At 41.0% G+C, this 72089-nt stretch overlaps 1 pseudogene; it reads right to left on the bottom strand.

Annotated features, from left to right (window-relative positions):
• Positions 1-16923: 16923 nt before the first annotated feature.
• On the bottom strand, positions 16924-44418 carry LOC133825312 (type II inositol polyphosphate 5-phosphatase 15-like; annotated as a pseudogene).
• Positions 44419-72089: the final 27671 nt, after the last annotated feature.

Genomic DNA, 72089 nt, shown 5'->3' with positions numbered 1-72089 from the left:
AGGGAGTTGTATCCTCATTTGTTTTAAGTTTCGAGGACGAAACCTTTATAAATTGTAGGTATTGTAACGACTTGCGTTTCGAGTAACCTTAAACGACTCGGGTCGGGATTTTTTTCCCCGAGTTAAGAATATTATTTTAAATAATATTATATTTGTTTGGAATTTATTTACATGAGTTATTGCTAGCCAAATTATGAATTTTGTGATTTAAAAGTCAAGATAAGACTTTTGGTCTTGGACCGACACGAAAACCCTGATCGGGTAAAAATCTCAGGTGCTAAATGAAAAACTATGGCAAATATATTTTGGGCATAAAATATATTCATAAAAATTAAAGTTTGGTAAAAAATAATAAACCTAAGAGAAAATGGAAATTTTAGGGCATTTTGTGTTAAATGGTTAATTTTACCGAAATGAGGAATTTTATTCCATGAATGGACCTTAGGTTAAATTTTACTGTGTGATTAATTAAATTAAGTGTGAGAGACATTTTATTTAATTATTATTTGTTAAGTTTTGTTTTTAAAACTTAATAAGAGTGAAAAATGTTATAGAAAGTCAATTTGGATTTTTCTTCTTAGGAAATATTGATTCACCTTCATTAAAAAAACTTAAATAAAAAAGTAATATAAATGCATATATAGGAAGAGGTGGCCGGCCATGTGGGGTTTAAAATGGTGTAAAAAATAATAATTAAGTTTTAAATCCCATTTTAAATATTAGGGATAAGGGCAAGTGGATAGTAAAAATACTCAAGTGTTTTAGGATATTTTAGAGTAGTATAAACCCTTCTAACCCCCAAATCCGACCCTCTCTCTCTCACAATTACTCTCATCCTATTTGAAAACTCTCTATCAAGTTTTCTCTCCATCTTGAACCTCAAGAACACAAAGAAGGCTTGGAAGCTAAGCCTTGGTCAAGAAAGGGTTTCCCTAAGGTAAAGTTTCAAAAAAACTAGACTCTTGTAAAGTTTTAACCATAGATTTTTCAATAGCTGATTATATATGTTGTTGGAGGAGTTGGTTAAGGTTTTGAAAGGGTTTTGAAGGAGCCAAAGCTAATAGGAAGATCCAAACCTTAAGCAAGAACAACAAGAGGTAAAAAATTTACCTTTATGGTTGTTGTTGTATGGTTTTTAGTTTTAAGCATTATTTTGTATAGTTAATGCTTAAAGTTTCTTATTGGTGATGTAATAAGGTAATGGTAGTTGTTTTATAATTTTTATGATGCTTGTGTGTTGATTTTTGAAAATAGGGGCCAAAACCCCCAAGGGTTTTGTAGGAAACGCTAAAACAAAATAAATGTTTTGAGCTGTGATTTCCAAGGGGTCAAGCATCGACTGTATATTTATTTTATAAAATTTAATTGTACTTTGATATTTTTGAGATTTAGTACATAAAATCGAGCTTTTGAAACACTAAAAAATGAATAAAAATGAGTGAGTTATGCTATTTCAAAGTTTAGGTAAAAAACTATTTTTTCATATTCTTAATTTCGGGACCAAGTTTGGACAGCCACTGTATAGGACAAATGAACCCATTTTTTTCTAAAATTTGGTGGACATATTATTGGCATAACCTAGTATTCAACTGTAAAATTTGGTAAGAAAATACTGAACGGTTTGAAATTTATTAAATATCAAAGTTTGGAAAAAATAAGGACTTGAAAATAAGGTCATTTTTACCTCATTGTTGGAAAATAATTTCACCAATAAATAATGCTCCTTTTGACCTAATATTTTACAAAGACCTAAAAGGCATACCAAAATTGGAATTGGGAAATTTTGGTAACAATTGGGTAAGTAAATTTCAAGTTATGAACTAACAAAGTATGTAGTTAAAAATGTGAAAAATTGGGTTTTCACACTTAGTGCAAAAATGAGATTTTGGAACTTAAGGTAAAAAGTAAAATTTTGCTTATTTCAAGATAAAAACTTGGCAAGTCTTGAAAACATATTTTGACCTAAAATACCACTTTGAGTTTAGTGGGAATTATTTTTATTAAAGAATTTTTATTCTTTCAAAAAAATAATAGAATTTATTTATTAATAAGTCAATAAATTAAAAGAGGGTTTAAAACCCTATCCTTTGAGAAAATAATTGAGTAAATTATTTTTTTAGTAAGTAAACTTGATTAATTGACTTCGGAAAGATTAACTAGTCAAGATGAGAAATTTTTAATGGTTTTCCTAGTTAAGACAAATTACGCAATTTTCTTAAAATAGTTTTTAGAGATAAAAACCTTAAGAAAAATAAAAAGAAAATTAAGAGTTTATTTTCTTTAAAATTAGTTAGTATTTTCTGGATATAATACTGGCTAAAATCTTCCATATATTTAACCGACTTGTTGAAAGTACAGGTTAATAGCGATGCGTTTAATGAAAAAGATTTTTTAGCAGATTGTGGGAAAATACTATTGTGATACCCGAGCCTAGGTATTGAGACCATAGGATAGGTCTCCCCGAGACTTAGGGTTTAGTCTCAAATATTTTTGTATGAATTTCCTTAATGGGTTTAAAACCAAATAAGGATCATTAATCTTTACAAGTGATTTTTATTAAAATGACCAAACTGCCCAAAATAATAATAATAATAATGAATTATGAGTGTCATAATTAATCCGAGTATACTGTATGGATAACTACAGTATTGGCTAGTGTAACTGGACTAAACGTTGGAGGGTGAAAACCTGCTGAGTGCTAAGGACTCCAAGTAAGTCAACTTATATTGTGTGGCTACAACATGAAACGACTATTGTATTGTATGTTAGTATAGGGACACATGCACATATATAAATTGTCTTAGAAAGTTGCTTAGAAAAGTTAGTCTAGTGAGTGTTGATTTAGAAAATATGAATGGTAGATATCCGTCATATCCTAGACAACTAATCCCCGTCACACTGCATGATTTTATTATGCCCGGTTCATTACCGCGACGAGTGGCCAAGAGGTGAGGATTGCTGGTTAAACCTAGGGGCGCCAAAATGAATGGGACCTAGGGGCCCTCATGCTTACTTAATCAATGAACGGTTAGAACTCAAGCAAGTGCTCTGATAAGTTATTCTAGGATAACAGCCGTGAATATTGGCCATTCAGTGAGAGTGCCTAGAGATACTAGGGGTTGCCTAGTTTGAGTGAGGTTGAACACCCTAGGGGCAACTGCTCACCAGCACCACTGACTAACATAGAAGTCTCTGTCAAACCGTGTAAATTATATTACACTCTTGGATAAGTAGTGATGCCCTAGGTAACTTGATGGTTACCCTTGTGAGGGATTTACTATTGGATAAGTAGCGGTGCCCTAGGTAACTGTAGCGTCCCAAATTTGCTAATAAGGCTTAGGGCCTTGATTAGCGTTCCGGGAGGGAAATAATTGATTTAATTATGATTATATATGAATTTGGTGATTATGTGATTAGACATGTATGATTGTGTGTATTAAATATGCATGTGGGCCCCGTCTGGTCATTAGGGGCATGTTTGTAATTTTAGCCCGTTGAGGCGTAAATGTAATATTTTTCATTATTGTGATCATTATCACGTGTGAGTGGTGATATATTTGAGATGCACGATCCAGGACAGTCCTAGGGAGCGGTATAGCTAGAAAGTCACAACGGGGTCAAATACTCGGCTCGGGAGGAGTTTAGGGGTATTTTGGGAACGTAAGATGTGTTCGGAACTTAGTGAGTAATGGGTAGTAATTTAGTAATGATTTGGATATGTCTGGATTAAATAGGGATTTGTAGGTACACTCTAGGAATTAGCGGGATAAGCTAAATGACTGAAATGCCCTTGGGTTACTTAAGGATTAAGGATAAGTTAAAGGGCTATTTTGGTCATTTTGGTTAAAGGGTAGACTTATGTTAGGCAGCTGGGGTTACTTTTAGTTTCTATCATTTTCCAGAAGGGGAAGAAACAAGCAAAAAAATCAGACAACCTTTCTCTTCTCTCTCTCATTTGGTTCGCATATGTTCTATTGGAAGCTTGGGAATTTTGGAGAAAAGCTTGAAGAGTTGGGCTGAGGATTGGTGGGGTGCTAGTTTCAGGAGTTGAGGAATTAGTCCAGGTCAAAAATTAGCAGCAAGGTAAGAATCAAAACTAGTTTTCTGTTGAATTTATTTCTGTTTAGTTGGAACTTTGGGAGTTGAACCTTAGATGATTGAATTTAGGCATATATGAGATTTGTTGTTGGAATTCTATGTGCATTTACTGGTTATGATGTTTGGATGTGAGTCCTAGGCAGAATTCTATGATTAGGGCTTTGAATTGATGATTTTCAGGGAAGTTAGCTCGTAGAAATGGAGGAAAATTTCTGGGTTTCGGGGTTGAGCTACGGCCTGCTTGAGTTTTAGGCAATATGGGGCTTCGGGAAAATTACCCAAGCCCCATGGCGCAAGGTTTGGGTGCTGTGGCCCTAGGCTGGCAGATGTAAGGCAATTTTGCCTCTGTTTTGGGGCGCATCGCGGTGCTTAAGGGAGGCTAGACCGCGGCCCAAAAGTGGATTTTTGGAAAAATGAGGGTTTTTAGCTCGGGAACTTGAATGTTAAGGCTCAGGAAGGTCTCTACTACCCAGTTTTGTAGAAACCAAGGTCTCGAAGGTTAGAGTTGAGTCTCGAAACTATTTAATGAGTTAGAACTTGATAGTTGGTTTTATTCATGTGTTGTGACTTGGATTTCTCTTCAACGCTCGAGTTAGAGGACTGTGCTCGTGATCTGGGTGTTCAGGTAGCTTGGGACACAGGTAAGAGAACTGTTTGTACCCGTAGAGCTATGTGGTGTGTTGTACTGTGTGTATTGCTTGTGGTTTTCCATGTCATTTATGGGAATGTGACTGATCGGCAAGAGTCGGGAGCGGTAGAAGCCGGGATCGGCAAGAGCCGGAGGCAGTAAGAGCCGGGAGCGGGAGAAGCTGGGAGAGGCAAGAGCCGAGAACGGCAAGGGGCCTGGAGAAGCGTTAGCACGCAGAGTGCGAGTTGCCAAGGCGAGACCCTAAATGATACCTGGGATATCCTCACGGTGTGGACCGTGACCCAGGGCTTGGAAAAGCGCCTGGGATGGCATGGCCGATTTGAGCTTAGCTTGTTGGTTGCTTCGTTATATGCTGTTGTATTTCTTAACTGCTAAGATGTTGTGCTACGATGCCTATATGTTAATATGCTACTATGATGCTATGTTTGATGTTCCTATGTGCTGTTATTCTTCTATGGTATGAGGTTGTTGTGCTACTGTGCCTTTCGTATTCTAATAGCGGTTTAAATAAGTATTTATTTGCTGGGATAAATTATAGTATGTTGTGCTTTAAGGTTCTCTTGCTGGGTCTCAGCTCACGGGTGCTCCGTGGGGCAGGTAAGGGCAAGGAAAAGAATAATCAACCATGAGTTAGAGGGCATGGAGCAGTGCGTACATGTTTGGCCTATTCGGCTGCCACGGCTGGGGTATTTTGAGAAACTGGTCATGAACGTTGATTTTTTTGCTTAGGTCGACTGTTAAATAACCTTTTGAGTTGTAGATACATTTTCAGATAATATATATGGGATCCCAATGTAACCCTTTTTATGTTCTAAAGGAATGACCGATTTTTTATACCAAAATCTTATTTAAGCAAGTTCCACTTTAATTAGCTACACATTTTAACCTAAAACCTCGATTAACAAGTGATTAGCATGTTTCAAACTCACTTAGTAAAGACTCACTTAGTAAAGATCTTGGTGTTGAGACTCAATTCTCTCTTACAGATTAGCATTTATGCTGGAGGGCGTGTTATGCCCGAATTGTTGTAAATTGTCGAGCGTTGGTCTCAAATTATATTGTGATATATTATATCAGCTTGCACTGGAATTTTCTGAGTGCAGGGATATATATTTGTTGATAAGATATAGTTGTGATATAATATATCTGCTTGTTTTGGGATTTTCTAAGTGCAGGAATTTATCTAGTTATATGAAATAATTTGTCATTGGTTATCAAGCATGACCATAAGTTTGTCAGGACACTTTTGCATTCTTGAAATTTATTGTGTAGAGTCCGGATGGATCTGGAACCCTAATTCTTTGCATGCTTTTGTTTTAAGGTTGAACTTACTAAGCGTTTTCGCTTACCTAGTTGTTTCCTGTTGTAGGCAAGAACAAGGGCAATGCAGAGCAGTGAGCGCTGAGGTCTACCTTGCAAATGTACATGTGGACCGACCTTTTGGGAAGTCATTTTATTTTTGGAAATGTTGTGTAATTTTGCTAAACTAGGCTCACTCTACTCTTTATAAAATATGTTTGTAATTAAATGTTAAGTATGGCCATATGACTTTTTAAAAAGTTTTTTTATACGGGTTTTTGAGACTTTTTGTTAAATGAAAACATTTCTATTTCTGCATTATCGAGTCTTGAAAATTCGGGTCGTTACACTTAGGCCGTTTATCTCATGTCCCCATGGCATAATACCATCATGTGACATCACATAAAAGTATAGGGAACTCTTAGTCCCAACATAACCACATAACCAAGTGCAGTGTTCTAAACTTTAATTCTGAGCGCTTTGGTTAATTGAAGTTACCCTTGAGCACGATCCCGATCCAAGCCTTAGCGAACACCTAGTCACATTCCATAAAGTAGAACCATCATTAAATCTTGATTTCGTAACCCAACTTTGGGACCAATCCCAAGCTCTCTGGAAGCCCACTTCCACCAAACAGGGTGGTGGAATCGACCCTCGAGCCCCCAAGCAAAAACCCTAAGAAAAATACCCAAAACCCATTTCTGGAGGTAGGGTAGCGCTACAGTGCCACTAGGTGGGCGCTACAACGCTACTAACAGAGACAAAATCCCCCAGAAAACAAAGCATAGCGCTGTAGCGCTCCAATGCTAGTGCTCCAACTCTACTACCAGCACATGCAAACCTTTTAGGTTTTTCCTTCAAACCTTCCTGAGCCAAAGCTCTACCAGACCACTCCAAACCTTATCCAACCTCAAAATTGACCTTGCAACTCACTATAACTCAACCAAATCAACCCATCAACATCAAAACCTAGCTAAAAGCATTATCAAATACTTAAACAAAACTTGAGCTCAAAAGCTCAAGAACATCATCAGAAAACCAGAGTTCTTAAATTCCCATCCAAAAATTCAAGTTAAGAAACCAATCTCATCAAAACTCAGAAATCTCAAAAACAACCTTAAACCTTACCTTAATTGGTAGCTAATTCCAGCTGAACTTCCTAGCTTCACCAAGAATCAAAGTCCTAAGCTCTAGCCTAATCTTCCTCTGAGTTTACAGCTTCAAAAACTAAGAAGAAATCGTGTGGGAAAGAGAGAGAAGTCTCTGTTTTTTCTTCTAGCTTTCTTTTCTCCAGTTTCTAACCCTTTCTACAACTTCCACTAAGTCTAAAAGAGAAGAATAACACTTATCCCATTTTAAACACCAAAAGACCCTTTTGCCCTCCCAAATATAACCAAGTCTTTAATCACTCTAAGGGCATTTTGGCCATGTGCTCCCAATTCCCGATAATTCCTCAAGTGTCCCTAATATTTACCACTTAAATCCCGTCATCTAATTAATCACCAATTAGTTTCCCCAACGCCTATTAATCTCCCATATATTTCCCGAATTCCCAGAATTACCCCCAGGCTCCCCCGAGCCGGGTATAAATCCCCACCGTGACTATAACACTAAACCGCTCACTAGGATCACCTCAAGCCTTATGCTGAAAATGCATCCACATAATAATGCGGTCTTAACAATTTATCACAAATAATCACATTTATGCCATCAACGGGCGAAAATTACAAATATGCCCCTATAAGCTAAATAGGGCCTATATGCATACTAATACTCGTAATCATGCATTTCACATATCCATATAATCATATAAGCATGCTTATCACATAATCATGCATTAATTCATTTAAATCACACATAAACCAATTATGCCCTCTCGGAACACTAATGAAGGCCCCTAAGCCTTTTTATTCTTGATCTTGAATGTGAGACCTTGTTATTCTTAGTAATTTTGGGTCGTTACATGAACCTTGTTATTCTTGATCTTGAATGTGAGACCTTCTTGTTTAATAAAAGTGCAAGTGAACGTAGGTCACTACCAATTCTTGGGGTCGAACCACTATAATTTCTTTGTGTGATTTTACTTGAATTCATCTGTTTAAATTATTTATTGTTGTTCAAATTGACTTAGTGTCGTTGACCAAAACGTTGGTCAACATTTTGGTGATTTCATTGTGTGCTGAAATCAAAGAATCACAGCTCACCAATCTTTCTAAAATCAATGGCTATCACTGCTAGAAGCCAAAGTCAGGAACCACAAGGGGGAAACATCTCTACTGGACCACATGACCACCCTTCGAGTAGTCAAATTCCCCCTCTACACCCTGGTTAGCAGGTTCCTCCATCTGGAAACCTACCTCCACGAGGACTATTTGGACATGAAGAGCCCCACGTGGAATTAGGGGAAGACCTCAACTTTGATATTGAGCAGCTGAAGAAAGTTGTGGGACAAATGAAGAGCAGTTTGTTGCCATGCATGAGAATCAGGCAACAACACAAGAAGCTGTAGCTGAAGCCTTAAATAAGCAAAGGAATGACTTTTAGTCTTGGATGGATCAACGACAGTGAGCCCCTGAAGCTTGTCAAGAAGAAGCTGACCATCATAATACTGAAGCAGCAAGGCTGCTAGTAGCTGTCTTGAAACATACTCAAGTTGTAAGACCTCAATTAGTGAACCTTCAACCTGAGAACACTGGCTGAGCAAATGGTGAAACTAAAATGCCAACTAGTCGAGTTCTAGAGCTGTCCAACCAGCAAGGTCCTGAGACCAAGTAGTTCCACCTAGGCAGACATGTAGTAATCACTCGAACAAAGGAACTTGACCAGGAGTGTTTTGTCAACTCCACCAGGATGAACAATGCTGCCCATCCGTGACCAAGGTCAAGGTTGTGGTAGACAAGTATCTAGTGATGGAAGGACTGCTTATAGGAAACCAAGGTGGTCAAACTCAAGAGGAGGACAACCTCCTAATCCAAAAAATCTAGGACCTAGTAGGCAATTCTGAAAACCAAGGAACGAATGACTGGCGAATCAAAATCGAGGCTAACAAACTCGAGGTGATCAGTAAACTTGGTACTATCATGGTCACCCGCCAAGAAGATACAGGCGGAGAAATGACCAAGAAGCCAATAGAAGCTATCAAACATTCTACTGGGATGATTATGATGAGGGGGAAAGTCGATACTACAAACCCCTTGATAACCAATACTATGACAATCATCATAAGGATGGGTGACCAAGAGGACAATGTGTTCCGCTAAGGCCACCTAGAACTCAAAACATCTCTGCTCTGGATTAGGTGTAGCCTGAAGAACCGTTTGTCCCACCAAGGTAGCATGAGCCAGCAAATTGTCCAGCTAGACCACATCCTAGTGCTCCTCCAGTAGACAGCCAAAATGTTGGGGGGCACCCTAGAGGAAATAATGTCTTTAATAGACTTGAAAACCGAGGAATTGACTTGCGAAATGTCCTCGACCATCTTCAAGAAGGTAATGGGTCTAATGTTGTGGGATGGTTATGATGGTGATGATGGTGAGGGGGATAGTCGATACTACAAACCCCACGATAAACAATACTATGACGATCGTCATAATGATGGGCGACCAAGAGGACGATTTATTCCGCCTTGGACACCTGGGCCTCAAAACATCCCTACTCTAGATAAGGTGAATCTTGAAGGACCGTTTGTCCCACTAAGGCAGCACAAGCTAGCAAATTTTCCAACTAGACCACCTCCTAGTGCTCCTCAAGTAGATAACCAAAATGCTAGGGGGCAACCAAGAGGAAATAGTGTCTTTAATAGAATTGTAAACTGAGGACATGACTTGTGGAATTTCCTCGACCATCTTTGAGAAGGTAATGGGTCTAATTTTGTGGGACCCATTGCACTAGTAATCCCTCCAGCACCACGAAATGAACCTGTAGCACTCCCAGTTCTTGCTCCAGCAACTGTTCCACTTATCGCCCCTGCTATTTAAGCACAACTCGATGCTCTAACTCAAATGGTTCGGGAGTTAACAGCCCCAAAACCAACTAACATCGATTTTGATAGAAGCAAGGGCTCTCCTTTCTCTGATCGGATTAGTGATTTTGCTTTCCATCCTAAATTCAAGATGCCAACTTGGAAGAAAGGCACTGGCAAAGAAGACCCTGTTTCCCACATGAACAATTTTGAGATATAGACGAATCTCCATGGGGTTCGAGATGATGTTCGTTGTAGGATTTTTCTTGCTACCCTTGTTGACTTTGCTCAACAATGGTATTTCAAATTGGAGCCAGGGACTATCAACTCTTGAGTTGCATTTGTGAGACTCTTTTACACACAATTATTTGCTGCTTGAACTTTACCAGCCGAGCTAAATGACCTTGTCGACATTAAACAAGGACCCAACGAGCCCCTTAAAGATTATGTGTAGCATTTCGTGCAAGAAGCTACTCACTCTAAGGCAGTTAGCCATGATGGAAAACTGACGACCTTCATGGTTGGAATTTAAGTCAAAGGTTTACTTTGGACCAACCTTAAAAGAAAAATTGTCTACTCAACCAGAGAGTTTCTTGATCGAGCATATGAGTTTATAAAACTAAAAGAAGCTATTCGGAAAGGTGACCAAGCTGGAACTAGTGCTACACCAATAAAAAACTCAGGTGCAACTAACCAGAACCAGACAACCAATGGTAATGGTAACAAGAATAACAAAAACAGTTGTAAATGGAACAACAATTCTAGCAGTGGCAATAATAACGACAATAAATGAGCAAAGACCAGTGAAAAGCCACGAGAATATGTGCCTCACTGCACCACTTATTCTATGCTCTTAGGGTCACGAGTAGAGGTCTTTCAAGCTACACAAACTAAAGTACCTTATAGGAAACCTAATCTTATAAGGAAGGATATAAGCAAGAGAGACACCAACAAATTTTGCCGTTTCCATAATGATTATGGACATGACACTAATGAGTGTAACCAACTCAAATAAAAAATCGAGTTCCTCTTTCATCAAAATCATCAGGCAATGAGAAATACATTCGACAACTTGCATAATAGAATCTAGCTGCTACATGAACTCCTGATGCATCAGCCTAACCACTACAACAAGTCCATGTAGCAAGTCGATTAGACATGACTTGTGGAGGACTGCACTTGGCTGGCGATAGTAGAAAGGCCCGAGAATGATATGCCCCAACGCTGCACCATGAACCCGGAGAAGAGGTGTTAGCCATCGAGGAGCGTACTCCCAAAACACCTCGATACAAGTGTAAGCCTATTACATTCATCGCAGACGGTGCCACACACGTCAGGTTCTCATATAACGATCATTTGGTAATAGAAGCCCAAAATGCCAATATGATCATTGCACGGACTATGGTAAATCATGGTTCTTTCATAAACATCCTTTTTAAAACCACTATTGATAGGAAGAAACTTTCTGTTAGAGATCTTGAGCCCTGCATGCAAACCTCATATGGTTTTACGAGAGAAGGAATGACTCCAGTAGGGACAATTAGATTAGTAGTAACTGTGGAGCTGCACCAATGAACAACACAGTCATGACCATTTTTGTTGTGGTTAACCTTCCCTCAGCTTTCAATGCCTTGCTTGGAAGGCCAATACTAATCAATCTGAGAGCTATTGCATCTATTTTTCATCTAATAATGAAGTTCCCAACCAATGTTGGAATTGGATGTGTCAAGCAGAATAAATGGGAAGCTCGATAGTGCTGCAACTTGTCCATTACAACTGTTATAAAAGGCTTAGTAACGACCAACATGATTTTCACTGGTCTAGCAGAAAACAAGCCAACAACATTAATAGGGATGAGCATATCAGTGGCACAAAAGCATGCCTCCCGAAACGAGTAAGACACCTTGAAATAGGGTGTTGCCCAAATCGAGGAAGTGTACTTTAATGCTCGCTTTGGGGAATATGATACTGGAGTAGGACCCATTGAGGACCTTGAATAGGTTCCACTTGACCAAGAAGAGGCAACCAGAACTGTAAAAATTGAAAAAAACGTAGGTGAGGAGGTCAAACTTGAACTCATAAATTTTTTAAGAAAGAACCAAGATGTGTCTGCCTGGTCACACAAGGACATGGTGGGTATCAGCCTTACTATAATTAGCCATGCCTTGAATATTGACATGGAGAATTTCAAGTCGGCTTAGTAGAAAAGGAGGCTGCTTGATAAAGAAATGTCCAAGGCCTTAAATAAGGAAGTTGAAAGGCTGAAGGAAAAGGGGTTTATAAGAGAAGCTTTTCACCCTGAATCGGTTGCAAACCCTTTTCTTGTACAAAATCCCATTGGCAAGTGGAGGACCTGTGTTGATTAACCTATCGATGCTCATGACCCAATAACTAACATGTTATAGGCTCCAAAGGAAGGGTAGGTCACATACTTAAACAAAGCATGCCCAAAGATTGCTTCCCTTTAGCAAGCATAGACCAGCTAGTTAGTGCTACAACAGGGCATGAGGTCCTTACTTTTATTGATGCGTACTCAGGGTACAATCAGACTATCATGCACCCTCCAGATGAGGAGCATACCAGCTTCAGGACCGACATAGGCTTATACTATTACAAGGTTGTAACGCCCTACTAATCTAGGACCATTACACAATGTGTTTAAGATAGTGCTTAACTCGTTAAGCGAGTCATTTGGACTCAAATGTTAGGTATTAAAAATTTTGGTCAAAAGGAACAAACTTTCTCCATTAAGACTTAAAATGGTTACAGGGATCCTAACAAGAGTTTTTAAATGAAAAGTAATTACACTCAAAGTTACAAAAGTAGCTGACATAAGCAGCAAAAATTAGGTTTGTAACCTAAATCCCTCGTACTACTCGATCATGGCGGTCGAGCTGGCCGGATATGTACGCACCACTCCAAAGCTCTCCAACTCATGGACAATTACGTGTAGTTTGTCCTTACCTGCACCATTATGCACTCGTGAGCTGAGGCTTAGCAAGAAAAGTTTCACACGACATACGTAACAACTACAACATGAACATATAACAACTGATATAGATAACATTTTACATAATTTATAAATCACGGCCACACATATAATCGATAATCTTCAAATTCCATAACAATCAATATCAAATGATCTACATCACTAGCACCATATGTACGGTCGATGCCTAATAGAGTGCATCTCCCGGCACTAGGATTACAGTAATAACTTCATACTTACAAACAATCAGGGTATATAATAGCCATACACCATCTAACTCATTTAGTTAATGCAGCATAACAACTTCTAGATGTAATAGGGCTAATGCCCGCTCTATGTACAATGTCAAATTTTCTTACCTCACGTCATGCGTGAATAGTGAAATGACCCTAAGCGCGATCCCTGTCCTGAGCCACGCGGGAACCCTAGTCTCAACATAAGTATACACTTATCAGGAATCAAGTCTAGATCCCGAGTTCCAATCTGAACTCTAGCCTTTGGAACCAGTATTCCCAGTTATTGGGCCACTAAGATGTCCCTGGAACATTAAGTAGGCCCCCAAAATAGATTCCCCAAACCCCGAGCCTTATTCCAAAAATTTAGAAAATTATCAATTCGGGGCACCTAGCATAGTCACACCCATATAAATATTTGGGTTTCTGGGTCACTAGCATGGTGGTGTCTACCCTTGGCACGGTCACGCCAATGGCCTGGAAAACCAAAATCGAACTCAAAATTGTTAACTTTCTTGGACAGTAGCGCGGTCGCTCCACACCCTAGGTCGGTCATGATAGGTCGCCAGAAACCCAAAATTACCCAGAATTCAAAGTGTTCTTCCCCAAATTGTAACCTGCAATTTTCCTAGCTATACCAGACCCCAAAATTTGATTTCAAGACATTTTCTAATAAGGGTTTAAAACCAAAACAACCACAATTAAGTACTACAACTTTAAACACCAACATAGCATCATTAAAACATCATAAAAACACAAGGATGTAGAAATTTAGAGCTTAGAGATCTTGAAACCAAGCTCCCACTTAAATCTAAATATCACACCTCAAAACTTAAAACCTAGCAAGTACCACGCATCAACAACAATTAAATACTTACTTCTATACCTATTTGTCCCACTTAAACAACCCAAAATAAGAAAAATCCGACATTGCTACCAAATTCCCAAACTTTCCCCCAAGATCACCAAAGAAGTGGAAACAAGAAATATACCTCTGAATTTGAAGGTAATGATCTTGGCTGCTCAATCCTCTTCTCCACAACTTGAATCTCCTTCAAAGTCTCAAAAACTCACAAAAATTTCTCCATTCTTCCTAGTATGTGCTTGAGTCATTAGAAGGTGTGCAAGTGACAAAAGACAAAGAAAAAGAGAGAGTGTAGAACGTGAGGAGGTGGGTTGCAGCTACCTTGGCCTAATCCAATGGTCAAATGACCATTCTTGTAACGTCCCAAATTTCCTAATAAGGCTTAGGGCCCTGGTTAGGGGGCCAGGATGGAAAATTATGGAATTATGTGATTACATCATATTTATGTGTATCATTATGTGATTATGTGAGTTGTATTATAATATGACTTTTTATGCATGTTTAGGTGTATTAAATATGCATGTGGGCCCATTTCTATTTAATTGGGCAATTTTCATAATTTGGCCCGTTTTGGGTATATTTGGCATATATGTCGTATATGTGTGGTACTGCATTATTATGTGATTATGTTTGGGTTACTTGGCACAAGACGATCCTAGGGAGCAAGCTAGTGGGAAAGTCACAAAGGGACCCATACTTGAGTCGGAGTGAGTCAAGGGGTATTTTGGGTATTTAACACATTACCGGGATATTGGGTAATGGGAATAATTATTTGATGATAAATTGGGAATTAGTAAGATGAGGAGGGAATTCTAGGAATTTTGACTATTTTACCCCCGGGGGTGTTTTTGGGACCTCAAGCATTAGGATTTGCTTGAGGTTACTTAAGCTCAAAGTATCCTGTCAGAAACATAATAAGAACGTTCAGTACGTTCTCTCTCTCTCTCTCTCTCTCTTCTGTTCCCTTTTTGACACCGATCGCATTTTCGAAAGAAACTCGAGTTTTAGGCCTCAGATTCAGGCAAGGATCTAGGCATAGCAATTCTAGAGAAGATTAGAAGCTTATTAGCGGGAGGATTTAATTGGGAAACGACTCAATCAGAGGTAATCTGAGTTTTATGTTTTTAAGCTTTGATTGGATTATATGTTTTGATGAGTTTTTGGATGGATTGAGACTTGGGTTTTGATGGTTTTGGCCATTGGGATTTTAGGAACTTTGTTTTTGGGATTTGGAGATGTTTGGATAGGTTTATGGAGGATTTAAAATGAGAAAATGGAGGTTTTCTGGATGTGTTCGAGGTTGAGCTGCGGCTCAAGCTTGATGAAGAAGGTGAGGGGGGCTGTTGGGCTATTTGAGCTGCGGCGCCTGTTGGGAGCACCGCGACACTAGTGTAGGCAGAGGAAGGCTTTGGTCTCTGACTTGAGCAGACACTACAAGAAAAAACAGTATTCATAGCACTTAAAAACTGCTAACCGGGAGTATTGATAACACTTCTGAAAATGCTAACATAGCCCCTGTTATTAAAAGTCCTGTCTTTTCTATAACAGTATTCAAATGTTATGTTTGATGTTATCTTAAACTATTCAATAACACATTTTTAGTTGCTATAATATTCAAATAATAACATTTAGTTAGAGTATTTGATTATAAATTTGGAGTTTAATCTTATACTTTATGCATAACACTTTTCCACTGTTACATTTGATTATTTTGATAGCATTTTTAGTTTGTTATATTATATACATCATAAGGATTTGTTATGCTTATAATATATTTCTAAATCATAACATATTAAAAGTCTAGTAATAAAATTTTGTTACTTTAGTGTGGATAATATATTTTAAATTTTATTTTGATAAGTATACTTATAAAGTTTTTTTTTTATTAAAAGATTTTCATTATTGTATTTTGATAAAAAAAAAATTAAAATTAATCATAAAATGTAATTCTCAATAGATTGATAAACCACAAGTATTACATTAAACAATAACTAATTCAAAACATGAATTTGTCTACTTCATGAGATCTTAATTCTAACTTAAATTTGAAAGCATAACATAATAAAGTTTTATAATCTTGAACATTTTTTACTTTAAAAATGAAAAACAGAAACATTATAAGATACACAAAAGTAAATCATGCATGAAACTTGTTCCATCCTTCAATTCATCATCCAACCAAGTACTTGCTGCTGAAGTTGTTTGTTGCCATCTGAAGCTCTCTAAATTGAAATCTCCTCAGGTTTCCAAGGCAAACCTCCTCATGATGTTGCTCTGAAATTTTTTAAAGCCTACAACTGTTAATCTCTTCTTATTGTCAAACAATTTAACTCTGCAATGAAACATATATGAAAAGAAAAAAGCAATGAAACCCAACACTACTTAAGTAAGTAATGTTAGATTAAACAAAAATATGTATAGTATAAACCATAATATGAAAGTATCAATCAAGAAGGGAAATTTTTTTTATAGAAAGACTTTTTAAACACCTGATGCAATGCAACATAACACAATCATTTTATATATGTTAAAGACATGAATAGTAAAAAGTTGAAATTTATTGTTGGCCATCTTAGTATGCATTTAATAGATCACTTCCTCTCTATATGTTTCTTAAATTACAAATTTATCAGGATTAGAAATGTCTTTCTAAATTCTTTTACTGATATTTCTTAGCACTGGTGGTGTAGCTTTGCAACAAATTTAAAATTTGAACATTATATCACTAATATATATATAACTGAAAAATAAAATGAGCCAAGTAATAAAAACACAGTATAATTTTGTAATCCTCTCAACCAAACAAAATAAGAACATGCAAAAGTATAACTATTGTTCTTTTTTAAAAGCAAAACAAGTTACCTCAAGCCAACGGGGAAAGCCAAAGGAGCCTCTAGGACAATGATCTGATGCAAGCCCATCCTCATTAACGATAGTTTGTCCTTCACAAAGGATTTCAAATAATGCATCTCTTTCCCCACATTTATTGGTAATACGCAAGATCGATGTGTCCTTGTTTTGAAGAATTATGTTGTTTGTGCTGATGATCGTTTTGGGAATCTTGCACAGTTTTTCAAGTATAGCTTTGACTTTCTTATTTGTTCCAAGAATCTCTCCAAGCTCCTGTCTCCTAACTGATTCATCAACTCGTGCAATATCAACAGCAAAGATGCAGCGGATAGGCTTATGCTCACTGCCTGTCACATCCATGCAACCCTCATACCTATCAAACAGAAGATGGCAGGTATTTAAGTATAAAACCATGGTGTCAGTGTATCCTAGACAGGAGTAGAAAAGATATCAGTATAAGTTGTCACAGGTGTTAGTCCAGTACACATGAAATTTTAATAAAATTATTGAGCATTTTTTCTCAACTTTGTTCCCTCCCTTCATATGTGTGATTTGAAGTTTTGAACATCAAATTTTGAGCAGATTAATATGAATAAAGAGCTAGAGACTTAGCCAGAAACAAAATGATGAGCTTCTTTTGATAAGTACATGCATCCAAATATGGCCTTGACAATCACAACCCTATTAAATACAGAATAAAGAAATGCATCCCTGTAAACCCGTAAAAATTTATCTAGTATCTCACTGGAAGAATTTAAGGGGGGCTCTAAAGGCCACCTGGATGGCCTTAGACCAGATAAAAAATTATGAGATACATTCCATTTGTTTTTATACTTTATTGCAATTGGGAAAAAAAAATATGTTACATATTAGAATCACTTACTGCAATATTGAGGAAACTACAGGACACTTCAAACTGCATTCTGATGCAGTGGTTGAACGGCTATCACGGTATATGATTCTATCACACCAAGCTGGAATTCGCTTCTTCTCACCTGAATCATACCCTACAAAAAGATAATTTACAAGCAAGTCAATTATTTCCGGAAGCTTTTTACCAGCATCAATGAAAAGCTCTATAGCAGGAACGAAAGCCCACCTACAAGATTTTTTTTACCTGCTAAACACCTGATTAGAAGAGATACAAACTACCCCAACCACCCCTCTCTCGAACAGTTCAATTGGCATAAACTGAACAATACTACTTGCACAGAAAAAGTTACCTGCTAAACCAACTTGGTGTCTTTCAAACTTGTATGTGGGAGGAAACCTAATATCTGCCCCATGCATTCCTTGAAAGACATTTCCAGCTTCCATTTCTGCTCTAAGTTGATCCTTTTCTCTAAGCCAATCGAAACATCTTTGTGACACAAAATCTCTAGCTTCATCATAAGATATACCATCTAATCGATAATTAAGATCACCAAGATATATGACCATGTCTGCCTCAGATAATTCAGGCATCCCTTCAGCAGAGTAGGCAACACTAGTCTGTGAAGACAACAATGCTTCATAAAATGAACTGAAACTATTTAACTTTGAAAAAAAAAATAACTCAGACCAATTTAGCATGCTACAGTGATGACATGTACATACAGTTGTATTTCAAAGCACCTGAGCAGCACATGAAGCACTAGCTACAACAGAAAGGACCAATGGCAATCCAGATCAATAAACAAGACAAAATAAATACATTGAGAAGACAAGCGAACTAAACAAGAATAGGTACAGCATTGTACCGGAAGCGGCATTGAAGAGATTAGTTGGTCGACTGAAGGACATTGTCCAGTATACATGATCAAAGTCTGCATTGCGACAATTAACCGCTTCTAGATGTGCAGGGAAGTGACAGTTAACAAAGCACATTATTCGATCATACACTCTCATCCTCAAACCAACAGCTCCCTAAAAAAAAGTCATCAATTTCTATTTAGACAAAAGGCAGTTCACATATTTACTTATGTTGAGTATATGCATCAGTAGGCATGAACATATATAGATCTATAAGCCAAACGGAAACCATTAAGAAACCTTTTGGAAACCATCAAGTCTTTGAATGAATAAAAGTAAACAATGTATGCATCACAATCATGTCATTCAAATTAACATAAAGAGCCTACCTTATTACCAATGGCACGCCCAAAGCCACACAAAACTACTGCTGCATCAACATCTCCAACATAAGCTCTAATATCAGTTCTCACCCTAAAGGATGACATTCAACAATCATTAATGAAAAATCTTAACTGACAAAGAGACCATAAAAAGATTAAGTAGGCCGAATGCAAAAGCATGGAAGAGAAGAACAAAAAAATCTTAAATATAAGGTTTCTATCCTTATTCTTGAGAAAAACTAGTTCAAGACAAACAAACTAAAAATTACCCAGTTGATTTTAAGAAAGTAAGAAATAATTGAGTTCACTTGAGATATAGTTAGTAATAGGTTAAAGACTTGAAGTTATTAAGGAGTTAATCAGACATGGCACTTAAAAGATGGTGAAGCAAAATTAAGTCTCTACATCTGAGACATTGAAAAAATAATAACAATAACAATTCACAAAAGAGTTTTTGATAGAAAATACCAACCATGCAGCAATAAGCAAGCCTACTAACTGCCTAGAACCAACTCGTTCAAATGTTTATCCTTCATCCAATGTTTTGTCAATCATATCCAACCACCACTGCCCAACAGAACTCCCCTCAAGACCTACCTACAGTCAGGAAACAAGAAAAGTCATTATAAAGAGAAACAAATATTTTATGCGCTAAAAAAACAAAAGAAATAAATAATCATAAATCATGTTATAATTCCATGTATTAATTCCTTTAATTAATTCTAAGAAAAAAGGCTCGTGATTAGTTGAACATTCACCTCTCATTTTCATTGCATAATTAAATTTTATTCTTTTCCCAGCATTCATCATCAAATTATTCTTAGATTTACATATTATATTGCATGGGTAAGGATGCTTAATGGAAGCATTAAAGTATCAAAGTTAGCAGATAAACAAATAGCATTTACAATTTTACATACCCACATATATAAAAGTACAACTTATGATTAAATTTAGTGTCTAAGATATTGGCTTCAATCATGTTCGTTCAAAAATCATCAGGAACATATTGTGCCCATAATATAAGTTATGATTGGTCAAGAACTTCAAAAACAATTATTTGAAAATGTCATCTTATATTCATATTGTAAGAGTTAAAAAAAAAAAAAATTCCACCAAAACTATTTTTAGACGTGTAGAGAGCAAATAATGGGAAGCGGGAATGTAGGCGTACCATAATGCAAAGGATAAATAACCAGCAGTCCACACTTTGGCTCTGGAATCATCAGATAAGAGGTACTTGACATTGGAATTAAAGACATTGACGAAACCATTTGCAGCGAGTTGGCCCCTTGGGTCAATGAAGGACCTCTCTACAAGTAGTGCAGCCATTGGCCTTTCTTCAACAGTTAAAGACAAAGATCTTTCAATAGCTTCCCAAGGCCATATCTTAATAACACCAGCCTCTGAACCTGACCACAGGTCACCTGGAACAGCAAAAGTCAAGACAAAATTTTCTTTAAGCCAAAGAAATGAAATTTGGGCAATAAAAAATGTAAATGATAAAGTTAAATCATAACACTGCGGATCCAGTTGAGGTACCATATGCTGTGATAACGAGAGAGAGAACGAGGCCTCTATGAGCCTGGCACGACAAGCTTTCCTTGAAATTGGTTCGAGTTCCAGAAGCAGCAGCATTCTTGAAATTGGTTCAATCTACTGATGAATTCTTAAGTCAAATTTTCATATATCTGAAGCTAATGTCAATTTTTTTTTTCAATCAACATGAAAGGAAAAGTTCTCAATTAAATATATGGGATCAATACATATTATATTGGGTTACCTGTGTCTTGGTTTAGTTGCTCCGTGCTCGTGTGTGCTCCAACAGCTCAATGGGAAAGAGTGAAGAGAGACTAAACATGGTGTTGTTCAGTCGGACTTTAGAGTATCGGGGCTTGAGGAAGAGAGAGTCGATAGACTCTGTTAGAGAGAGAGCTTTGGCTAGGCGTGGTCATGGCGTGATGGAGAGAGTCGATAGACTCGGTGAGAGAGAGAGCGATGGAGAATGGAGAGGGAACTGATAAAATGAAGGCGAGAGAGAGAGGATGAGGTGTGATTAGGGTGAGCTAAATCCGAATGAGAGAGAGAGAGGAAACCCCCAAATGATATTTTTCATTTTCATTTGGCCGTAAGTATTTTCACTTGCCTCCTCTTTGGGTAAAATTTCAGCTTGTTTGTTTTTATTAGTATATATTTATAACACTTCTAAATATATGTAATATTTTAACGTAATATAAAAGCAAAATTGTTGTAGTGAGAGCTGCGACTCTAGTGTCTGGGGCCGCAGCTCAAAAGGGGAAAAGTGGCCAAAGTGGGGTTTTAGTCATGGGAACTTAAACCTAAGGGCTCGGGATCGATCTTACTACCTGGTTTGGTAGGATTCGACAACCCGGAGGCTAGGACTTGGTCCAGAAGTCTTTATTTACCCATTTTTATGGGATTTTATATTATGGTTGTGACTAGGTTATCGCTAGGGACTTGGAAATAGGATCGTGCTTGACGGTCGTTTATTGGTAACCTGTGGTTGGACCAAAGGTAAGAAAACTACACGCAGTATGTGATGCATGCGATACATGTTATTATCTGATTATGATCATATGTTTGAGTTGATTTGAGTTTTCTTGCTGAGCCTCGACTCACGGGTGCTATGTGGTGCAGGTAAAGGTAAAAGAAAGTTGGACCATCCCTGAGTTGGAGAGCTTAGGTGACAATGTGTACATATATGGCTGCTCGACCACCACGATCGAGGGTTTAAAGAGGAGCTAGGGTTAAACCCTATTTTGCTGTTTAGGTCAGCAAGTTGTAAATCTTTTATTTTATTTAACCATTAAAATGTATTTTGGGATCCCAATGTATACAGTAAATGTTTTAGTGAAACATTGTATCTTTGACCAAAATTTTTAACCCTAAACTATTAATCATACTTAGTTACACGATTATGGCGAAATGACTTGGTTAGTGAGTTTAGCACTGTTTAAAGTACACAGTGTAATGGTCCCTAGGTAGTAGGGCGTTACAACTTGGTATTAGAGCGAGCCAAGGTTAAGGGTTCTTGTAGACAAGTTGGGCATGTACACTCATCACTAAAGACAAGCTTTACTCAGGGTATTGTAACTATTTATGTGGTTATGTGCTTAACTGCTTAAATATTGTTGACCCAGATTTTGGTCAACTGACACGGAGTCAGAATATGCTTGATGTGAATGAATGTATTGAGAATAATCAAGTGACGAAAAGTAGTAAGAACACGATATTTTTATAGTGGTTCGGCCCCAGGATCTGGTAATAACCTACGTCCACTTAGACTGTTATCGATATAAGAATCAAAGGAGTGATCAACGAACAAGGGTTCAATGAGTTTCACTAACCTCTGAAGAACAATACAATATTCCAAGGAGAATTACTCTAATCTCAAATAATTCAAAAGCCAAAAGTCCCTTCCTTGAGCTATTTTTTCCTATTTATAGGCTCAAGGGGGATTACATGATTTAGTTGCCAATATTCTCTCCTAAATAATCGGATATTCAGGAGATTGTGCGAGTTAAATTTGGGATCTACAAAGATCTTTACAGTAATGTGACATTGTATGCGGAACTATCGACCAGACTGGTCGCAGGTAAGACTGGGTTGCTTACTGCTTCTAGTGCGTCCTCTGGTCGATACCCTAGCAGAGCTCTTCTAGGTGTCAGCCACGTGTCCAGGGATCACTTGCCACGTCATCAATGCTAATTTTTTGGATAACATTTGCCCCTCAAGTTTATTTATCACGAGCAATAAATAAACTTTTGAGCGAACGATTCTTCGGTAACCCCACCATACGTGTCAGAACCCTTCGTGTGTTCTTGGAAAAAGTAACCTACTTCTGTCTAATCATGACTTTTTGGTTCCCCAGTAATAATTCGACGGCCATTCCGCTTCCCCATACTTCGAAAAAGGGAAACTGATGATTACACCTTTTTAATGCCACAGACAAACTTATATAATACCTTCGAAATCTTCCTTTTCTTTTTACGCACGCCATTGCCTTCTCAAGAAACCCTAAAAACCAGAGCTTTAATCGTCTCCGGAGACTGTTTCTTCTGTATTTTCAAGACTCAGTCCGAGAGTTCCTTGATCTCCGAAGACCCTTTTTCCATCTCCACGATCATTTTCTTGGTAAGTTTTTGAATTCTTATGCTTCAAATTTTCACGATGCATGCTTCTATATGTTAACTGTTTGAGTTCATCTGCTTCTGGTTTGAGACGCTTGTGAGTAGAATGTTTTGTAGGCAAAAAAGGGTTACGAGTTAGTTTAATAGTCAGGATCATACTTTTAGGATGTAAAATCGAAGTAAAAATTCGATCTTTAGGCTAGCTGGAAAATAGGTTTTTCACGCCCTAAGAGGAGTTGAAAAAGCTTTCTTGAAATTTTTTTTACTTTCACCCTTTGATTCGTCTTTCAAACTGTTCGTGCGGAAAATTTAGCTTTTTGTTAGAATGCTGTTGTATAAAAGCTTGGATTTTATACTCGACCAGCGTTATTCTAAAAAGCCTTTAAAAATTCTTTATCCTCACCTCCCCATTCTTCTGTTTGCAGACATTGATGCCAGATTTATGGGGAGGTGAACGGCCCATCGACGACGATCTTCTCGCCCAGCTGCTCGAAGGCGAAGAACAACCGGCCGACCGAGTCCATGAGATTCCCTTCTCACGATCCTCTTCCAGACCTCGTCCTTCTCCTCCTCAAATGGCCCGTTCCAAATCCGTAGGCAAGAAAAGACCTGAGTCTGACGATAGTCTAAACCTTCCTGCTCAGCCTGATTCGTAGGCTAGGGCTCCCTCGACCAGCGGTCGGAACAATCCTATTCCTGACCCTAATATCCTAATTAGAGCCCGCCCTCGCCATCAGAATCTGCTTGATGTCGAGTGGTATATTTCCCCGACCAGCGTAGTGACCCTTCGGATGGTTGCTAACTATTTCAGGAAGTATCCCCTCACAGGGGTTTCCATCAAAATTCCTGCCGCAGACCAAAGGGATAACCTCCCCGGAGGTATATACAGCACCTGGTCTCGGTATCACATAAAGGCGAGGGATTTCCTCCCTCTACATCCTTTTTACCAGGGGGTGGCTAATTATTTCGATGTCGCCCCTTTCCAAATTACTCCAAACGGATATAGAATGCTAGCCGCACTCTATATCCTGTATAAACTTAAAAAATGGCCAGAACTTACTCCCCACGAGGTCAATTATCTTTTCGACCTTAAATCCAACCCGCAACAATATGGGACGGGTTTCTTCCACCTCTGTCACCAGGAGACAAACCGGACGTTCCTAAGTGACACTACGCACATTTCTAACGTGGGGCAGTATAGTAAGGAGTACTTCCTTACTCCAGACATAACCAGCAACAACCTGGCCTTCACCCGAGGAGGTAAGTACCGTCTTTGACTGGTCGATACTTTTAATCAAGGAGTTTCCTTTCATTTTTCTCAAACTGCCCTTTGTCTTTCAGGCCTATGGTTACGTCCGACCCCAACACTAGACATGGTGTTAAGGTCCAATAGACTGGCCAGGATGACAGACGCAGAGAAAAGCGTCAAGTCCCTGGTTACTGATGAAAACCTGAGGCTGTCTGGCCTCCTGGCTCCTCGCCATGAAACAAGAGGGTCCGTGGTAGCCGATGCCACTGCCGAGGGGGTTCCCGAGCAGCAACCTCCTGCGTCCCCTCCTCGAAGGAGGCCGACGGGGGTTACAATCAGGGAGCCCACGGGCAATCCTTCCACAGAAAGGCCTTCTGCTCCCCAAGGCAAGGGGAAACAAAAGGCCAAATAGCCAGTTGTGGACCTGGGGGAATCTTCTGATGAAAATGGTAAAGTTATTTTGCTTTTAAATAGCTTGCCAATTCCCTGTCATTTGTTTGACGGGGAGGGAAACTTTACATATACTCCAAATCTAGGGCCAGACTTCTTCATGCCAGATAGTGAGTGTGTGACTAATAGAGTCAATAGTATGGCGACCAGTAGTTGTAGCTCGGGTATTAACTTTGTGACCTTCTTTTTCGTTTTGAATAAGAGTCTTCATCTGCTTTTATCTTACCCTCTGTACGTTTTTACTTGTATGCAGATATGGCCACTCCCAACGTCTTTGACCTGTACAATGCTGAGGAGGAAGAGGAAGTTCCTCAGCTCCGGCCAAAGTCGTCAAGGAGACAGGCCGGCGAAACAAGCCAGAGACCGGCCAAGAAGAGTCGAACAGAAGACGCTCCTAGGAACATGCCAGCTGGGCAAACTTCTACTCATCCTCCGGCTCCTGCTGAGAAGCAGACTCCTCCCCCCCCGCCGAACCCTCCGGCTGCGCCCACTAGGGAACAAGACAAGCGGGAAGAAGCTCTTGGGGCTAAACTCTCGAGCCATGCCTTACGAGCAGCTAAAGACCGCCTCGCGCACATCGCGAAGAATGACCGCATCAAAAATGCACTAGTCGAGGCAGAGAGTATGGTAGTCGACCAAATCCTGAACAGGACTCTGAACGAAATAGCCAGCGTAAGTGCCTCTTTATCTCTTAGGCCTTAGTCTTTTATTCTTTGTAATAGGTTCTAACTTTATCTTCTATTCTCAGGCTTTGCTGTCTGCAACTGCTGCTCGTACCCGCACCCAAGCCACCATTGAACAGGCTCGGGCAAAGGCCATCGAGAGGCACCAGGTGAAGGCAGCCGAGGAACTTTCGGCTGCAGAGGCCAGGCACGCAAAGGAGTTGGAGGCACTGGCTCAGCAGAGGGATGCCGCGGTGACAAAGCTATCAGAGGCTGAAGCTACGAAGGCAGCTATAATAAAGCAGAGGGAGGAGTATCAAGATGCCAGCCGCACCCAGTATCACGAAGTCAAGAGATTGGAAGAGGAGCATAAGTCCAAAGACGAGGCCATTGCTACTCTTGAGGGCAAAGTAAAGCAGCTGGAGCTTGACAACTCCAAGAATCTGGAAAGATATAAGAGGACGACGCTCCGATGTTTTTACAATTTCTGGAAACACAATCAGGGTGCCGACTTCAGCTATCTTTCAGAAGATGTCAGGACTGCTGAGCTGGCTCGCTGCACTGCTCAACTGGCTGAAGAGGAGGCAAGAGCCAGGGTCCCTGCTTCCCCAAGTATTACTGGCGTAGAGGAAGAAAGAGTTGTTGAGGATGCTGCCAACCAGAATGCTGATAAAGACCCTCCTGCTTCCAATGCCTCTTGAGCTTTTAATATTTTTTCTTTCTTTTGATTATACGACCCACAGGTCGTGATGTAAAGACAATTCCTTTTTTGAATTTGCTGCATGGGCAGTGTTGACGGTGAAATCTTGTCAATGATATAAGGTTAGAAAACTAAGACTATATTGCCAAAGGTATCTGAGAAGAAGATGGAGAAAACTTGAAAGAGTAAATGTGTAGAACTGCAATGGAATCGAAATTGTATATTACTTAACAACCTTAGCATACAATCAATTTTCCAACCCACTTTCTAGAGGGGTGATGACCTATTTATACTGGAGCTCTAATGGCTCCCCATACATTGTGGTCCCAGGGGACAAGATTGTACAGAGGTACATTGTCAGGGTAGTGGCACAGGTCGTGGTGGAGCAGAAGGTTATGGTGTCGGCCTGGTACATAGTCAGAGGTATGCATGTAGTGCTTCCACTCTCTGTACAAATCTGTACCTCCACTACTTGTAGGACACAGATGTCAGAGTCATGCCTTTGCCCTTTTTCAGGGTTGTACATCCCGTGCTCGTACATTTATCTCATCCCTAGTGGTCCCCTTTACCTAAATATCTTCTCTAGGTTTCTTTATATTTTAGTAAGTGTCGATCCATACTTCTTTTATCCCGTCCTTACCTCCAAGTAGGAGGCCTGGAAATAGGCATGTACGAGGCTTGGGGATGGGTCTCACAAGGCAAGATCCTTGGTGCCTAAGCGAGTATCCAGGCATGACTTGGGCATTCACGAGGAATGGGGATGGGTCTCACAAGGCAAGACCCTTGGTGCCTAAGTGAGTACCCATGTATGACCCGGGCATTCACGAGGCTCGGACATGGGTCTCACAAGGCGTGATGGGGTTGCATGAGGGCCACAAGACGATGGTGGTACGAGGCTCCTTAGTGTGGTCATACCTCGCGAGACGCACATGAGCGTGGTGAGGTGTGTCTTGCTGTGCGAGGCATTGGCGCGCATCTGGGTCGCGAGGCACGCGGGTGAGGGCAGCCTCGCATAGTGAGACCCTTGTGGCCTTGGCAGGCGCATGCAGGGGAAGGGTAGCCTCGCATGCGGGGGAAGGGTAGCCTCGCATAGTGAGACTCTTGTGGCCTTGGCAGGCTCATGCGGGGGAAGGGTAGCCTCGCATGCGGGGGAAGGGCAGCCTCGCATAGTGAGACCCTTGAGGCCTTGGCAGGCGCATGCGGGGGAAGGGTAGCCTAGCACGGGGGAAGGGCAGCCTCGCATAGTGAGACCCTTGTGGCCTTGGCAGGCGCATGCGGGGGAAGGGTTGCCTCGCATGCGGGGGAAGGGCAACCTCGCATAGTGGGACTCTTGTGGCCTTGGAAGGCGCATGCGGGGGAAGGGTAGCCTCGCATAGTGAGACCCTTGTGTGTGGTCGGGGGGTGCATGGCGCGAGGCCCTTGATGCACCTGGCCCCTTGTGACCCGTAGCTTGGCCTCCTAGCCTAACAAGGCCATACTTCACAGCCCACAAGGTGATGCTTCCCTTGGGATAATCTCCCGGTTTCACAAGACTTACAGGTCTGAGCCTGATAATGTGACTAAGTGCGTATTTTAACCATTGACTGGGGATTTTTTTCTTGGTGGATTTTTGGCATCCACAGGCAGCAAACCTTTTCTTTTATTTGAACATTTACATCCAAGCAGTGATGCTTGCGGTGTAAGAGATTTCATCATGATGCTATAACATTTTTATTTATTATAACATTTGTTCGTATGACCGAACTTAGCATAGTACTTTGGCTTGATTTAACAAAATATAAATTTTGAAAAATACTCCAAGTACCTTAGCATGCTTTCACTCATTTTGTTCATGTGTTTACATACTTCATGGTATGTTTTTCTATCGATGTGCCTTATATGCCCCCAAAGTGATCGAGGAGATTTAGGTCCTTGGTCACTTGCCTTGACCACGACCTGTTCGAACATTTCTGCTCGGGAGAAAAAGTAATACTTATAATACAGCAAAACAACACACGTAATGAACAAATACTTGTAAATATAAATTCACAAAGGTTGGCAAGAATGACTGGCTGCGCACAGTCCCTTATAATCTCGTATTAATAATGGACTAAACATGTCTTTACGAGTGATTCTAAAATAGAATCTTACATATACGAGCGATTCGCCATTCATCGTGGCTAACCCTCTTTGCTAAACTTGTAAAAAGTAAAATTTAATACAAGCCAGTCCTTTAAAAAGGACTGTTCACTGATAGTACTTGCGCAGGTGTTCTCCATTCCAATAACGTGGAACGAGATCTCTGTTCAAGCGTGCAAGTTTGTAAGTGCCCGGATGAAGGACTTCTTCAATCTGGTAAGGTCCTTCCCTATTAGGTCCGAGCACTCCAGCAGTAGGGTCGCGGGTATTTAAGAAAACTCGTCGTAGCACCGAGTCTCTGACGTTGAATTTTCATTCTTTAACTTTGGAGTTAAAGTACCGGGCGACTTTTTGTTGGTATGCAGCAACTCAGAGTTGGGCCTTCTCCCGTATCTTGTCAATCGAGTCTAGGGATCCCATCATCAGTTGGATGTTCTGGTGTTGGTCGTATGTTAATCGTCGATGTGAGGGGGGATCTAATTCGGCAGGCAACATCGCCTCATATCCGTAGGCTAAGGAAAATGGGGTATGTCCTGTCGCTGTTCGGTGAGACGTTCTATACGACCAGAGGACTTCAGGCAGTTGCTCTGGCCACGCTCCCTTAGCTTCTTCAAGTCTTTTCTTCAGGGTATCTTTAAGAGTTTTATTCACGGCTTCGACTTGCCCATTCGCTTGGGGGTGTGCAACTGAAGAAAAGCTTTTGATAACTCCATGTCTTTCGCACAAATTGGTGAATAAGTCATTGTCAAATTGGGTTTCGTTGTCTGAAACTATCTTTCTAGGCAAGCCATATCGACAGACAATGTTCTTGATGACAAAGTCAAGAACTTTCTTGTTCATGATGGTAGCGAGCGGTTCAGCTTCGGCCTATTTGGTGAAGTAATCGACTGCTACGACTGCGTACTTTACTCCGCCCTTCCCTGTAGGTAGGGATCCAATCAAATCTATCCCCCATATTGCAAAAGGCCACGGACTTTGCATCTGTTTTAATTCGTTCGGAGCTGCTCGTGGAATTTTGGAGAACCTTTGACATTTATCGCATCTTCGTACAAACTCCACCGAATCCTCGTTCATAGTTGGCCAGAAGTAGCCTTGCCTTAGAATCTTCTTTGCCAAACTCTGCCCCCCAGCGTGATCTCCACAGAAGCCTTCATGCACCTCTTTCATGAGTTCCTTAGCTTTTTCCGGTGTAACATATCTGAGTAGTGGCAAGGAATATCCTCTTCGGTACATAACACCATCGACTAGTATGTACCTAGCAGCTCGCCTTTGTAGAGTTCTGGCTTTGTTTCTATCCATTGGTAGCGTACCGTTTGTCAAATACTCCAAATAAGGTGCCATCCATGTATCCTCCATTCGAATCTCCATACTGGATTCGACCGCTTGTATGCTTGGCTTACTCAGTCTTTCCACCGGCACAATGTTCAAAGTGTCAGCATCCTTCGCGCTTGCGAGTTTGGCTAAGGCATCTGCGTTTGAATTCTGATCCTGCGGAATTTGCTGAAGGGTGTACTCCATAAATTGGGCTAGCAAGTCTTTTGTTTTATTCAAGTAGGCCACCATTTTTAATCCTCGTGCTTGATATTATCCTAGAACTTGATTCACCACCAGCTGTGAATCACTGTAAATATCAAGCGTTTTTATGCTCATATCTTTCGCCATCCTCAATCCAGCGAGGAGTGCTTCGTCTTCGGCTTCATTATTTGACGCAGTGAAGTCGAACCTAATAGCGCAGTGAAATTGATGCCCTTCTGGCGTTATCAATATCACTCCCGCTTCTACGTGGGATTCGTTAGACGATCCGTCCGTGAATAATTTCCACGAAGGGGCTTTCTCTTGAGGCTTAGGCGCACTAGGCTGTTTGCACTGCTCGCTGTCTGGGAGTTCGGTGAACTTTGCAATAAGGTCGGCCAAAACTTGTCCCTAGACTGCTGCTCGCGGTGAATAAGTTATATCGAACTGCCCCAGTTTGACTGCCCATTTTAATAATCGTCCAGCCGCTTCTGGTTTTTGGAGGACTTGTCGAAGGGGCTGGTCGGTTAGAACTGTAATAGGATGGGCTTGAAAGTAGGGGCGCAACTTTCTAGAGGCCAGGATTAGGCAATATGCTAACCTCTTGATTGGTGGATATCTCAATTCTACCCCGATCAGTCTCTTGCTGACATAATAGACTGCCTTTTGTACGCCTTTTTCCTCTCCCACTAGTACCGCGCTAGCAGCAACTTCAGTAATCGCCAGGTAAATAAACAAAGTTTCTCCTTCGATCGGCTTTGATAAGATGGGAGGTTGTGCCATATGGGCTTTCAAGGCTTGGAATGCTTGCTTGCAATCTCCTGTCCATTCAAACTTCTTATTTCCCCTAAGTAGATTGAAAAAAGGGACGCACTTGTCTGTTGATTTTGAAATAAATCTACTTAGGGCTGCGATCCTCCCGGTTAAGCTTTGTACATCTTTGATCCTTTCTGGCGACTTCATGTCGATCAGGGCTTTTATCTTGTCGGGGTTGGCCTCGATTCCTCTTGAATTTACAATAAACCCCAAAAACTTCCCTGATCCAACTCCGAAGGAACATTTGAGGGGATTTAACTTCATATGGTATTTGTTCAATACATCAAAGCACTCTTGTAAATCCCTCACATGTCCTTCTGCCTTCTTAGACTTTACCAGCATGTCGTCCACGTATACCTCCATGTTTACTTCGATCAGCTCCTTAAACATGTGGTTGACTAGCCGTTGGTAAGTCACACCTGCATTTTTCAGTCTTAAGGGCATTACTTTTTAACAGTATAAACCCGTATCGGTCCGAAAGTTGGTGTGATCCTCGTCGGGGGGATGCATGCTAATCTGGTTGTAGCCCGAATACGCATCCATGAACGAGAGGATCTCATGCCCTACAGTTGCATCGACCAGCTGGTCGATTCTTGGGAGTGGGAAGCAGTCCTTTGGGCAGGCTTTATTGAGGTTTGTAAAATCCATGCAGGTTCACCATTTTCCGTTTGGCTTGGGAACCAGCACTGGATTGGAGACCCATGATGGATAAAACGCCACCCTGATGAACCCATTCTCCTTTAACCTTTCAACTTCCTCTTTTAAGGCTCTCGATCTATCCTTATCGAGCAGCCTTCTCTTTTGTTGCACGGGTGAAAAAGTCTTGTCTATATTCAGGACATGGCTGATGACTGCAGGATCTATCCCAGCCATGTCTTTTTGCGACTAGGCGAAAACCTCCTGGTTCTTTCGCAAAAATTCCACCAGTGCGTGCTTTGTGGCAGGCTCTAAGTTTTTCCCAACCTTTACGACTCTGGTCGGGTCTTCTTTGTCAAGTTGGACCTCCTCCAGGTCCTCGACGGGTCCAACGTTTTCTTCAAAAACCCCAAAGCGAGGATCTAAGTCTCTATCCTCACTTTGGGAAACACCCTATTTGGTGACTTCATCACCGGATTGGGCTTGTGTATCAACTGCCATCTACAACCTATCTGAGGTAGTGCTCTTCGACGTCCCACTCTTCGCCTTTGTGATTGAGGCATTGTAGCACTCCCTGGCTTCCCTCTGGTTTCCCAACACGCGTCCTACCCCCGCGTCTGTTGGGAACTTCATGGCCAAGTGCCACATAGAGATGACGGCCCATAGATCAACCAGTGTAGGTCTCCCAATGGCGGCATTGTACGCCGAAGGACAATCGACCACTACAAAAGTGGCGAGTAATGTCCTTGTTGCAGGCGCTGTACCCGTCGTCACTGGCAGTTTGATCAATCCGGCGGGGGTGAGTCCTTCTCCAGAGAAGCCGTATATCGTTTGGTTGCAGGGCTCCAAGTCCTTAATGGACAATTTCATGCGTTTCAGTGTTGATTTATACAGGATATTCACTGAACTTCCTGTATCGACCAGTATTGTCTTCACCATCATGGTGGCCATTTGGATGTCCTTGACCAGCGGATCGGAATGTGGGAACCGGATGTGTTGGGCATCGCCATCAGAGAAGGTTATTTCACCTTCGTCTGACCGAGCCTTTTTTGGTGCACGGTCCTCCACAGTTATCATCTCAATGTTCTGGTCGTGGCGCAGAGTCTGAGCATATCGTTCCCTGGCCTTTTCGCTATTTCCCGCGAGGTGTGGGCCTCCACAGATGGTTAAGAGTGTGCCAGTCACGGGGGCAGGCTGTAAGGGTGGCGAGCGTTGACGCGCGGTCGCCTGCTCGTTGCTACCCGGAGCTTCTCGTTGGGAATTTCTCGAGGCCCGCACGTATCTTCTCAAGTGTCCTTGTCTAATAAGGAACTCGATTTCGTCTTTCAACTGGTTGCATTCGTTGGTGTCATGTCCGTAGTCGTTATGATAACGACAGAACTTGGTAGTGTCTCTTTTCGTAATATCCTTTCGAATGGGGCCAGGTATTTTATAAGGCACACTAGTACTTGTGGCCTGATAAACCTCTCCCCGAGACTCAACGAGGGCAGTGTAGTTAGTGAACCGAGGTTCATAACGATTACCCTTGGCTCGTTTATTGTCGGAGGTGGAAGGCTCATTGCGTGGCTGTTTCCCCACATTCTTACCATTGCCGTTGCCGTTCCCGTTGCCTTTTCCGTTGCCATTAGGCTTGGACCCATTGGCGGCTTTGGCGGGTTCGGAAGCCTTCTTATCCTTGCCTGAGGGCTTTCCATCATCGGCAATGGCTTTTTCGAGCTTGATGTAGCGATCAGCCCGGTCCAAAAATTCCTGGGTAGTTCTTACTCCTTCCTTTCGGAGACTTTTCCAGAGGGGAGAACGACGTTTAACCCCTGCGGTTATGGCCATCATTTTGCCTTCGTCCCCCACCATTTTCGCTCCAGCCGCCGCTCGCATAAAGCGCTGGATGTAGTCCTTTACTGATTCTCCATCCTGCTGGCAAATTTCAACCAGCTGGTTTGCTTCGGTCGGATGCACACAACCTGCATAGAACTGTCTGTAAAACTCCCTTACGAACATTTCCCAGGAAACTATGCTTGCGAGAGGGAACTTAAAAAACCATTCCTGCGCGGCTTCAGAAAGTGTTGCAGGGAAGATCCTCCACCGAGCGTCTTCGGACACTTTCTGAATGTCCATTTGTATTTCAAACTTATTGACATGAGACACTGGGTGTCCATACCCGTCAAAGTTTGGAAGTGTAGGCATTTTGAACTTGCTTGGAGTTTCGGCATTAGCTATCCTTTGTACAAAAGGAGTGCCTTTCCTCCTGTCGTGGTCGATAAAAGATGTCCTTCCCCTGACCAGCTGCTGCACTGCTTGGTTGAGGGCATCTATTTGGGCCTGTACAGCAGTAGGAATTGCTGTGGCATCTGTTGCTGGGGGGACATTCTCGCCATGCCGCTCCCGGCGATCGTTGAGTATGTCTCTCAAATCCCCGTCTCTTCTCCGCTGCTCGCTACCCCCAAGCCGGTTGAAGACATTATTTTGCCTGGGCTGCCCCCCAGCATCCCATCTATCGGGTTGGTCATCTTGAGGTACCTGGCTCCTGCCTTTACCTCTTTCTTCATTCCTTCGGCCAGTGTTTCCCTTGCCTGAGTCGGCCTCATTATACCCATGGCCATCTCTGAACCTTGATTGGCTATGGTGGGATTGACTGTTCCCTCGATTTCCGTCCCTGGCTGAAATGTTCCGAACGTTAGAGGGCGGCCTGTGCTGGTCGTGGTGTCCCCGTGCATTATCATGTCGTGGGGGACCCCGGACGGCAGAGCCTAACTCTGAGTCCCTCCTGTTACCAGGGGGATACTGACCTCTGTTCGGTAGGTTTGGCTCATCGCCCCTACGGCGTCTAGGACTACGAGGCTGATGATCGGCCTTATTAAGCCTCTGTTGTGGGGGGTTGCCGCGACTAGCTTGGGATGGTGGTTGTGCCTCAGGGTCCAGCAAGACATCGTCATGGGGCACTTGAGGCTGCTCGGGCCTTTGTGGACTCAAAGGCTGGATCGGTGGGCTGGGATTAGGACCCCTTTGGGGTGGCCCATTGACAGGTTGGTCAGGCTGCGAAACAGGTGCGACATGATTCCTTGCCAGTTGCAAGGCCGCCTCGAGGGCTACCATGGCTTCGCTCTGGCGGCGGTCCATATCCACCTGCCTTTCGCTTAATTCCGCGCGCTGCCGTTCAATCTCCTGCTGCTGCCGTGCCATAACCTCGGCAGCTGTCTCTTGACTGGCTCTCAGATTAGCCAGCTCTTCTTGCAGCGCTCCCAGAGTACTCTTCAGTGTCGTATCATCCATTTCTTCCTCCTCAAAATATAAATGTGGCTCATCCTTAGCCACGCTTGCAGGAGGAGGAGGAGGTGGCAGGTTTGACGGTGCAGCGGCAACCGCCTGTCCAGTTTTCCTTGCAGTTTTCGCCATTGAATTTCTCAACAATGATAAATCCAGCTCTCAATGAAAGCACCAGAATGTTGACCCAGATTTTGGTCAATTGACACGGAGTCAGAATATGCTTGATGTGAATGAATGTATTGAGAAGAATCAAGTGACGAAAAGTAGTAAGAACACGATATTTTTATAGTGGTTCGGCCCCAGGATCTGGTAATAACCTACGTCCACTTAGACTGTTATTGATATAAGAATCAAAGGAGTGATCAAAGAACAAGGGTTCAATAAGTTTCACTAACCTCTGAAGAACAATACAATATTCCAAGGAGAATTACTCTAATCTTAAATAATTCAAAAGCCAAAAGTCCCTTCCTTGAGCTATTTTTTCCTATTTATAGGCTCAAGGGGGATTACATGATTTAGTTGCCAATATTCTCTCCTAAATAATCAGATATTCAGGAGATTGTGCGAGTTAAATTCGGGATCTACAAAGATCTTTACAGTAATGTGACATTGCATGCGGAACTATCGACCAGACTGGTCGCAGGTAAGACTGGGCTGCTTACTGCTTCTAGTGCGTCCTCTGGTCGATACCCTAGCAGAGCTCTTCCAGGTGTCAGCCACGTGTCCAGGGATCACTTGCCACGTCATCAATGCTAATTTTTTGGATAACAAATATAATGTAAATGCTTTACCTGCACGCCTTATTTGGGAGCATAAGAATCTGTTAGGGCTTAGCCCTTGAATGTTGATTTGATTATATGGATGTGATATTTGTATGCTGGAGTTGGGAGCATGGTGTGTATGCTGTAAGAGCAGGGGTTATGAATTGATGTACGAATGCTATGGGCATGTTTTTAGCACTGCAATGGTTTGTAAATGTTGTGTGGTATGATTGTTCCCGTGGAGAAGGCTTTTGAATATGCTCATCATGTTTAATGGGTCAAGTTATTGACTGCAGATTCAATAAGAGATTATGTATCCAAGGTAGTTTATGAGACTTGGTGGTGGTTATACTGAGGCTGGGAATTACAGCCAGGGCTTAAACTCTTCACCTTCCCCTCAGAATTTGCAGTAGGTGTTTACAGATATGCAATTAAGATTATAGAGGCAAGAGGAAGCGATCAGGTGTTTAAAACAACAGCAGGTTCTATTAGGGAACACCTCTTCCTTTGCTATGCTAGGTGTGGCATCAGTATTGGCTCAGCCTATGGTTGAGAACAGATGGGAATTTTTTTGTGGAAGATTCCAGGAATTTTACCCTCCAGTCTTTGAGGGAGGTCTAGATCCATTCAAAGTTGAGCAATGGATGGGTATGATCAGTTCCATCCTTGATAGTATGGGGGTGGTAGGTTACGATAGGGTGATCTATGCTACATATGTATTGTAGGATGATGCCCAGATGTGGTGTGAAGTGGTATCCCAAACACGAGATACAGCTGCGATGAACTGGAAATAATTTAGTCAGCTGTTTAATAAAAGATATTACTATGATGCAGTCAAGACTCCTAAGACGAATGAGTTTTTGAACCTGGTTCAGGGAAATACAATAGTAACTGAATATGTTAACATATTTGATAGGTTGGCCAAGTTTTCTTTTGATATGGTACCCACGGATTTGGCTCGGAAGGAAAGATTTATCCAGGGATTAAATCCTAGAGTAGCTCGGGGCGTTAGATTCGCCCCAGTACATGAAATCTCTACCTACGCTCAGGTGGTAGGGAATGTTCTTGTTGTTGAGAGCACAGGAAATGAGATTGAGAAGGAGAGGGTCAGAGAGCGCGGAGCTCAGATAGTGATACCTCCATTTATTGGATCATGCAAGGATAAGGATTGGAAAGTCTACCCAGAATGCACTCGGTGTAAGAGGCGTCATCTGGGAGAATGCCGAGCAGAGGCATGTTTCTTATGTGGGATGGTTGGGCAATTTAAGAGAGATTTCCCAAGGCGAAGGAAGGATGAGCGAAAGGGGGTGGACAACTCGACTCTAGCTGGAGTGTTCGCTCTGATGCAGTCAGGGTCGGAGACTGAGATTGAGACCGAGGCTAGTACCTCAGTGGTGGTAGGTCAGCTTTTTAATTCCAATTTTTGGATTATGTTAATTGGTTTAGTGCCATGTCATTCTTTGATTTGTTGCATTTAGAGAGAGGCATAGATCTGATATGCAGATTACATGGTTATTTTGTGATGAGAATGTGATACTCTATTGGTAATTTTAAGAGACGAATAGATTATTGTTGGAAGGAACTCATCAGTTGATTTGATAGGGTCGGTTATGACTGTCTTCGATATGATCCGGGATATGGATTAGTTAACTAAGTATGGGGCAATGATAGATAGCAAGGACAGGATTGTAACTCTTGGGTTTGAGGGTGAGAAACCCTTGTATTTGTTGGCATTGTGCATGGATCTTATAGGCTTATGACATCTGTATTTAGAGCTAGAGATCTATTGCAGGAGGATGCATAAAACTCTTAGCTAGTGTGGTGGACACCACTTAGGTCATGCCAGTGGGACCAGGACAGACTAGATTAGTTTGTGAGTTTCTTGATGTATTTACAAGGGATTTTCCAGGGTTACCTTTACACCAAGAGATAAAATGGTGATTAGGTTGGTGCTGGGGACAGAACCAGATCTAGGGCACTGTATTGTATAGCTTCAGCAGAGCTGTAAGAACTAAAGGTTTAGTTATTGAGTAAGATGGTATTCTCCAAGGTGGATCTTCGATCTGGTTATTACCAGCTAAACATCAGGAGAAATGATATGCAAAAGACTTTTTTTTTTTTATATCAGATATGGGCACTGGGAGATTGACGAGTTATGTTTTGTGGATTAGATTAGCGTCGAGTAATTTTGATGGATTAGATGAACATAGTATTCAAAGATTATCTGAATTGGTTTGTGATCATCTTGATCGACGGTATTGTGGTACACTCTTAGTTGGAGATTGGCCAAGGTCAAGGAACGCCTCAGAGGGCAGGAGTTTCCTTGGACGGGCAAGATATTACATGAGCTTTGTGGAAAAGTTCTGAGTCTTCCTACAGATCAGAACCAGTTTATAGATTATTATGATATCTCATTGATAGAAAGAGGTGATTGCCTATGCATCATGATATTTGAAGGATATGACCAGAACTAGAGTAGAGTTACTAGTGGGCCAGGTGGCCAGCTTTATACTTGAGCTTATTATTTCAGAGAGGATCAAAGGAAAGACAGTTAAGGGACCACATATGGAAAAGATTGGGGGGAATGTCTTAGCTGGATTAGCTAAGGACTATGCAGTGTTAGGTATGAGTTTATTGTGGTATAGGGATCAGACTTGGGATCCGATGGACACTGGGATTAAACGGGAGATTCTAGATGAATCTCAAACTATCTCTTATTCTCTTCATCCAAGCATAATGAAGATGTACCAGGATCTGAAAGCTTTATATTGGTGGCTTGGGATGGAGAGGGATTGTAACGTCCTACTACCTTAGAGTCGTTACTAAGTGAGTTTAAAATGTGCTTTCAACTCACTAATCGAGGTTTTTAGGTAAAAAGTGTAATTAAATCATAAACAGAGTAATAAACTTCAAAAATAATTTCAATTACCGAAAAACATAATGTGTTTGACACCTAGGATCCCAAAATACTGTATAGAAATATTTACAATATATAAGTACAAACCAAGCGACTAGACGACAAAATCTAGGTTTTAATACAATCATCTCCCAAAAACCACTGGCTATGGCAGCCAGGCAGGCCAAACAAGTACGCACCGCTTCACGCTCTCCGTACTCATGGTTGGTCGACTTTCCCCTTGCCCTTACCTGCACCATAGAGCACACGTGAGCCGAAGCCCAGCAAGAAAACCCTTACAAGCATAAAGCATATGCATAACAAACACTCAGTACATAAACAGGCCATCAATAGGCTAAACACATACGACCATGCCATCCCAAGCGCTTTACCAGGCCCTGGGTTCGTAGTCCACACCGTGAGGATAACCCAGGTATCCTTTAGGGTCTCGCTCTGGCAACTCGCACTCCACGTGCTCAATGTTGCTTCCGGCCCCTTGCCGCACTCGGCCCTGCACTCCACGTGCCTAACGCCATTCCCGGCCGCTTGCCGTTCCTGGCCTTGCCGACCTCGACTTGCGCCATTCTCGGTTCTTGCCCTGCAACACATTTGCATTCATAGCATAATAAAGCATACACTGAACATGAACAAATTCAATCAAAGGGCTACGCCCTGCAACACAATCATATAGGGCTCTCCATGCATACAAGCTCTATGGGAACAATGGTTTTCTTACCTGCGTCCCAAGCTTTCCAAGCACCGATGCCCCGAGCACAGTTCCCTAGTCCGAGCCTCGCCGAAGCCCAAGTCACAACACATTAACAATGTCCACCTATCAAACTCTAATCCAATAAATAATTTCAAACCATAATTATAATCTCCGGGGGGTTGAATTCTATCAATCCGGGTGATAAAATCCATCCCGAGCCTTAACTATTGAATTCTCGAGCCTAAAACCCCTCTAGAACCCAAAACTGCTCTAAGAACTGCGGTCCTAGGGACTCATGCCACGGCCCCCAGCTCAACCCGAGGCCCTGCCTCAAAATAGCCCACACGCGCTGCAGCCCTAGTTGAAGGGGTTGCGGCTCATCAAGAACAGAGCCGTGGCCCTACCCCTCGAACCTAGAAAAACTCATCATTTTTACCACAGAAACCCATCCAATTAACCCCAAAATCAACCCAAGTACACAAGCTAATCATCACATAAATTATACTATGGATTCAGCAGCAAAACCCAACATAAACTCAAGACAAAACCCTTATAAAATCAAAGTTGAATCCTAATCCCTCCAACATGCAAAACTCTAATATTCAACCTTAAAACCAGCTACAAATTAACACAATTCAATATATTAGGAGCTTACCTTAATGAGTTATGTTTCTGTGTAGATTCTCTAAGTTCCAAGCTTTAATTCCTCAAGACCATCAGCCCAATTCCTTAGCTTCAAATCCTTAGTTTTGGCTGGTTTTCTCCAAGATGTTACTAGGCCTTCAAGAGTGTAGGAAAACAGAGCAAATGAGAGGAAATGGGTCAGTTTAGAGAAATTCTAGGGGTTTCCTTTATTTTTGTTTTATTTAACTTAAGCTTTAAGGTCACCTCAAGCCTCGGGGTACCAAAAACGTCCCCGAGGGAAAAATGATAAATTTCCCCATTATTCCCTCCTAGACATTCTAACCTCAAATATATATCCAAATATTTATTTCCATAACCCGATAACCCCATAATACATCTAATACCCAAAATACCCCTCGACTCGCCCTGAGTCGGATTCTCAACCCCGTTGTGACTTTCTGGCTAACTGCTCCGTAGGACTGTCTCAGATCGTGCTACACAGATATATATCACAAACATATCACATTTATCACATTTATACCCTTAATGGGCTAAAATCACAGACATACCCCTAATATCCAAACGGGGCCCACATGCATATTTAATTAAACTAAACATGCATCTTTATCACATATTCACATAAATTAACTTATTATATCCATAATTCACCTATTGCCCTCCAGGCACGCTAATCAAGGCCCTAAGCCTTATTAGCAAATTTGGGTCGTTACAACTATTTCCTCCTTACAGAAATTTTGTCCTCGAAATTACTTAAACAATTTCGGATACCACTCCCTCATCTCTGATTCAAGTTCCCACATCGCCTCCTCAACCTTGCTATTCCTCCACAACACTTTCACCAAGGCGATGGTCTTGCTCCGCAAGACTTTATCCTTTCGGTCAAGAACCTGAACTGGCTTCTCCTCATAGGACAAATCCTGATCTAGCTCCAAATTCTCATATCTCAGAACGTGCGTCAAATCTGACATGTACTTCGGAGCATGGACACATGAAAAACATCATGAACCCCTGATAAAGCTGGAGGCATCGCTAATCTGTAAGCTACCTCTCCAACCCGTTCCAGAATCTCGAAGGGGCCAACAAAACCAGGGCTCATCTTGCCCCGAACACCAAACCGTTTCACTCCCCTCAAAGGTGAAACCCTAAGAAACGCATGATCACCAACTTGAAACTCCACGCTTCTGCGTTTCAGGTATGAATAACTCTTCTAATGACTCTGGGAGGCGAGCATTCTCGCTCTAATCTTTTCAATCGCCTCATTGGTCCTCTAAACCATCTCTGGACCCAAATAACTCCTCTCACCTATTTCATCCCAATGGATGGGTGATCTGCACTTCCTTCCATAAAGCATCTCATATGGAGCCACTTCGATGGTCGCCTAGTAACTGTTGTTGTACGAAAGCTCAATCAAAGGGAGATACTTACTCCAAGATCCCCCAAAATCTAGCACACAGGCTCGCAACATGTCCTCCAATATCTGAATCATCCTCTCAGACTGTCCATCTGTCTGAGGATGATATGCGGTAATAAACCGTAACTGCGTGCCCATAGCCTTCTGTAGACTCTCCCAAAACTTGGAAGTGAAGGTGGGGTCCCTGTCGGATACTATCTACCTCGGAGCTCCATGAAGACAAACAATTTTCTTCACATATAACTCAGCATACTGCTCCACAGTATAAGTCGTCTTGACAGGCAAAAAGTGGGCGGACTTAGTATACCTATCCACAATTAGCCACATCGAGTCGTGCTGTCCCACGGTCCTCGGCAAACCTACCACGAAGTCCATGGTAATATCTTCCCACTTTCATTCTGGGATCCCCAGAGGCTGCAGCAACCCCGCTGGCCTCTGATGCTCAGCCTTGACCTACTGACAAGTTAAGCACTTGGCCACATAATCCACCACATCCCTCTTCATGCCCGACCACCAATACAAAACTCTCAAATCCTGGTACATCTTTGTCGTACCTGGGTGCAAGGAATAGGGAGTGGTATGCGATTCATCTAAGATCTCCCGCCGGATATTAGAATCCATTAGAACGCAGATCCGACCCTTGTACTTCAGTAACCCCATCTCCGACTAAGACATTCTTTCTATGACCTCTCAACTGGGAATCTTTCCCCTGTGCCTCCTTGATCCTCTCAAGAAGTGTAGACTGAAGAGTGATGTTGGTCAGCCGACCTACCACCAACTCTATACCTGCTCTAGTCATCTCCTCGGCTAGCTTATCAGATATCTGCCTCGAACTAAACAACTGTCCTGGACCTTTTCGAATCAATGCATCAGCCACTACATTAGGCTTCCCAGGATGGTATAGGATATCACAATCATAATCCTTAACCAACTCCAGCCACCGCCTCTGGCGCATATTCAGGTCCTTCTGAGTAAAGAAATACTTCAAGCTCTTATTGTCGATGTATATCTCGCACTTCTCACCATAAAGATAATGTCTCCAAATCTTAAGTGCGAACACCACCGATGCCAACTCCAAATCATGCGTGGGATATCTCTGCTCATACTCCTTTAACTGTCTCGATGCATAGGCTATCACCTTACCAGTTTGCATCAACACACACCCCAAACCCTGTCTAGATGCACCACAATAAACCACAAACTTTTCATTATCTATCGGCAAACTTAACACTAGCGCGGTGATCAGTCGCTGCTTCAACTCCTTGAAACTGTTCTCACATCTGTCCATCTAGACATACCTTGTCTTCTTCTTTGTCAGTTCTGTCAACAGCGTAGCTATTCTGGAGAACCCCTCAACGAACCACCGATAATATCCCGGCAACCCCAGAAAACTTCTCACTTCAGGAACATTGCTCGGTCTAGGCCAATCTCTAACAGCCTCAATCTTACTTGGATCAACCAGAATCCCCTCTTTACTAACGATATGGCCCAGAAATGTAACTTGTGGTAACCAGATCTCACACTTATTAAACTTAGCATATAACTTATGCTCCCTTAACCGCTGTAAAACCAACCGCAGATGTTGCTCGTGCTCTGTCTCTGACTGAGAGTACACCAAGATGTCGTCGATGAACACAATCACAAACTTATCCAAATAATCCTTGAAAACCCTATTCATCATATCCATAAAATCTACTGGGGCATTGGTTAATCCAAAGGACATAACCAAAAATTCATAATGTCCATACCTCGTTCGGAAATCGGTCTTTGGTATGTCCTCCTCTTTAATCCTTAATTGATGGTAACCTGATCGGAGGTCTATCTTAGAAAACACTGTTCTTCCCTGTAATTGATCAAATAAATCGTCGATCCTAGGCAGTGGATACTTGTTCTTAATGGTTAACTTATTCAGCTCCCTGTAATCAATACACATCCTAAGAGATCCATCTTTCTTCTTGACAAACAACACTGGAGCACCCCATGGCGAGAAACTCGGTCTGATGAACCCCAAATCCATTAACTCCTGCGACTGAATCTTCAACTCCTTCAATTTCGCCGGAGCCATTCTATAAGGTGTCCTAGATACTGGCTCCGCCCCTGGCGCCAACTCTATAAAAAAATCAATCTCTCGCTGCGGCAGCAACCCTGACAAATCTGCCAGAAAAAAATCCGGGAACTCACACACCAATCTAGTCTCACCCGGTCCAACCGACACCACCTTAGAGGTATCCACGACGCTCGCTAGGAATCCTATGCAACCTTCCTGCATCAAGTCTCTAGCCTTTAATGCTGAAATCATAGGTAACCGCGGTCCACTACCTCTCCCCACAAATACAAAGGGTACCTCCCCTTCTGGTTCAAAAGTCACCATCCTGCACTTGCAGTCAATTGTCGCCCCATACTTTGATAGCCAATCCATCCGTAGGATCATGTCTAAGTCATCCATCGCAAGCTCAATCAGCAAACAACTGCCTACCATCAACCTCTACTGGTAAAGCTCTAATCCATCGCCTAGAGACTACCAGTTCCCAGGTTGGCAATAAAGTCTGAAAACCCCTAGCATACAAAACACTATGTCTACTCAGCTGATCTATCACTCTAGTAGACACAAATGAGTGAGTAGCTCCCGAATCAAACATTACAGTATAAGAAGATCCAGTACTAGAAATCTGACCTGTCACAACCGAGGGGCTAGCCTCTGCCTCAGTCTGAGTCAAAGTAAATACCCTGGCAGGAGCAAGACTGCCACTCTGCTTCAGCTCCTCTTTCTTGACTTGAGGGCAATCCCTCTTCAGATGACTGACACTCCCACAGACAAAGCAGGCCCTAATCCTGCACTCACCCTGGTGTCGACGCCTGCACTGTGGACACACTGGAAAACTCCTCCAGTTGTCACTTCCACCCTGACGGCCAATAGAAGCACCCCGTGCCCTCCTATCTGAACTGGGAGGAACAAAGGAATCTGGGGCCTTTCTCTACTGCTCACTAGAGCCACCGCCTCGACTGGATCCAATAAAAGGAGGCACTGTCCTCCTGGCATCCCTCCTAACATCACTTTCCTTCCAGATCTGGTCTTCGACCCCCTCAGCTGTAAGGGCCTTGTCTACAACCTGAGCATAAGTAGTAGTTTCCGGATCCAAGGTAATCTTTACATCATGGGCAATCATAACATTCAATCCCCGTATGAACCTGTCCCTTCTTGCCACATCATTCGACACTAAATCTGGCTTAAAATTCGCCAATCTATCAAATCTCAAAGCTTACTCAGTCACGGTCAACCGATTCTGAGTTAGGTTGAGAAACTTGTTAACCTTTGCAGCTTGAACTACCACACTATAATACTTCTCATTGAATAAGTTTCCGAACTCTTCCCATGTCATAATTGTTACATTCCTTCTCTGAACTACCACGTCCCACCAGATGCGGGCATCCTCTCGGAACATGTAGCTAGCACAAGCTACCCTCTCATTCCCCTGAACCCTCATAAAATCCAGAATTGAAGAAATGATATTTATCCACTACTCTAACCGTAGTGGGTCTGATCCACCTTCAAAGGTGGGAGGATGCTGTTTCCTGAATCTCTCATACAAAGGTGCCCACTTGTTCTCCATAATAGATTGAACCGGCATTGGCGCCACAACCTGCTGAACTAGCAGCCCAGTGACCTGAGGTGGGGCCTGCTGCCTTAATTGTCGAAGCTCTTCCTCTGTTCACTGCAGTCTTGCTTCCATCTCGGCAAACATCTCTTGCCAATTTTGTGGGGCAGGTGGAGGGTTTGGACTTTGGTTGTCATCTTCGGCCATACTGCCGTGGAGTCTAGATGATTGTCAAGGCATCTCAACAAATATGCCTGCAACCAATGACGCCGCTCATCAGGCATGATAACAACATCCAAAACAACCCCCCAATCACATCAACCAACCGCAGACAATAATTCACATAATGTACAGATATCATATAACACACAACGGGCCATGCCCTGACATCATGCACATGTTAACTCATTCATCATGCTCTATATGAAATAAGTAGGCAAACAGGGCATTCAAGCACATATTCAAGCATATTAGTCAATCATACCAACCAACCCTGAGTCGAGCTTGTCACTGACAGCGAGCGTACATGTTCGGTCAATCTCCAGAACCATAAACCTTGGCTCGCTCTGATACCAAGTTGTAACGCCCTACTACCTTAGAGCCGTTACTAAGTGAGTTTAAAATGTGCTTTCAACTCGCTAATCGAGGTTTTAGGTCAAAAGTGTAATTAAATCACAAACAGAGTAATAAACTTCGAAAATAATTTCAATTACCGAAAAACATAATGTGTTTGACACCTGGGATCCCAAAATACTGTTTAGAAATATTTACAATATATAAGTACAAACCAAGTGACTAGACGACAAAATCTAGGTTTTAATACAATTTTAATTATGTTCATAAGGTTTAAAGATGTTATAATTAATTTGGAATTAATTAGGTTAAAAAACACTTATTTCAAAATAGTGAGTGGGAGAGGGTTGATATCTCTAACATAACCCATGGTCTCCATTGTTAATACAACACCGTGAGATATGAATAGCGCCTCGCGACGGCTTTGCTTTCGTCCCCCTAAGGAAGGTGTCTAGAGATATCAATAGCAAGGTTGCATTTCTTACATAGATAGGAACTAATGATGTATTTTAGGCTTGACCGACCCTAAGGCGGCATGTCCTAAGTTAAGTCATGAACGCCGAAATAATGGGTTACACTCACAAAGTTATGATTAAGCTTATGTAGTGGATAATCATAACTTGACCAAACTAAGCAGTACTTTGATGTTTAAAAGAGAAAATAAAGAGTTATTTTAAGTATTAAACAATAAAGATAAGAATGTCTTATAAATTCTCTAAAATTAATTTGACCGACCCTAAGCCAGCACTTTAATTGTTAGAAAATTTTATCGTGGAAATTAATCTTTATTTTATGTGTTTTAATTGTGCTCATGCATCACGTTTAATTTCTGAAAACTTTGATATTTATTTTTCTAAATATAATAATAATATTATTTGTATTTATTGCCAGCAAAAATGTCTATTGCTGAATTACACACCGATGCCTTTCTCAAATCCTTGGTTTTTGAACCTGAAAATATGCAACACTGGTTTCGAGGCATGTTGACTATTTTTTCTTATAAGAAGATGATGTCAACTGTCTATGAAAAACCTCCAACAGAACCACCTTTGGCTACTAGCTATGAAGCAAAAGAAAAATATGCAAATTGGATGAAATTCGATCGGTTGGCACGTTATTGCATGCTTTCAACCATGCCTGACGAAACAAAGGAAAACTATATACATTATGACTCAGCACATGAAATGTGGCGAGCAATGACAGAGAGGAAGTCTATGCTGAGTGTCATCGTTTATATCAAACGAAAAAGGTAAATAAGATTTACATATATTTTTCAACTACGAATAGTAGATTCAAACACTATGAATATAAGATTCAAATTTTGGGATAGTAGACTCAAAAATATATGCCACTAATCTATTTTTCTTTTGTCTTTCCTTTTGCAGAATCAGAACCCTGAAAAGGAGGAAGAGACTGATGAGGATTTTGGTAGCAAGTAAGGAGCTGGAGAAGTTTGAGAGTAGTAGTTTTATTTAGTAATTTTATTGTTAGTTGAACAATTTAAATTTCTTTATTTTGTTTTAGAAATTTTAGATTTCTTTGAACAAAGAAAACTACAGTCTAGAAATTTAGTTTATTGTTAGTAATCTTGATTATTAATGTTTGGAAACTTATTTCTATTTTTGCATAACATTTGTTTATTTATTAATAAAGTAGTTATTATTTAAAGAAATTATCTATTTACTTGATATGCAAATGCTTTGGGATAAAAAAAGTTTACATACATATAATGAATGACAATTTTTTTATAATTCTGAATTATTTAACACAACTAATCCTAGATCTATTTAACTGATTCCAATAGTGAGACATATCTGTGGCACTTGAGATTGGACCATATTGGCCTAAACAGAATAAATAGGCTTGTAAAGGATAGTCCTTTAAGAGAACCATCTATTGGATCTCTCTCTGTTTGTAAATCCTGTTTAGAAAACAAAATGACCAAGAGACTTTTCTCTGATAAAGGTTCAAGAGCCACAGAACCACTTCAGCTAGTACATATGGATGTTGCAATCCACTTAAAGACAAGCAAGAGGAGGTTGTGAATATTTCGCCACTTTAATTGATGATTATTCAAGATATGGTTACCTATACTTAATGCAAAGAAAATCTAAAACTTTTGGAAAGTTCAAAGAATTTCAAGCAGAGGCTAAAAAGCAATTAGGTAAATCACTTAAAAGCACTTCGATCTGATCGAGGAAGAGAGTACTTGGACTGTGAATTCAAGAACCATCAACGTGAGCATGGAATTCAATTCCAACTCACTACACCTAAAACAACACAGTAAAATGATGTTTCAGAAAGTAGGAATAGAACGTTATTAGATATGGTTAGATGAATGATGAGTTTCTCATCATTACCACTGTCATTCAGGGGCTATACGATTCAATGTGTTCAATACACATTGAATGATGTTCCACCTCAATCTATCCAAAAGACATCCATAGAATTATGGAATGGTTGTAAACTTAGTTTAAACCATTTTTGAATTTGGGGGTGTCATGCATACGTGCTTAAAAGGAAGACCGGGAAGTTGGAAACGCGCTCTTAAGTGTGTATGTTTGTGGGATATTCCAAAGAGACAAGAAGTGGAATTTTCGATAGTCCAAAAAGAAAATAAAACATTTGTATTGACAAATGCAACTTTTCTTGAATATGACTATGTTAATAACCACAAACCACGCAGTAAGGTTGTACTGGAGGAGATGGTCTCAAATAAAGTCGCAAAGTCACCAGCAGCAATTAATGATAAAACAACCAAAGAAACCATAATTCCTGAAAAGGAAAAACCAGTGCAACGTCGTAGTGGGAGGATTGTTGTAACGCCCTACTTCCTTAGAGCCGTTACCAAGTGAGTTTTAAAAGAAAACTTTGTGCAATTAACTCGCTAACCGAGATTTTGAAACGAAAGTGTGACTAATTAAAAGTTAAGGCTGTAATCTTTGAAAATGCGTTGCTTCAATAAAATCTTCTAGTATTAAACATTTGGGATCCCAAAATAAGGTTTGAAAACTATTTACATCTTGAAATAAGTTTACAGTTGATCAGTTCTAAAAATCATAGATTATTACATCCATTTTCGAATAAACCCCCCAACCAAAGCAGTCGGGCAGGCCAAACATGTACGCGTCGCTTCACGCTCTCCGTTCTCATGGCTGGTTGACTCAATCTTTGCCCTTACCTGCAACACAGAGCACCCGTGAGCCGAAGCCCAGCAAGAAAACTCATGCAGTACATAACATATGAAAATTATACAGTTAATCATACCAGATAGTCCACAGATAAACAAGTCAACCATTAGACTAAGCAAACACGGCCGTGCCGCCCCAGAAACCTTACCAAAGCCTGGGGTCTTGGTCCTTACCGTAAGAATATCACATTTATCCACTGGGTCCGACCCTGACTATAAGCATCCCAGGTGCTAAGTGCTACTTCCGGCCCCACTGCCGTTCTCGGCCTTTCGCCGTTCTCGGCTCCATTGCCGTTCTCGGCTCCGCGCCGTATCGTTCAACTATAATCACAGATAGTCTAACTCAAATAACATTTGAACATATATATCAATTCAATAAAGTCTACACCCTAACATATAATGCAATATAGGGCCGTGCCCTGCAATCACACGATGGGCCCATGCCCTATCCTACGGGTGTTATAGTTTTCTTACCTGTATTCCGCGCTTTCCGATGCACCAAGGCCACAAGCACGGTCCTCTAGCACGAGCCTCCTCGAAATCCTAGTCACAACACACATATAAGACTTTTAATACTAACCAACCCAAAACCATTTCCCGGGACCAATCCCGTACTTTCGGGACTCCCAAATTCCTAAAACAATCCATTGGAAACATCCCCCGAACCACCGGAGCAAAGGCTCGAAATTGCGAAATTTCCCATCCTGAAAATAGCCTAGCGCCGCGGCGCTGCCCTAGAGGGCCGCGGCGCCCAGCAAGTCAGAAGCCTCACCCTTCCTGGAATCAGCCTCGTGTCGCGGCGCCCAAGAACAGGGCCGCGGCGCTCCTTCGCGAACCCAGATTTCTGGGTTCTCTCTTGCGTTTTTCCCCAAATAAAACCTCTCCAAATCATCCAAAACAAATACCTAAACCCCAAGATCAATTTAAAACATCAAATAAACCATCTAACAACCCATAAACTCTAGATTCAAGCTCAAAACACAAACATACCCAACAATCCACCCTTAGATTGCAAAATCAGCAACTTCAAACTAAAACTTTAAAAAACTTAACTCATACTTTAAATTTCACAAATCAAAACAGAAACAACTCTTAAATATGCATAAAATCCTTACCTTAAGTAGAGAATTCACCCAAAAGCCTCCTTGATCTCCTCCTAAACTCCCACTTCAGCCCCTTTTTCTCTTCTTCTTCTTCTTCTCATTGCCCTAACTTTCCTTCTCTTTATTTTTAACAAAGCCATCAAATAACCCAAATGCCCAAACCGTGTACCCTATAATCCCAGCTGAAAATTGTCTAAACCCCTTGCCAAATGACCATGCTACCCCTCCAAATAATCCTTTCCCAACTAAGTCCTCAAGGGCACTCTGGTCCTTTCACTAATATTTCAATTCTACCATTTTCCAACTAAACTTGTTACTCACAGCAGTAACTAATGGTTACCCAGGTTACTCAATCACCAATAACCAGTACCCGCTAAATCTCAACTTAACCATAGAATTCCCTAGGTACCCCTAGGCTCCTCCCGAGCCAGGTATAGAAATCCCGTTGTGACTTTTAAGTTAATTTGCTCTCTAGGACCATCTCGGCACGTGCATCACAATAATAACACCACACTCACGTGGTACAATTCACAGAATACAATTATCACATATATGCCCTCAGCGGGCTAAAATTACCAATTTACCCCTATCATGCAAACGGGGTCCACATGCATATTTATTTCACCTAACATGCATACTAACCATGTAGTCATGCATCTCGAATGTTCAATTAGTCATATAACATGCTTTAAATCATAATCATGCATTTAACTCATAAAATCGCACATAAATCCCAACATGTCCTCCTGGCACACTAATCAAGGCCCTTAAGCCTTATTAGCGATTTTGGGTCGTTACAATTGTGAGACAACCTATTCGCTACGAACATGAGGCACAGGTTCTTGTATCAGATACTGAAAAGGACGATCCATTGACTTTTAAAGAAGCAATAGAAGAACCTGATGTTGATAAGTGGCAAGATGCCATGAATCAAGAAATGGAATCAATGTATTCCAATTCAGTCTGGGAACTTGTAGATCTGTCTGACAATGTTAATGCCATTGGATGCAAATGGGTCTACAAGAAGAAAAGGGGTGAAGATGGAAAGGTAGAGACCTATAAAGCAAGGCTTGTGGCCAAAGGCTACACACAGAGAGAGGGTGTGGACTATGAAGAAATATTTTCTCCTGTGGCCATGCTTAAGTCCATTCACATACTCTTATCCATAGCTGCCATCTATAATTATGAGATATGGCAAATGGACGTCAAGACAGCTTTTCTGAATGGCCACCTTGATGAAACCATTTATATGGAACAACCAGAAAGGTTTATAAAGAAGGATCAAGATCAAAAGGTATGCAAATTGTTGCAATCCATATATGGATTGAAACAAGCATCAAGATCTTGGAACTTAACATTTGATGAAACTATTAAAACATATGGTTTCGAACAAAATGTTGACAAAGCATGTGTTTATAAATACATCAAAGGAAAAATTGTGGTTTTCTTAGTTCTTTATGTTGATGATATCCTACTCATTGGGAATGATGTAGAGACATTATCAAATGTAAAGAAATGGTTGGTTGACAAATTCCAAATGAAAGATTTGGGAGAAGTGAGCTATGTTCTAGGCATTAAAATTCTAAGAGATAGAAAGAACAAGCTCCTAGCACTTTCACAAGCAAATTATATTGATAAAGTGCTTGAAAGATTCTCTATGGAGAATTCAAAAAAGGGTCAATTGTCGACCAGACATGGAATTACTCTTTGCAAAGATCAGTATCCAAAGACACCACAAGAGCAAGAGGATATGAGAAAGTATCCCTATGCATCAGCTGTAGGGAGCCTAATGTATGCAATGCTATGTACTAGACCTGACATATGTTATGCAGTAGGGATTGTCAGTCATTATCAATCAAATCCAGGTTTTAAACACTGGATTGCGGTGAACATATTCTCAAGTATCTCAGGAGAACGAGAGACTATATGCTAGTATATTCAGGTAGTGACCTCGAACCTATTGGATACATTGACTCAGATTTTCAATCTGACAAGGATAGTAGAAAGTCTACTTCTGGGTCAGTATTCACTCTTGGTGGTGGAGTAGTTGTCTGGAGAAGCATTAAGCAATCCAGTATAGCTGATTCAACCATGGAAGATGAATACATAGCAGCTTGTGAAGCAGCTAAGGAAGCAGTTTGGCTGAAAAAGTTCTACACAGATTTGGAAGTAGTTCCAGAAGTGGAGAAACCACTTGTTCTTTACTATGATAACAGTGGAGCAGTGGCCAATTCTAAAGAACCAAGAAGCCACAAGAGGAGAAAGCATATAGAGCGCAAATACCACCTAGTTAGAGAAATCATACATAGAGGAGATGTGACCATTATGAAAATCGCATCAGAACACAACCTGGCGGACCCGTTCACGAAGCGCTTCCAGCAAAGCAATTCGAGGGTCATGTACGTAATATGGGATTGAGAGAAATGCCTCAGTTGCTTTAAGTACAAGTGGGAGATTTTTAGGAGTGTGTCCTAAAAGCATGTAAAGACATTTGTTTTTCCGTGAATAAATAAATACAACGGTTTATTATTATTGTTATATTTAGATTGTTAAATTATTGTTTGAATAATTTTGTAAATATCAGAAAAATTCCATATTCAGTATTGAGGATGTGATCTTGTATTAGTACAAGAGAATTAAGATCATATGAATGAATAAAAATAGTCAACAACAACAAATTAAAGTTATGGAATTCTTTAATTGGAGTTGTAAGTACGGTTTACTGAGTATCATAATGATACAAATAATCTAGATTCAGATTATTGATGTGGAAAGACATCTCGGTAAAGGTGCTTTATATAATATGATTATATATGACATGGACCGATATGAATTAAAGTCTCTATCCAAAAACCATTTAACAATAAAGACTTGTAATTCATATCATAACTGATGATCATTTATAGATCAACCTAAATCCTGAGTGTTCATGAACTCATGTTCATGTTTATTAAATCTTTTGATTCATTCGTTAAGGTCTCTTCAAAGAATGAGGCTAATGACTTTTGTTTTGGAGATTTAATATCATGGATGGCTGGGAACATGTATCAACAATACGGAATCTAATCTTTCCTAATGGATCGTATATTAGTTCCCTTAAGGGTTAATGTAACGACCCAAATTCGCTAATAAGGCTTAAGGGCCTTGATTAGCGTGCCAGGAGGGCACGATGGGAATTATGTGTGATTTTATGAGTTAAATGCATGGTTATTATTTAAAGCATGTTATTTGACTATTTATTTATCTTAGACGCATGTATATGTCTATTAGTATGCATGTAGGCCCTGATTGTGTTTGAAGGGCATAATTGTAATTTTAGCCCGCCGAGGGCATATTTGTGATAATTGTATTCCGTGATTTGTACCACGTGAGTGTGGTGTTATTTTGTGATGCACGTGCCGAGACGGTCCTAGAGAGCAATTTAACTTAAGAGTCACAACGGGATTTCTATACCCGGCTCGGGAGGAGCCTAGGGGTACCTCGGGAATTTTATGGTTAAGTTGAGATTTAGCGGGTAATGGTTATTGGAGATTTAGTAACCTGGGTAACCATTAGTTACTGCTGAGAGTAACAAGTTCTAGGTAGAAAATGGTAGAAATGAAATAGAAGTAAAAGGACTTAAGTGCCCTTGAGGTTTAGTTGGGAAAGGATAGGCAAGGAGGGGTAAAATGGTCATTTGGCTGGGAAATTGATTTATGGCAGCTGGGTTATAGGGGGTACACGGTTTGGGGCTTGGCATTGATTGGTTTTGATAAAAACCAAAGAGAAGAAAAACCAAAGAGAAGAAAAGTTAGGGCAATGAGAAGAAGAAGAAGAAGAAGAGAAGTGAAGGAGCTGAAATTTGGAGACTTAGGAGATGAATCAAGGGAGCTTGGGAAGGGATTCTCTACTTGAGGTAAGGAGTTTATACACATTTAAGACTTGATTATGTTATGGGTTAAGAGATTTGAGCATGGTTTAAGTTTGAACTTTGAGTTTTTAATTTTCTGAAATTTAAATCAAGGATGTGGATTTTGGGGATTTGATTGTGTGTTTGATTGCTTTGATGATGTTTATGGGTTGTTAGAGGGGTCATATGAAGTTTGGATTTGATTTTGGGGTTTGGGTATTGGTTTGGTATGAATTGGGAAGGTTTTAACTCGGAGAAAACGCAGGAGAAAACCCAGAATTCTGGGTCTGCGAAGGCGTGCCGCGACACAGCTTTTTCGTGCCGCGGCGAGGAGCCCCTGTCTGATGGGTGCCGCGGCACAACTTTCTTGTGCCGCGGCACAAGGCCATTTTCAGGGCATCAAAAGTTGCATTTTTGAGCTTTTGCTCCGGGGGTTCGGGGGATGTTTCCGGGGAATTGTTTTAGGGATTTGGGAGTCCCGAGAGTGCGGGATTGGTCCCGGGAAGTGGTTTTGGGTTGATTAGTATTGAGGGATGTTTCTTGTGTGTTGTGACTAGGTTGTTGGTGAGGCTCGTGCTTGAGGACCGTGCTCGCGGCTTTAGTGCATCAGGAGGCTCGGAATTCAGGTAAGAAAACTATAACACCCGTAGGATAGGGCGTGGGCCCATAGTATGATTGCGGGGCGCGGCCCTATATTGCATCACATGTTAGGGTGCAGACTTAAATGAATTAATATTTGATTGCATGTTGTTGTGTTATATTATATGTGTGATTATGATGAAATGAACGGCAAGGGCCGAGTACGGCGTAGGCCGGGGCGGCCGTGGGCCGAAAGTAACACCTAGCACATGGGATGCTATATTCAGGGTGGGACCCAAGGGATACATGAGTTATCCTCGCGGTGAGAACCGATACCCCAGGGCTTTGGTAAGGTCTCTGGGGCGGCATGGCCGTGTTTGTTTAGTCTAATGGTTGACTTGTTTGTTTGAGGATTATCTGTTATGATAAGCTGTATACATTGCATATGTTATGTTCTGCATGAGTTTTCTTGCTGGGCTTCGGCTCACGGGTGCTCTGTGTTGCAGGTAGGGCAATGACTGAGTCAACCAACCATGAGTACGGAGAGCGTGAAGCGACGCGTACATGTTTGGCCTGCCCGACTGCTTTGGTTGGGGGTTTATTTGAAAATGGCTGTAATAATCTATGATTTTATGATTTATCGACTGTAAACTTATTTCAAGATATAAATAGTTTTCAAACCTCATTTTGGGATCCCAAATGTTTAATACTAGCAGTTTTAAATGAAACGACGCATTTTCTAAGATTACAGCCTTAAATTTTAATTAGTCACACTTTCGTTTCAAAACCTCGGTTAGCGAGTTCATTGCACACTGTTTTGTCTTAAAAACTCACTTAGTAACGGCTCTAAGGTAGTAGGGCGTTACAACTTGGTATCAGAGCGAGCCAAGGTTTATTGGTTCTGGAGATCGACCGAACATGTACGCTCGCTGTCAGTGACAAGCTCGACTCAGGGTTGGTTGGTGTGATTGATTGATATGTTGAACATATGTTTGAATGCCCTGTTTGCCTGTTTACTTATATGGAGCATGATAGATGAAATAACATATGCATGAGATACTGAGAGGGCCTGGCCCTTGACTATTGCATGTTGAGATTAATGCATGCTGAATGACATTATGATGTATATGGATGAATATTGGCATATTGGTTCGCGTTTTGTGTATATGCGATTAATTTGCTGGATGAAATTCATATGTTATATCTGTATATTGGCTTGTATGAAGCATGGTGAGTATGGATATACTTAGTGATGATTGAATCTGGTAGCTAAATGTATATCATTGTGGATTTGACCTAGTATATGCTTGTGTGTGCATTATACCTGTAGATGTTCGGATCTAGTTGTGGTTTGGTTCAGGGTATGAACCTCTGAGTTCAGGAGTTTGGTTAGTTTCGACAGATGAACTCGTGTTGGTTGTTCCTAGTAGGGTTTTGTGGACCTGATATTGTGTTGAAAGGGGATTCTAGATATAAGTTGGAGTTGAGATCTCCAGTTATCCCTGAAAGCAGCAGCAGTGAGTCACTAGTGTGTGAGTAGGCTGTGGAGTTTGTTAGTTGAGATGGGATAGAAGAACAGCGGATTTCTCTGGGGAAATAGCTGATTTATATGCTTTAACAGTAAAGGTGACCAGTGTTGGTTTACTGTGAGGTATGGACAGATAAAGGTATTATATGAGAGGTTTTAGGGGTGTCATCCTCGGGTTTTGAGGAGAGCTCGAGTTGGCAAGGGACTTATCATTAGACGAGCAGAGTTAATTCCACCCTTGGTTAAGAGGATAAGAGATCCTGATTCGAGGGTTGTGTTAAATGTTGAGGCAGAGGGATGCCTGGAATTGGTACTCGGGCTGAGGTACTGGCTTAATGGGTTGGAAAGAACCTAGATGATGAATGGTTAGAAGAGATTTTAAACACATGATTAGAACCATGGAGACTGGTGGGCTTATAAGTTCGGTTCGGACTGTTAGGGTAGCAACAGCGTAATTCAATGGGTTTGGTAAAGCGGGTAGTCCATTTCAGGAAGTTATACAGATGGATGTATCTGGAATTGGTGGCGACCCATTTAAGGACATGAGATCTGGAATAGTCTAAGGCATTTGGGCTGCTTTGAGGAAAGAGTTTTTGTCTGCATTTGGATGGCGGAGAGGGCCATATTGTTTGAGGAACTGATGGTTGATGTATAGAGCATGAGTGCTAGAGCCGCAAGGGCGGTGCTTCTTTGGATGGAATCAGTAAGGTTAGATTCGTGATAATCGAGTTAAAGGAATCCGGGATAGTTCTATGGCTTCTGGTTTGCCAAAAAGGGGGGAAAAGTCTGATTGATAAGATGGTGCTTGTGTTGATAGAACGCAGCGAGGTCGGATTCTCAATTTTGCGGTAGAAGGTCCCTAGACAGTGCTTGGGCACCTAATTTGAGTTTGGAAAGAAACATGAGTGAGAAGCTAGTTACCAAGATGGCGATAGGAACCAGGGAGGTTATTGGTATGCGTGAGGGAGAGGATGCCACCTGAGAGGAGGTCAGGCGAGGGCATGACGTCTGCATGGGATGACTCAGTACGATAGAATGGAATTCCCGTGGCGAGGGAACGGAGAACTTGAATGCCTCGCTACATTCGTAGTTCGAGGCCGATTCCTCGAGGATGAGTATTTTACGGAATGGTTTATGCTTTGGACATATAACGAACTGGAAGGACTCGGTGCTGTGAATGCTCCGAGAGGGTGATGGACATAGAGAGGTTGCCTCATTGGTGCCATTTGAGAGGCTAAGGACAGTAATGCTTATTGAGAAGGAATTAGAAGCTCTGACAGATGGATTGTTGTGGATATCATCTGGAGTACGTGAAGGAGACAGAGCTGACCAGTGGGAAAGCTATATGGTTATGCACAGAAAGATTTAGGTAATACTTCAAGGTCAGACTACAGATAGGATTGGTTTAAGGAATGTTGTAAAAGACGGTTTTGGCTGATAGAAAGCCTATTGAAACAATCGAAGGAATTTGAGCCTGGTGTAGCCACTGTGTTATACTACGGGGGTTGTTAGCATCGTCGGGGTAGGACGAAAAGTACGATGTTGGATACAAGGTAGGACGATGTCTCCAAGAGTGGATCTATGACCTGTTAATTTCCAGTTGGAAACCAAGGAAAGAGACATTTCAGGAATTTTGTTTTGAACTGAGTAAAGTGCGAGGAGTTGGTAACAAAGATTCTAGATTTGGTTCAAGCTACGGCAGCACAGGTAAGTTCTTTAAGTAGAGGATACAAGAATGGTTCAGGCAAGTTCCCTTCAAGTTCACGAGCAGTACATGTGGATTACTCCCAGACGGAAATGGTGAGCAAGTGACTATGCGAAAGATGTTTGCACCCAGAAGGCAGAGTCTCAGGTAAGGTTCTACGGATTGTTAGTTTGAGCGTCGTCAGGAATACTCAGATTAGAGCTACAAGGAGAAAGGACAGGTACGATAAGATTTGATCTGAAGCCACAAAGAAGCTAATGAAGAACGTCTGAAGAATAGAAAGCATAACAAGACTGGTAAGCGCGTCATCCATTGCACAAGTACCTCCGGAGACAACTACATCAGATATGAGGAGATCAGTAAAACTCGAGGTTAGACGGACTGAGTGGTGTCAAATCAGAAAGAAATTCAGAAGATAAGGTAAGGTTGTTTAGTATCGGGTAATGATGGAATTTGCGTGTGTTTTGGTTAAGTAAAGAGTGATTTCATAAAGGACATGATCTATGGTAGGGTTATGGAAATGTGGGAGTGCATCACGAGTTGGGCACGCCCAGGAATAAATTGACGCGAGGATGGATTGAACCTTGCGGGGGGCGACAGAATGAATCATGGTTGATACACTTGGAACGTTAAGTCGACTGTTGTGTATGGCATAAGATACTTGAGTGTTGGGTATTAGTAAGAAGGTTAGCGCTGAGACCCAGATGTGGTGAAAAGTAACAGACGGACGATCAGTGTTTGAAATCCTCGATTGAGCGAGGGGAGATATAATTGGAGGCGGAACTCCTGGATTTGAGGCGTGTGTCAGTCGGGGAAGAGCGCCATAGATTGTAATGGGGTGGTCAAAGCAACGACTGAGAGCAGCATAATGTTAATAGGTGAGGGTTAGCTGGTGAAAGTCACTGAGCTATGGAATCCGAAGTGTTGACTTGAGTTGAAACAGGGAAGGACCCTGTCATGGTGGTACAGTGGGATACCAGGATCGAGTGAAGGATCCAGGTGGGATATGGTTTTGAATGAGGATTTTGAATGGACATCATCCCACCTCCTAGGGTACGTCGTACCGGGAGGGTTGAGCGGGTGACAGAACCTAGTGATTTCCTTTGGACCCTGAAGCGTTAGGTGATGTGGTGGTGCATCGTGGGGATAGACCACAATAGACCTTAAGTAAGGTGTTTGGACATGAAAAGTTTTAACTCGGTTGTTTGAGTTAATGTTGTTGGGGCAAGTGAGCTGGTTTCGCGATAGAATGTCGATGACATTGAATTGAGGCCCTATGATATTTTAAATTGTGGGAATGGATTTAAAGAACGAAAAGAACAGAGTGGGAACCTGGAATTATCAGTTGATTGCAAGTGGAATGGTTGTCTGAAAGTTTATCAAAGATCTTAAAGAATTAAGCGCTGAGTAGGCGAAGACTTGAGGTATTAAGGGAAGTGTAATCCCTGGGAAGTAAGTCGTGATGGCAGTTGCTGGTGTCTTGTTGATGTAGCGCGACATAGGGCTTGATAAGAGGTGAAGGATGGTGAATACTACAGTTTGGCTTTAGTTCAGAGAGAAAGACAAGTAGGTCGTTGAACTTCTTAAGGCAGGAGTGTCTGCCTATTTGGAAGAATAAAGAGCCGCGTCTCCGCGTTTAACAGACCAGGATCGGTGAGGCGTTCAAAGAAAGAAGGGGGAGTTCTGACCCTTGATTCAACATAAAATTTCGAAGTTGTACTAGGTGTTAGGCGAGCGGGGCCTACAAGATGATCCCACCTAGTAGAGGTGATGACGTTTGAGTATCTATGGAATCAGGAATAAGACAATGAGTTGGTCATTGTAATCTAGGCAGACCCTGGGCTTCTGCAGGGTTGCGGTGTTAATGAGGGGCTATCGAGAGTATGGCTATTAGACGAGATCTTGCGAGCCAAGATTGTTCTCCTGAAAGAGCGTTGGTGGGAACTAAAGTAAGGCGATGGACCTTGGAGATTATGGTCAGATTGCGGGTTGCTGATTGATGTGTTTGAGTAAATTTCGAGGACGAAATTTTTATGAGGAGGGGATAGTTGTAACGACCCAAATTCGCTAATAAGGCTTAAGGGCCTTGATTAGCGTGCCAGGAGGGCACGATGGGAATTATGTGTGATTTTATGAGTTAAATGCATGGTTATTATTTAAAGCATGTTATTTGACTATTTATTTATCTTAGACGCATGTATATGTCTATTAGTATGCATGTAGGCCCTGATTGTGTTTGAAGGGCATAATTGTAATTTTAGCCCGCCGAGGGCATATTTGTGATAATTGTATTCCGTGATTTGTACCACGTGAGTGTGGTGTTATTTTGTGATGCACGTGCCGAGACGGTCCTAGAGAGCAATTTAACTTAAGAGTCACAACGGGATTTCTATACCCGGCTCGGGAGGAGCCTAGGGGTACCTCGGGAATTTTATGGTTAAGTTGAGATTTAGCGGGTAATGGTTATTGGAGATTTAGTAACCTGGGTAACCATTAGTTACTGCTGAGAGTAACAAGTTCTAGGTAGAAAATGGTAGAAATGAAATAGAAGTAAAAGGACTTAAGTGCCCTTGAGGTTTAGTTGGGAAAGGATAGGCAAGGAGGGGTAAAATGGTCATTTGGCTGGGAAATTGATTTATGGCAGCTGGGTTATAGGGGGTACACGGTTTGGGGCTTGGCATTGATTGGTTTTGATAAAAACCAAAGAGAAGAAAAACCAAAGAGAAGAAAAGTTAGGGCAATGAGAAGAAGAAGAAGAAGAAGAGAAGTGAAGGAGCTGAAATTTGGAGACTTAGGAGATGAATCAAGGGAGCTTGGGAAGGGATTCTCTACTTGAGGTAAGGAGTTTATACACATTTAAGACTTGATTATGTTATGGGTTAAGAGATTTGAGCATGGTTTAAGTTTGAACTTTGAGTTTTTAATTTTCTGAAATTTAAATCAAGGATGTGGATTTTGGGGATTTGATTGTGTGTTTGATTGCTTTGATGATGTTTATGGGTTGTTAGAGGGGTCATATGAAGTTTGGATTTGATTTTGGGGTTTGGGTATTGGTTTGGTATGAATTGGGAAGGTTTTAACTCGGAGAAAACGCAGGAGAAAACCCAGAATTCTGGGTCTGCGAAGGCGTGCCGCGACACAGCTTTTTCGTGCCGCGGCGAGGAGCCCCTGTCTGATGGGTGCCGCGGCACAACTTTCTTGTGCCGCGGCACAAGGCCATTTTCAGGGCATCAAAAGTTGCATTTTTGAGCTTTTGCTCCGGGGGTTCGGGGGATGTTTCCGGGGAATTGTTTTAGGGATTTGGGAGTCCCGAGAGTGCGGGATTGGTCCCGGGAAGTGGTTTTGGGTTGATTAGTATTGAGGGATGTTTCTTGTGTGTTGTGACTAGGTTGTTGGTGAGGCTCGTGCTTGAGGACCGTGCTCGCGGCTTTAGTGCATCAGGAGGCTCGGAATTCAGGTAAGAAAACTATAACACCCGTAGGATAGGGCGTGGGCCCATAGTATGATTGCGGGGCGCGGCCCTATATTGCATCACATGTTAGGGTGCAGACTTAAATGAATTAATATTTGATTGCATGTTGTTGTGTTATATTATATGTGTGATTATGATGAAATGAACGGCAAGGGCCGAGTACGGCGTAGGCCGGGGCGGCCGTGGGCCGAAAGTAACACCTAGCACATGGGATGCTATATTCAGGGTGGGACCCAAGGGATACATGAGTTATCCTCGCGGTGAGAACCGATACCCCAGGGCTTTGGTAAGGTCTCTGGGGCGGCATGGCCGTGTTTGTTTAGTCTAATGGTTGACTTGTTTGTTTGAGGATTATCTGTTATGATAAGCTGTATACATTGCATATGTTATGTTCTGCATGAGTTTTCTTGCTGGGCTTCGGCTCACGGGTGCTCTGTGTTGCAGGTAGGGCAATGACTGAGTCAACCAACCATGAGTACGGAGAGCGTGAAGCGACGCGTACATGTTTGGCCTGCCCGACTGCTTTGGTTGGGGGTTTATTTGAAAATGGCTGTAATAATCTATGATTTTATGATTTATCGACTGTAAACTTATTTCAAGATATAAATAGTTTTCAAACCTCATTTTGGGATCCCAAATGTTTAATACTAGCAGTTTTAAATGAAACGACGCATTTTCTAAGATTACAGCCTTAAATTTTAATTAGTCACACTTTCGTTTCAAAACCTCGGTTAGCGAGTTCATTGCACACTGTTTTGTCTTAAAAACTCACTTAGTAACGGCTCTAAGGTAGTAGGGCGTTACAGTTAATTCTGGAACTGAATGATTTTGAGCTCAAATCTATAATTAGATTATAGATTAATTATTCACTAGTGAATTAATGGTACTTAAGGAATAAGAAGTAAATTAGAAAGGTAAAATGGTAATTCTTCCATTCTAATTTATGAACTAATTAATTAGAGGGTTGAACTATTGTAAGATGGTTATATCAATGGACGACTTAAGAAAAGATTTCTGTAAAAGTATATCTATAACATAAAGAGTGAAATTCTGAATTTACAGTGGAGTAATATCAGAATTAATAAATTAACTATTATAATTAAAGAGTTTAATTATTTAGTTTATTTATTGGAGCTTAATGTTATAGGTCCATGGTCCTCGAAATGGCTCAAACAATCACTGACAAAGGTAAATACAAAAATGGGCAAAAAGGACTTATGTAATAAGTAAAATATTTTTCTATGTATCAAACATAATTATTGTTTGATTATGTGTAATTAATTAATTATTTGATTTAACAAAAATATAATTAATTTTGAATTAATTTATTTTTTGGGATTTTTGGTATTTAAATAATAATAAAAATTGGGAAAAATCACATGCCATCACTGGCATGTGGTACATGTGTAGCACAGTGCACAGTCACTGTGCTACACGCATAAGAGACTGTGATCAATTTCTTGGTTCCACAATTTTGGTTGTTTAAATATTAAATAAATAATGAGATATTTTAATATGATTAAAATAATATTATTTAAACGAAAATCTGATAACTGATCAGTTATTTTAAATTGTTTAAAATAACAAATATTTTAATATATTGGATATAATAAATATAGGACACCAGTTTTAGAGAATGTAACTTTTCAGGGATAGAAAAATATCTAGAAATCTCTCTCAGAGAAAGAGAACAATGACACAAACAAAAGTCACTATTCTTCACAAAACCTAGGTCAAAACTTTATCAGATCTCATGTGTTGAGAACATCTGATAAACAGTTTTTTGCCTATTGTTTGTATAGCGAGCCCACACTCGTTCTTTGTGTGCTGAGAACATTTTGGAAGATCTTGGTGTGAGATCTCAAGGATTTAGCCATACAAAAAGATAGCAGCAAGGAAGGACCTGAGGTAATTTTTTCTATTCATGTCTTTGATTCAATATATATATGCATGTGAAGAAGTAGATCTAGAAATCTTTTGGGATTAAACTGACAATTTGATTGTTGTTCCGTTGCGTATAATCTCTGATTTGATCAATAAAAACCAACACCGCGACCCTAGGTACTCATACTGCGGCCCCCAACTCAACCCGAGGCCCTGCCTCAAAATAGCCTACACGCGCCGCGGCCCTAGCTGAAGGGCGCCGCGGCGCGCCTTCATTTCCAGGTAGCCTAAGTTCAAAGGGGTTGCGGCTCAGCAAGAACAGAGCTGCGGCCCTACCCCTCGAACCTAGAAAAACTCATCATTTTTACCACAGAAACCAATCCAATTAACCCCAACATCAACCCAACTACACAAGCTAATCATCACAAAAATTATACTATGGATTTAGCAGCAAAACCCAAGAGAAACTCAAGCCAAAACCCTTATAAAATCAAAGTTGAATCCTAATCCCTCCAACATGCAAAAATCTAATATTCAACCTTAAAACCAGCTGCAAATTAACACAATTCAACATATTAGGAGCTTACCTTGATGAGTTATGTTTCTGTGTAGATTCTCTAAGTTCCAAGCTTTAATTCCTCAAGACCATCAGCCCAATTCCTTAGCTTCAAATCCTTAGTTTTGGCTGGTTTTCTCCAAGATGTTACTAGGCCTTCAAAAGTGTAGGAAAACAGAGCAAATGAGAGGAAATAGGTCGGTTTAGAGAAAGACTAGGGGTTTCCTTTATTTTTGTTTTATTTAACTTAAGCTTTAAGGTTACCTCAAGGCTCGGGGTACCAAAAAACGTCCCCGAGGGCAAAATGGTAAATTTCCCCATTATTCCCTCCTAGACATTCTAACCTCAAATATATCTCCAAATATTTATTTCCATAACCCGATAACCCCATAATACATCTAATACCCAAAATACCCCTCGACTCGCCCTGAGTCGGATTCTCAACCCCGTTGTGACTTTCTGGCTAACTGCTCCCTAGGACTGTCTCAGATCGTGCTACATAGATATATATCACAAACATATCACATTTATCACATATATACCCTCAACAGGCTAAAATCACAGACATACCGCTAATATCCAAACGGGGCCCACATGCATATTTAATTCAACTAAACATGCATCTCTATCACATATTCACATAAATTCACTTATTATATCCATAATTCACCTATTTCCTTCCAGGCATGCTAATCAAGGCCCTAAGCCTTATTAGAAAATTTGGGTCATTACAGGGATGTAACTAAATACGTGACAAAGTTCTTAACCTGTTAGCAAGTCAAGACAGAGTATCAGAAACCAGTAGGGCCATTACAACCTTTGTGTATTCTATAGTAGAAGTAAGGAAACATCTCGATGGATTTCGTGGTGGGGTTGCCCAGGATAGTGGCCCAGCATGATTCGGTTTGGGTCATTATGGACCAGTATACAAAGTCAGCTCACTTCTATCAATAAGGACGAGTAATATAGTTGATCAGTACACATACCTCTATATGAGAGAGGTAGTACGCATTCATGGAATTCGAGGTCTATCTTATTAGATGAGGACCCTGTTATTACTTCCAAGTCTTGGGGAATGTTACAGAAGGCGATGAGTATATAGTTGGAATTTAGTACAGTTTACTATCCTCAGACTGATGGTAAATCAGAGGGAGAGAGTTATCTAGTTATTGGAAGGGCACCTTATGAGATGTTATATGGTAAGGATTGTTTATCACCCATTCATTGGGATGAGATAGGTGAGATGTTATATTTGGACCCTTTGGTAGATTAGAGGATCATTGAGGCTATTGGAAAGGTTAGAGCTTGAATGCTTGCTTCTCATAATAAATGGGAAAGTTATGTTGATTTGAAATGCAGGAACATGGAGTTCCAAGTGGAAGATTGTATCTTCCGTAGAGTATCACCAGGGAAAGGGGTGAGGAGATAAGGGCAGGCTGAGCCCTAGATTAGTATTCTTTCTTCTAGGAATTATTACAGGTTTCAATTGGTTCAACAATTGGATCTTTGGAGTTATCGTATTATTAGTCTATGGTTTACCTTTTTAACAATAGGTATTCTTTCAGGCGCAGTATGGGCTAATGAAGCATGGGGATCCTATTGGAATTGGGATCCAAAGGAGACTTGGGCATTTATTACTTGGACCATATTTGCCATTTATTTACATACTAGAACAAATAAATTTTTTGAAAGTGTAACGCCTACACCAGATATGGACCGAACTGTCTCACGGCGTTCAGAACCCAGCTCACGTACTGCTTTAATGGGCGAACAACCCAACTCTTGGAACATACTACAGCCCCAGGTGGCGAAGGATCGGTCAGGTTGCCTATGAATTGGCCTTAGCTTTGGCATTGTCAGCAGTATATAGTGCATTTCATATTTCCATGTTGACGAAACATGTGTTAGATGAGACTCATGTGTTGAGTTATGAGGATCTGGAATTTGAGGCTAAGTTATCTTGTGAGGAATAGCCAGTCCAAAGAAGTGACCTGGAAACTGGAATCAGATATGCGAGATTGATATTCCAGGCAATTCAAATAAAATTTCAAGGATGAAATTTCTGTAAGGAGGGGATAGTTGTTATGTCCAAAATTTCCTAATAAGTCTTAGGGCCTTGGTTAGGGGGTCAGGATGACAAATTGTGGAATTATGTGATTATATGGTATTTATGTGTATCATTATGTGATTATGTGAGTTATATTATAATATGACTTGTTATGCATGTTTAGGTGTATTAAATATGCATGTGGACACATTTATGTTTAATTGGGAAATTTTCATAATTTGGCATATATGTGGTATGTGTGTGGTAATGCATTATTATGTGAGTATGTTTGGGTTACTCGACAAAAGACGATCCTAGGGAGCAAGCTAGTGGGAAAGTCAGAGCGGGATCCATACTTGACTCGGAGTGAGTCAAGGGGTATTTTGGGTATATAGCACATTACTGGAATATTGGGTAATGTGAATAATTATTTGATGATAAATTGGGAGTTAGTGAGATCACGAGGGAATTCTGGGAATTTTGACTATTTTACCCCCAGGGGCATTTTTGGGACCCCAAACATTAGGATTTGCTTGAGGTTACTTAAGCTCGAAGTAACCTGTTAGAGACATAAAAAGAATGTTCAGTACGTTCTCTCTCTCTCCTATTCCCTTTTTGACACCGATCGCATTTTCGAAGGAAACTCGAGTTTTAGGACTCAGATTTAGGCAAGGATTGAGGCATAGCGATTCTACTGAAAATGACTTAATCAGAGGTAATCCGAGTTTTATGTTTTGAGTTTTCAAGTTTTTAAGCTTTGATTGAATTTTATGTTTTTATGAGTTTTTGGATGGATTGAGACTTGGGTTTTGATTATTTTGGGCCATTGGGATGTTTGGGAACTTTATTTTTGGGATTTGGAGATGTTTAGATAGGTTTAGGAAGGATTTACAATGAGAAAATGGAGGTTTTCTGGCTAGGTTCGAGGTCGAGCCGCGGACCTGTTCTTGGGCGCCGCGACTCAAGCTTGATGGGAAGGTGAAGGGGGATGATGGGCTATTTGAGCTGCGATGCCTATTGGGAATGCTGAGAAGCTAGTGTAGGCAGAGAAGGGCTTCGAGCCCTGACTTGAGCGGAGCTGCGACTCTAGTGTTTGGGGCTACGACTCAAAAGGGAAAAAGTGGCCAAAGTGGGTTTTTAGTCATGGGAACTTAAACCTAAGGGCTCGTGTTGTGAAAATAATATTTGGTTTAAATATGCAAGTGTACGCAATCACACAAGTAATACAGTGATAAGTAGATCGTCTCCACAGGTATTGCAAAATAAAAAAATAGGCAAAACACTTACTAAACAACTTAAAGATATTGAAAATTAATGGGTTGTTTCTGAGCTAAACAAAATATTACAAAGATAAAAATACTGAAAATAAATCTGAACTAAACAAAGGAATTCGAAAGAGACACGTGAATTGAAAAATGGACTCGAATTATTAATTCCCCCCATGTCAATTATACTAAATAGATTGCGGCAACAATATTTTAGCAAAACTCCCAGGTTAATAAGAATCCAATAAAAACTCATAAAACTTTCCCAAATTTTATGATATTAATTCTTTTACCTAATCAAACATATTCTTATGCCAAATCATATTTAAGAATACAAATTCAAGTTTCTATTCTCAAAAGTTACAAAAGGCAAATAACACATCCCTATGTTACTTACTAACATAACCTAATTGTGGATGCTGAATATCCACCTCGTTGAGGAAAATGAAAATGGTCTCATGACAATGGGCCAAGAGCCCCATCTTACGCCTCACCACACCTTTCCCTGCACCTCGTGAGGCCCATCATCTCGCACGCCTCCCCTCGCGACACCACCTAGGACGCGCGCGTTGGGCCCCGCGACACCACCTGGGATGCACGCGCACTGGGCCCGCGACACCACCTGGGATGCGCGCGCTGGGCCTTGCAACACCACCTGGGATGCGCGCGTGCTGGGCCTTGTGACACCACCCGGGATGCGCGCGCACTGGGCCTCGTGACACCACCTGGGACACGCACGCGTGTGGATTCTCTCCAAGGGGCCTCGCCCGGGAGCCATCTCGCATGGGTGCTCCCACAGCCTCAAGCCCATGTTGCTTCAAAGGTGTATATGACACCCCACGCCTCGCGAGTGCTCACGGTGTTAGGACCTCCCCATGTCCTCGCGAGGTGTCACAAGCCTCATAGCATGGTATACCCGCCTCGTTGAAAAGTCCCTACGTCACTTGGTGAGGTTGGGCTCCCCAACAAAATACACCCTCTCCAATTAGCCAATTGAGACCATTTACAAGAAGGCCAACCAGACATGGCGTTCAAGGTGGCTCACAAGAGACAAGAAATACGGCCAAAGTACCTATTAATAGGTACATACACGTCTGTAAGGATCAAGGCACAGACCTGACACGTGTACTTGACAAGTAGTGGCGGTAAGGGGTAGTACGAGGAGTGGCAACACCACCACCACGCCTTTGACATGCACTAGAGCCGACCACCACTCTCCCAACACCACTACACCTGATAACACTTTCCTGACAGTGTACTTGTGTACAATCTGGTCCCCTGGACCACGCTGTATCAAGGGCCATTAGAGCCCAATATAAAAGGAACCCTTCTTCAACATTGGAGGGGGTTGGAAAAAACACTGTAGCACTACACCATAAGAAATACAAATTTAGTTCACCATTTTTCTTCTGCAAGTGCTCTTTGAGTTTCCAATTAGATCTTTAAAGCTTTTCTTTTGATAATCTCTACGTTTCTATTTTTCGAACTTAACTTGGTTGACGAGTTCTCACCGTCAACACTAATATAGATTATGACTTGTGTCATCCAAGTTCTTTCCATTATATTTAATTCTTTTAGCATCAAACATAATTAAACAGTCTTTCCATTTCTGGCCAAACAATAATAAGAAATTAACAATAAGCACACTTGAATGAACAAGAGAGATTTCACTAAAATAAGATGCAAGAATTTACTATACTATAACATAGGGTTCATCAATAATTCAAGCCACACAAAAATTAGTTCATGGTTGATTTAAAAAGCCTTAATCCAAATTCAATGCAGCCCATAAGAATTCAGAGTAGAAATCAAACTACAAAATATAAAATGAAGTTTAGAAACAAGAGAAAGAACAAATCCAATTGATGACTGAGCTTCTTTATGCGTTCTCCTCCTCTTCTTCCTTGATTTATGGTTTTTCTTCCACTCTCTATTGCTATTCTTTTCCAAAAAATAGCAGACCCCCCCAATATGCGGCTGACCTCTTCCCTTTGTACCTCTAGCTTTCCCAATTCGACCGTCCATGTACAAAATTGCCCCTCCTTTTGGTATATATGTGGGTTTTCTTTTTCTTTCCTTTGACATTTGCTTCTAAAATTGACTCATGCTTTCTGTACTTGCCACCTCAGCCACTATTCTAGCTCACCCTCTGAATTTCGAAGCATGTTTATATTTCCAAAAGTAGCCTGATCAAAATGCTTCAGCAAAATCTGCTTTGCTATCGCAAACCTGCTATTTCAGCAATCAAAATTTAACTTAGATAGTTTCACAACTTTAGTTTCATTTTTTGTACAAATATCTATCCATGAAACTATTGTTTTCAACCCATTAGCTATTAAGAACTACAAAAACAACTAAACTTAACTAAGATCATAAAAACACAAAAGTTAGTTACAAAAACTAAATATAAACTAACATCACTATCGATTTTTTCACATTTATAAGTTCAAAAGCGCATGAAATAGCTCTTTATTCAAGAGTTATTAGCTTGGGATCAATCTTACTACCCAGTTTGGTAGGATTCGACGTCTCGAAGGCTAGGACTCAGTCCAGAAGTCTTTATTTACTCATTTATGATGGGATTTTATATTATGGCTATGACTAGGTTATCGCTTAGGGCTTGGAAACAGGATCGTGCTTGAGGGTCGTTTATTGGTAACCTATGATTGGACCAAAGGTAAGAAAATTACGCCCAGTATGTGATGCATGTGATGCATCCGGTACATGTTATTATCTAATTATGACCATATGTTTGATTTTTCTTGCTGAGCCTCGACTCATGGGTGCTATGTGATGCAGGTAAAGGCAAAAGAAAGCTAGAACATCCCTGAATTGGAGAACTTAGGTAACGATGTGTACATATGCGGCTGCTCGACCACCATGGCCGAGGATTTAAAGAGGAACTAGGGTTAAACCCTATTTTGCCGCTTAGGTCAGCAGTTTGTAAATCTTTTATTTTAATTAACCTTTAAAATGTATTTTGGGATCCCAATGTATACAGTAAACATTTTAGTGAAACGTTGTATCTTTGACCAAATTTTTTAACCCTAGACTATTATTCATACTTAGTTAGACGATTATGGCCAAATGACTTGTTTAGCGAGTTTAGCACTGTTTAAAGCACACATCGTAACGGTCCTTGGGTGGTAGGGCATTACAATTCTACCCTCTTCTACTAGCCTCCAAACAAGGCACCCCAAAGGCAAAATAAACATTTGCTTCAATTCCCACTAAACCTCAATGTACACGTTAAATTCCTAATTAATCCACTAATCTCCCAAACCCCAATATTTTTTCAAAAATATTTCACTTTTAATAATTCCTCAATATATACCAATTTACCAAAATACCCCTCGGCTCACCCTGAGCCGGTTATAAATCCCCGTTGTGACTTTTCTGCTACGTTGCTCTAACAGATCGACTCATGCCGAATAACATAATGGTATCCACATAATCATGTGTTCTCAAGTATATATTACAATAAAAAAATACAAATATACCCTTAAGGGGTCAAAATTTTGAAAATGCCCATTTTAAACAAAAGGGGGCCTTAAGCATATTTTATACACATAGACATGCATAAACAATCATATCATAATATAACTCATATAATCCACATAATCACATATTTATTCAATTTAATTAACACATAATTACTCCACGTGCCATCCCGGTACGCTAATCAAGGCACTACGCCTCACAAAGTATTTTGGGACGTTACAACTATCCCCTCCTTATAGAAATTTCGTCATCAAAATTTGCTCAAACATCTCGGAATACCGATTCTGCATATCTAGCCCTAACTTCAGAGTCGTGTTCTTTGCCTTGTTAGTTATCTAGAACATTCTCATTAAGATGGAAGCCTTTGTTCCTTAAGACTTTATTCTTTCTATCCAAAATTCTCACTGGCTTCTCTTCACATGATAAGTCTCACTATAATCCCACGGTCTCCTAACCCAAAACAGGTGTGTTGCTTGACCTACCCTTCCTTAACATCGCTACCTGAGAAGCCCTATTAACCTTCACCCACTCCAGGGTAGGGCTAATCCGTAGGCCCCTAGCCTGATTCTTGTCAGGATCTCAAAAGTCCAACAAACCTAGAGTCCAATTATCTCTTTGTTTCCAAATTATTTTATCTTCTTCATCTGTAAGACTTAATGAAACACAAAATCCTCAATCTTGGAACTCCTCGTTTGGATATGCGTAGCTTTTTTGTCCTTTACGTGAAGCAAGCCTTCCCACCCAAACACTTGTCAATAGTTTTATTAGTCCTCTAAATCATTTTAGAGACAGGATAATTCATTCTCCTACCATTTCATCTCAAGGGAAGGTGTTTGCTTTTTGACCCCTTGAAGTTTAATACACATGCCCAGAGCATGCCCTCTAATATCTAGATCGTCCTTTCAAATTTCCTGTCTGTCGAAGGATGATATCTATACTAAATTTTAACCTTGTACCCATCGCCTTCTGCAGACCATTCCAAAACTTGGAAGTAAGAAATATAAGAGCAAAATATGACATTATAAACTTTGGTGTCCCTTAGAGACATAAAATCTCCCTTTTCATATAACCCAACATGCTAATCCACTCTGTAACTCATTCACATAAGTAGGAAGTGCATTGACTTGGTATATCGATCCATAATCACCTATGCCAAGTCATTCCGTCCTACCATTCTAGATGATTCATTCTCCAAATTCCATGGTTATATTCCTTTATTTTATATTCCAGAATAATTAAAGGTCGTGATGACCTTGCTGGTCTCCATTATTCATCCTTTACTTGATGACAAGTCAGACCCTTAGCCACATATCTAACTACCTTTTTCTTTATCCTCAATTGCCAATATAAGTTTTCATGGCACATGAATACAACAAACATAGAGGGGTATGAGACTCGTCTGGAATCTATTCCCTAGCTCCCTCATCAATCGACTTATCTTTATGATCGTAGTATCTTAACTTATCCATATCAGAAATGATGAAGTCCTTTGCTACTCCAGCTAAGACCTCCTCTCTATACCTCATCAATCGAGAATTACTTCCTTACATTTCCTTGCAATTTTTTCAATAAGAGTAGATAGAGGTATCTATTAATCAACCTACCAACTGCAAACCTGATACCAACAACGATAATTCTCTCAACTAACTTGCTATACTCTTGTTCAAGCTATACACTTGGCCCAAATCTTTCTAGCATAAGACTCTAGCCACCAGATGGATTTTCCCAGAATAATAATAGATCTCATTATTATGATACTTTCATTAATTTAGCGAATATTTCTCTTTCACATCTGTGTCTTCCTGGTTAATAACATATTTCCACACTGATGTCAATGTATGTCTTATACTGCTCCCCATATCAATAATGTTACAATACCCTGAGTGCAGTCAACATTGTTACCAGCTAGAGGTCACGTGCAGGCTACTTCTCCTCATAATCTTTCGACTATCTCTAAGCATCAACTATGATTTTCTTTAGTTTAACTAGGGGGTGCGCTGGTGCTAGATTCATCACTCTATCGTGACACTTCCCAATGCACTATAAATTCTTCTTTCTCAGTCAACAAACTAGGTACTAGTGCGAAAATTAGTTTCTGTTTCAAGCTTTGAAAGATCTATTCACATCTATCGTTTCACACCCACTTCCAGTCCTTATGTATTC

Source organism: Humulus lupulus, chromosome 3, assembly GCF_963169125.1.
Source record: "Humulus lupulus chromosome 3, drHumLupu1.1, whole genome shotgun sequence".
Taxonomy (NCBI): domain Eukaryota; kingdom Viridiplantae; phylum Streptophyta; class Magnoliopsida; order Rosales; family Cannabaceae; genus Humulus; species Humulus lupulus.
The sequence above is the reverse complement of the archived record's forward strand: the minus strand, read 5'-3'. Positions and strand labels throughout refer to the sequence as shown.